Source organism: Melitaea cinxia, chromosome 7 (assembly GCF_905220565.1).
Source record: "Melitaea cinxia chromosome 7, ilMelCinx1.1, whole genome shotgun sequence".
NCBI lineage: Eukaryota > Metazoa > Arthropoda > Insecta > Lepidoptera > Nymphalidae > Melitaea > Melitaea cinxia.
Window position 1 is genome coordinate 17,538,619 of NC_059400.1, and position 60,948 is coordinate 17,599,566.

The 60,948-nt window shown below is 35.7% G+C and overlaps 2 protein-coding genes and 1 long non-coding RNA gene across 3 annotated transcripts; 1 reads left to right on the top strand and 2 right to left on the bottom strand.

Moving 5' to 3' along the window:
• Positions 1–27,692: 27,692 nt before the first annotated feature.
• Positions 27,693–28,647, top strand: LOC123655150. The gene is made up of 2 exons (XR_006743319.1): positions 27,693–27,753; positions 28,413–28,647. It is a non-coding gene; the product is annotated as an uncharacterized LOC123655150 (long non-coding RNA).
• Positions 28,648–35,629: 6,982 nt separating this feature from the next.
• LOC123654925 lies at positions 35,630–37,990 on the bottom strand. Its single transcript, XM_045590782.1, has 2 exons — positions 36,895–37,990; positions 35,630–36,027 (listed from the first exon to the last, which is right to left on the bottom strand). Exons 1-2 carry the CDS (start codon positions 37,988–37,990, stop codon positions 35,630–35,632), a joined length of 1,494 nt encoding a protein of 497 aa, XP_045446738.1.
• LOC123654926 lies at positions 37,990–39,201 on the bottom strand. Its single transcript, XM_045590783.1, has one exon. It carries the CDS (start codon positions 39,199–39,201, stop codon positions 37,990–37,992), a length of 1,212 nt encoding a protein of 403 aa, XP_045446739.1.
• Between the last annotated feature and the right edge of the window lie 21,747 nt (positions 39,202–60,948).

The following is a 60,948-nucleotide window of genomic DNA, read 5'->3' on the forward strand; positions in this document are numbered from 1 at the left end:
TTTACTACTAAATATCATGGTTTTAGGTTTCCAACGAATATTTTAATAGGAGATGAATGGGTAGCTGCTTTACGACTGAGCCGAAATGAACTACAACGACAGCCATCCTCATCTAGTTGGTTTGTTCAAACCATTTTGATAAAGCTGACATGTACAGTACAAAACGTGGACTTCGCAGAGTACCATCAAGTACATACTTCTACTTACTACTACGTATTTTAATGTTATATTTTTTGTTCTAGGACCTACCGGATGAGTCTAAATCAGTCCTTAACCAAGATTCAATCTTTGATACACCTAGAAATCATAAACTAAGAGAAAAGTTAAAAAAACAGGAACTTAATTTAAAAAAAAATGTAAAAATAAAATCAATTTATTACAGCAAAGAGTTAGACGTCTTTAAAGCAGGAACTTGCCCCTCAGAGGAATCATCAATTACTTAAAAACGCAAGTTTTCATTGACACAGATTTATATAATTAAATAAATCAAAACACGGCTACAATAGATTTATGTAACAATTTGAATCGAAAAAAGTAGTAAATATATTTAAAACTATAAACAGGTTTTTATTTCCACATACCCATTTTACCTATATTAAATTAATTGTTTAATAAAAATTTTAGGGACTTTTTTTAAAAAGTGTCAACACTTCACTCACTCACACATCTTTAAAAAAGTGGCTTCATTTTTCTGTTCTAGGTGCGTTATCTATATTTTTTACTTTATCTATGGCTAGAAGATGATAATTCTACTATGAAGTCGAATTATTAAAATTTACCGTTTTTCATTGGTCGCTTATCACATACGCCATATGAACACACATCCTCAGCGCCGCCATCCTATAGCCGCTTGCCAACTGTTCCCAATATTATTTTATTTTTTCGAAGCTCAGCTACTCTTTGAAGTAAGTGCAGTCGAAAATATTGCTTTAAGCTTAAACAGTAGTGTCACGACTTAATATCTTGACAGATTGCGGCTAAGTCACACTTGGTCAATAAAACAATACTATTTGACAAATAAAAAAAAAAACTTCAATTTATATCGACAAGTAATACAATCTAGTTAGTAGAAAAATAATCAATTTAGTACACTTTATAAAAATGAAAACCTATAACTACTTAAAAACTACTAGAGAATTCTCACTCAAATTAAATTGGATCACCTAACAAGCACAACCTTTCGAATAGAAAAATCATCAAAATTAATTAATTACACCTAGTGAAAAGTTATTAGGTAAGAGATATATAAAAAAATATAGGCGAATTGAGAGATTTCTCATTTTTGAAGTCAGTTAATTAATAGCTGATGAGCGTCATATTGTGAATGTTTTAAACGCTAAGCGTGTGTACTTCCCAATTTTTAAATGTTTAACATAATTATCATATTATGAAATTACGTATGTCAACTGTTAGTCTAACTGAGGTAGGACAGCAGGAAATTTCCTGCTCATAATATGGGGGAGCCCAACTGGGTTAAGCCTCCACTTTACAGAAGATCACAGCTTAATAATACTGTTTTCAAGCAGTGTTGAATTCCTGTTGGTGAGTAAGGTGACCAGAGTACCTGGTGGAATTAGGGATAGGGTCGGCAACACCTTTGCGATGTTTCTGGTATTGTAGACATCGTCTATGAGCTACGATAATCGCTTACCATCAGATGAGCAACACGCTCATTTGCCAACGTACTCATAAAAAAAAACAGTGTAAGTCACGTTAATTTGTGTTATTTTTGCCTTACGTGTAATGATTCTGAACTAAAAAATGTTTAACATAAATGCACACAACAGTGTATGAAAGTCCACGTACTTGACTAATAAAAACGAGGCATTTAAAATATGAATGTGCTTTATGCTGTGATGCTATATGACCTTGTTTTTTTAATTCTTTTATTCGTTTTATAACAGGAACCGAGGGTTTTGTTAATTGTGACGCTGTTGAAATAATAAAACGTGTCTGTTTTGTAACTTATAACTTACCAAGTACAAAACGTTCATAAATTTTTTGTGCCTTTGTTTATCGTCGTATTATTTTTGTTCTTTCTATAATTATATTTTTTAAACGTACTGTAGGCGAACCAGTGTTAGTTTTTATAGTTATATCTTGATACTAATGTCACACAGAAGACTAATAAGATTTTGCAGATACTCCTTAGCTTACATCATTATAAATATTTTATTTTTAAATTATTATTTAGAATAATGTTATTATTTCTAAGAAGAAGAAGAAGAAAAAAACAAAACAAAAATTTTAATGGTATAAAATAATCATTCTGATATGCATAGCACTTCTACGTACACAATGTCAAACGTATTCTCACTATGCGTACATCTTTGATCGATTGAACATCTAACTTGAAGAGCTAAAGTACTAAAGAAGCGAAGAATGCTTGGACTAGGTGCATACGTGGAAGATTTTAGAGCTCTCCTTGCATTTCTCGTAACGCCATCTGGTGGCATTATTTGATTTGTTTATTTACCATTTGAAATTATTAATATTTTTCTTAGACTAGTAAGCCTTTTTGTGCCTATTTAGATAGTCGATCTGAAAGAGTGAACTCCAGCCGAGCGTCGGAACTGACACACACTTTTTTATTTAAACAAATTAATATAAGCATCACTTTTTATCTCTACTAAATTTTACTTGAATTTATGAAATTAATTCAGAATAAATTCAATTATAATAGGTATTATAAACGTTGCTTTCTACAGGTTTTGATACGGAATCCTAAAATGGGGTAATTAAGAGTCGTAACAAAAGGCTCTAGACTAGCGAATCTAGTCTAGTCATCTTAAGCTACTTAATGTTTAAAATAACTCAAAGCGCTTAAAGAATTCTTAAATAAGTCTTAATACAGTCATTGCTCTAACATAAAGTCTTTGAGATGTTATAGAAGATATTAAAACAAAATATAAAATCATATAGAAACACTTATTCATGACCATGGATTGACTGGAAGAAATCTCTTTCAGAGATGAATTCACCTTTGCCATAAACCTTACTATTATTTTTATATGTTTCTATATTTATTTTTGAGTGCAATAAAGTATATAATAATAATAAAATGCATTTTTAACACTACAAAACGACAAACAAGCGTGCGGTCCTTCTGATGGTAATCGAATACTTGTAGCTTATGGACGCCAGTAACTTCAAGAGCGTTACAAGCGTGTTGATGACCCTATCCCCGATTCTCCCTGGAAACTCTGATTACCTTAATCTCAGGAGCTCTGGCCACAGGAACACAACATAGCTTGAGAGCAGTATTATTTAGCTGTGAATTTCTGTAAGATTGAGGTACTTTCTTAGTCACTCAGTCAGTCAGTCAGTCAGCTGAGCCTATTGCAATCCACTGCTGGACATAAGACTCCCCAAGTTCGCGCCATACATCCCAGTTTTCCGCAATCCTCATCCAGCCTACACTGGCAATCTTACATAGATCGTCGGTCCAATGGGCTGGAGGGCGTCCCACACTGCGTTTGCCAAGACGCCAAGATTTTCCTAGTCAGGTTGCGACAAATTTTGTAGTGTAAAAAAGGAATACCGTAAATGCTTGATTACAGCTACGAACAGGAGGTCTAATAGCAACAGTGAATGACTAATGGCTTTAACTTCATTTGCTATTTCATTTGAAAAGTTTTATAGGATAATATATTTACAAATGTAAAAACCGTGATTTTAAAAGTAACTGAGTAAATTTTCAATGTTATCTATAGAGAAATTACGCTCTGGTTATTTTCATATGATATTTTGAAGAAAAAAAAAGTTTTGGTATTTCTTAACATATAATTTCAAACGTTCTTAAAAACTAAATTTATAAAAGTCTTTAACCTCCAAATATTTTTCAAATATTTTTGGAGTCGCTCACTTTTACTACAAACTTCTACTACACTTCACAACTATCATAACGTAACTTGTATTTCCTGATAACGATCAAGAACCAAATAGCAAGCCCGCTTGGATACTGTGTATTCTATTTACCTTAAAATCTAAGAAAAAATGTCTTAAAGGTGATATGAAGTAACTGTAAGACAAGCAAAGTTAGAATTGGCAGTCAAGTGCCAACCTATATTAGAATAATCCTAAATGTGCAATTTTCATCCAACTAATGTCACGGCAAATTGTATCAACTATCTGGCTGTTTGGGTCACAGCCAAATAGTACTAACTGACCTCGTAGAGCACCGACTTTCCAAGGTTACATTACTTAGTCATTCTCTTAAACTGTGAAATGATGAATGGAATCAACATTATCGTTCTTATTGAACTGTATTTTACAGCTGAAAGACAAGGTACGGTGTCTAATTCAGCATGCCACTTCATTGCGCATTATACATACAATATGCAGTTTCCTTTTGACCTTAGCCTTTACCGCCGAATAAGACTAATTTGTAAGCAATTAAAAATTTCAAGGAACCAGCTATCGTCCATTTTATCTGGTACTCAATTATAAGTCGCGAGTGAATAGGTTACTTCTAGGTAAGCGTGCTCCATCTTAGACCGCATTTTCACTTATCATCAAGTGAAACAGTGGTCAAACGCAAGCCTATCATTGTATAAAAAAAATATCAGTAAACTAAATTTGTTTGGTGTTCTTCTGCATGTGGACACTTACTAGCTCAGACAAATAATCTGCAGACAACGACTTTTTATTCTTAATTGCTTTATGTTATATTTGATATTCATCTTTATTATCACAACTTACCTAGCAGTGGAAATTTTTTGATTATAATTTTGTGTGGGTGATCATAATCCGGCAATAAAGGAGATGATTTACTTTTTATTTCAAAAGGTAAGAACAAATATTTAAATGGGAAAAATATTAATTGCTTTGGTATTCTTTGTAAATTGATCGTTTAATATTTATATTCATAACCTTGAACCTTCTGTTGAGAGTTCTGGTCACTTTATTCCATACAGAAACTGCAAAAAAATATAACATAAAAGCAGCTGGCCTTTGTTTTTTATATTTTTTTCCTGGTTAAACCATAAAAAAACGGTGAAAATAAATCAAAAATTGCCTCTATATTTCTGCTACATAACTTATCCATGCACCGATGATATGTTGGCGGCTTTATTCTCAAAATGCGTCGCAAAGGTCTAACGGGTCTATAATTCATTTCAAATCCGTCTGTGATAGATTTTGTTAGATGGTTCGACCAACCATTTATTATTCGATTAACTTCCCAGCTTTGACATTCAGACCAATCGATATAATCCACTTTTTGTTATCAAATGTAGAGGCGGTTCATACATGACGTACATTTCTTATAATGATTCGTTTTTTATGTATTTAATATACAATTCCATAGTAATATTATAGTTGAAAGGTTTTTTGTTTGTTTGTTTAAACGCGCTGATCTCACGAACTACTAGTTCAAATTGAAAAATTATTTTTGTGTTGGACAACCCTTTTACCGGGTGCCTGTGCTTGTTGCGTGTGCGGCGGCACCTATACACCGACAGTCGTGAGTTCGATTCCCGCTCGGAGTGGATATTTAAGTTTATGCAAATATTTAATTACAGTCTGGTTATTAGTGCTTGTTGGTCTTCCCACCGTGCCTCGGAGAGCACGTTAAGCTATCGGTCCCGGTTGTTATCGTGTACACCTGATAGCGAATATATCCGCCAACCAGCATTGGAGCAGCGTGGTGGATTAAACTCTGATCCTTCTCCTACATGGGGAAAGAGGCCTATGCCCAGCAGTGGGATATTACAGGCTGAAGCTTTAAAGCTTTTCTTCTATAAAATATAATTTTGGAATAACACAATATTTGTGAATTATTTACGCTCAATATCAATATGATATATATTTGTTTTACAAAGAGAAAGAGAAGCAGACAGACGACAGTAAGATAGACAAAAGATGTTTTTTTTTTAATTTAAAATATTGGTGTACATTATTATTGAGTTGAATAATATTTATAGTAAAATGTACACTCTTATACTATCATCGGATAGAAAAAAAAACGTGGGGTATCGCGGCACACAATATAGGAACGATGTTCCTTATTTAAAATATTAATTTCAAATTCTGTTCGAGGTATAAAGAAAATAATTATTCGGGTATACATTTTTACTATGATTTTTAATCGATTAAAATAATAAAACGAAAAAAAAAACCGACTTCAATTACATCGACAAGTAATACAACGTAGATCGACGAAAAAATAGTCAAGCAACTACGCGTTATCAAAGATTACTTAAAAAGTAGTTATCAGATCTCGATAAAATTTATATGTGACCATATAATAAACATCAGCTTTCGATTAAATTAAAAATTATTAAAATCGGTACACCCAGTAAAAAGTTATTACGGATTTTCGAGAGTTTCCCTCGATTTCTCTAGGATCCCATCGTCAGATCCTGGTTTCCTTATCACAGTACCAAACTAGAGATATTCCCTTTCTAACAAAAAAAGAATTATCAAAATCGGTACATTCTGTAGAAAGTTATGCGGTATAATACAACGTAGGTCGACGAAAAAAGCTTTAAGTAAAAACGCATTATTAGATATAACTCGAAAAGTAGTTGTTAGATCTCAAATAAATTTAAATGGGACCAATTGGCACACACCACTTTTTGATTAAAACAAAATTTGTCGAAATCGGTCTACCCGGTCAAAAGTTCTGATGTAACATACATAAAAAAAAAAAAAAAAAATATACAGTTGAATTGAGAACCTCCTCGTTTTTTGGAAGTCGGTTATAAATATATACTTTACCAAATTATGTTAACATCTTTTTTATGTATAATGATTATCGATATATAATAATTAACGAATGATATAACAATAGAGAAGTGCAATAATAATAACAGTCATCACGTAGAATAAACATTAAACACTGTATAGCCATCATACATAGACTATACATAAAAATCTTAATCTGAGACTTAAATTCAGAAATATAACTAAGTTAATATGTACGATTTTGTTTTTGTGTTACCCACACATTAGGAATTCTAAACATTTTTGTTCGGTTCGCTTAAACCGAAAATAAAATCATCATATCAAAAATTTCGATCTAGCGGGTACATCGTCCCATAGCTTAATTGGCTAGAGCGCCGACACGGTCAGTCGGAGACGCAGGTTCGATCCCCGCTGAAACAGTCAATTTTTGATATGATATTCAAAAATGTTTATAACTAAGTTAAATAAAAAGAAAATGTTAAATTGACAAAACATAAGTCATAACAATAATTAATTAACGAAATAAACGAACATTACTTTTCGAGTATCATTCAATACGCAATTGGTTCACTTAGACCACCTCATTAAAGGTATGGGGAATGAACTCATTAAGAAATAATAACATTCCGTCGTGTATTAAATCAACAATGATTTCCTGCTAAGCTTGTGTCTGCCTGCGGATACGTTTATTATTTTAAATCTTCAACACAATCATGTGGTTCATTGTTATATCAAGATATATATGCATATAATATTACATGTGAAGCGGAAGCGATTTCCTGTTTATAGAAAATTGTGGAGTTTGATTTCCAAATTCAAATTTGCAATTGGAAGGTTTATTAAACGGATTGAAAATGTTGGTAAAGATAAGAGAAATTACACAATTTTATTTTTATCTCCTCTCCTAAGAGAATCAGACGAATTTCCACGACAAAATAATAATAATAATAAATAGTTTTTATTTTCTTCTTCTTCTCCTACATGGGGAAAGAGGCCTATGCCCAGTAGTGGGATATTACAGGTTGAAGCGTATATACAAACGGTCGTCTGTTCCTACGGTAAGCAACTTAATGCTTGTGTAACCACCGACTGTTACGGTCAAATATTTTTTGTTTTATAAACAAAATTAGAAACAATACATTTATAAATAAATATAAATACTACAACCAGATTCAGGCTTGAATTGAACCCACAACTCCCGGACCAGAAAGCAGAAAGCACTACAAGCCGTGCCAACAGACTAATACCTTGGCTTATGTAAGTTAACTTGTTATCTATAATTCAGTGTTTACACATACATTAACTATTAATTCTCAATCACACTAATTATCCGGCACCGCTACCTCTTACGTCTAAAACTAAACAGGTAATGAATAATTTAGTTTTCACAAGTGAACTTTTTATTATTAATAATAAAAATATTCTTTATTGCACAACATTAAAAGATACCACCAAAAGTAGTACAATTAGAGGAAGATATACAAAGGCGGTCTTTTAAAGGCGGTTATTTCGCTAAGAGAACGATTTCTTCCAGACAACCTATGCGTATAGGACAGAAAAATATAACAATATTTTATTATAGAAAAGTTACTAAATGCAAAATTATTACTGAAATTGAACACTTTTATAGTACCATACCGCCCACGGACGCACTATTCTACCAAAAAAAAAAAAAAAACGATAAAAATTATCCCTTTAAGAAAAGCCATTGTCAACTGTAATACTCCTCCACCCGCGCAATTTTCATAAAAAGATTTATTTATTTATTTATTTATGAGATTATTATATTTATTAGATGATTATTTTTATTAGCTTATTATTTATTAGATGTTCAAAGTTTTTGCATCGCGTATTATTTCATTTTATTTTTATTTTTATTTTATTTTATATATTATTACTAGCTGTGCCCGCGGCTTCGCCCGCGTTGAAATTAGTGTGTAACAAAGTTTTTCCGGCAAACTTCCAGTGAAACTCTCATCAAAATCGGCTTAGCCATTCCATAAACTCTTGCCAATGGTGGAGCCCCCTCTCCAATGGTGAAACCACATGAAAATCCGTTCAGTAGATTTTGAACGAATCGATCACATACACTTTTGGGGACTTTGTTTTATAATACACTAACTGTCGCCCGCGACTACGTCCGCGTGGTTATGAAGATATGCATTACTATTAAGATGCTTAACGCAAATTATTTTTTTATTTCAGTCACTTGAAATGCTTATCAAACTGAGTAACTTTTTAAAAGGCACAATTTGGTATAATTTAATACAATCTATCAACCCTAATTAAACCCCCTTAGCGGTGGAATATCGTAAAATCCGTTCTTAGCGAACGTCTGCTAACTATAATCTACCTCCCTGCCAAATTTTATCTTTGTCCAACCTGGATGGATAGACCATCCAGCGGTTTTTGAGTTCTCGTGATGAGTGAGTTAGTGACCTTTCTCTTTTATATATATATAGATTACGATGCATTATTTGGACACCTTCTCTCCATCTAAAGAGCGTACATTTTAAATTTCAAGTCTCTTACTTCAAAAACATAGGACTTTCATACAAACTTCCAACCCCCGTTTTATCCCCTTAGGGGTCGAGTTTCGTAAAATTAGTTCTTAGCGGATGTCTACGTCTTATAAGGAACCAACCTGCTAAATTTCAAGTTTGTAGCTGTTATAGTTCCGGAGATTTCGTGATGAGTGAATCAATCTACCATTCCCCGTTTCAACCCCAAAAGAGAGTTGCTTTCTAAAGATACATTATTTGGACACCTTCTCACCATCTAAAGAGCGAACATTTTAAATTTAAAGTCTCTTACTTCAAACACATAGGACTTTCATACAAACTTTAAACCCCCGTTTTACCCCCTTAGGGGTCGAATTTCGTAAAATCCGTTCTTAGCGGATGTCTACGTCTTATAAGGAGCTTACCTGCCAAATTTCAAGTTTGTAGGTGTTACAGTTTCGGAGATTTCGTGATGAGTGAGTGACCTTTCGCTTTTATATAGATTATTATTATAGATTATATAGATATCAACGCTAATCGCAATGACATTTTAATTTTTAGCTTTTAAGTCCTTTTCCGAGCAGAATTTTGAACTTTGTTTTACTATATCTGGTTATCAATGGAGAGAATATTTTAAAATTAATTCAATCCAATTCACCAATTCATTCACCAAGTAGCTCAACAATCAAAACTGTTTTTTCAGATTTAAATTAAACCACCATTGTGCTAAACCTACTCTATTATTATTAAAACTTTTGAAGTCCGATTCTCAATCATATTATGACTTCAATATTATGAATCGAGGTCACATCGTCTTTTAATCTTTGGAGCCTGATTCATTTGACGACGTTATAATTGACCGGCCGCTCTCGCCGGAGTCGAGATTAATTTGACCTCATTCAGTCGAACCCATTACTTAGATTCAACATTAATTCGCTAGTTATATCCGTTTGTATACTTTTAATTAAACTAATCACTATATATTAAATTACATTTTCAAACGATTCTTTTCAACTGGATATCCGGTGGTAACTGATCTATCAAGAGCTTTATTCCAAGATTAATCTTTTGTCTGTTAACACACACACACACACACATACTCAAACACACGCACTATTCCTAATCATTGAGACTATACATAAGCTTGTATTTTCCCATTACTAAGTCATTGGTGCTGATGCACCACATTATACAGTAATCAATTATTTGTGTTTCAATTTTAAGTATTACAAATCCGATTTGCATTATATAGCTTAATCTATTTACTGAAAAAAAAACATTGCATACAAACAAGATATGACCCGTAGAACAAACAGGAATTAAGATATTGACCAATCTGATAAAGTCGAAAACTCAATATGGTCAAATCTCTAATTCTATTTAATTTTGAAGAGAGAATAAGAATTTAATTTTATTTTGGATTCGTTTTTACGTATAAATAATTTTTGATTGCGGCTTTTATTATTCTCTTCTCATCTTCGTTCATAATCATGACTGCGTCTATAATAGTGTGTGTGTTCTTTATTTAAAAAGTCACTTCATCTAGGCTTCAGGCTGTAATATCCCATAGCTGGGCATAGCCCTCTTTTCCCATGTAATAGAACAATCAGAGCTTAATCCACCACGCCTGCTCCAATGCGGGTTGACGGATATATTCCTTATTATGAGTAACGATCGCTATCAGGTGTACATGATAACAACCGGGACCGACGGCATAACGTTCTCTCCGAGGCACGGTGAAGAGTCCCACATTGACTGCACAAACACCCACATCACGCCAAACATCTGCATGGCCAATACAAATGTTTGTCATGTACGTAAATCGAACACGCAACCGCTAGCGCAACAGCCATAAACCGGTGCTGTGACCGTGGCGCCAACGTGTCGTCACATCTGCTTTACACTTCATTTAGTTTTATTCATTTCATATCTCATATATCTATATATATATATGACTAAAGATACGTTCAGAGTATTCACATGTAATCGTTACAAAGTTATCGAAATTTATTGTTGTCAGTAAAAGCAAACGAAAAAACGTTGGAAAAATACTTATCATTGCCCGCATATCAAGTACTTCAATAAAACGAACATTTTGCGATAATAAGTCAAAGGGACGGTAAAACAATGTTCAACAATATTTAATTTGTTGTATTAAAAATATATGATAGGCTAATTTTATCAACGCTTTTGGGGAATCTAATAAAATATTTATAAGCTATAAATTGTCGATGGGCATTTGTTTTCAGACAGTAATATTCAATGATGTTATGTCATACTAGCTGACTCGGTAAACGTTGTCTTGCCAATAAACGCTATTAAAAATAGGGGCTGATGGTATAAGAGTTAAATTTAGGGTTGTTGGAATTTTTAATGCCAAATCATAATAAAATAAAAATAGGAAAATGTGTCAAAAAAAATAAAGAATATATTAAGTGGTGGGACACTCTTATCAGAAATTATTATTAAGAGCCAATTTTCCAATCCTCAGACCTACCCAATATGCACACAAAATTTCATAAAAATCGGTGTAGCTGATTCGGAGGAGTTTGACAACAAACACCGCGACACGAGAAATTTAATATGTTTTATATAATACGGAGATAGAACAGCTACAGTATTTTAAAAAGCCTGACGCCAATATAGTTGACGTCACTCAGGGTTTCTTGGTTGACCCGCATCATCATATAAATAGAACATCATAGAAATAGAACTCCAAACAAGTTTCCAAAGCTTTGTATATTAAACTTACAGCGTAACGACGTCTCACAGGGGTCCGTACTGTCCAGTGGGTGACACTCGACAGCGTCATCGGATGAGGTGGCCGGTACTGAGGCCCAACCGTGAAAGAAAAAGGGAGCCCTTTAAGAGGGTTCGGGATATCCGTTCGTTCTAACGGTGTCTCCAATTGAGATCGCACCTTGGCTAAGGACGAAGTCCGTATTTGTACACTTCATTGTAATTACATGTTTTTTTTTTTTGATATCGCACTGGTAGTAGTAGTAGTAGTAGTAGTAGTAGTAGTAGTAGCAGTAGCAGCAGTAGCAGCAGTAGTAGTAGTAGCAGCAGTAGCAGCAGCAGTAGCAGCAGTAGCAGTAGCAATAGTAGCAGTAGTAGCCTTAGCAGTAGCAGTAGCAGTAGCAGTAGTAGCAGTAGCAGTAGTAGTAGTAAATGTAGTAGTAGCAGTAGTAGTAGTAGTAGTAGTTCACGCCATTTTTGGCGCGAACTTGTGGAGGCCTATATCCAGCAGTGGACTGCCATAGGCTGCAGTGATGATGATGATGCGTGATATCTTAACATTTCTAGTCTTATAGAAGTAGGAGAAAAATCTTATAAAAACCAATAAAACCTCCTTAAAAATGAGTGTTTTATATCAAGATTAGTGTATTTAAAAAAAAAAAAAAAACTCGTTAGCTTCATTTTAGGTTACGGTGAGCGTAAAATGTATCTTTGATTTATGCGATCGTCGCGTTTATTATCGCTTAATTGTAATACGGAAAAGTTAACAGTAATGATATATAAAAAAATCACGTAACAAAAAAACATTAAGCTAGTTATTAAAGGTTATAGGGGATAATTATTTTATTTATGTTCTTACGTATAAAATACAAGACCTATAAAACATTGCCTCTAATTAGGATAAAACATCAAGAAAATTTCCCCATCAAATAAATATCATATGTCAATACCGACCTAATATTTTACTACTTCATTTGCTACCATCGTATTTTATTTGAAACGTAAAATATTTTATAGTTTATACAAACGAATAAAATATTTATCACAGAACACGAAGCAATAAGATGGCGACAGCGGAGGAATAAAACAAAAAAAAAATATTTCCTTCCCATTTTAATATTCCTCGAATGAAATTTATAGTGCAACGAACCATAGAAAGTGCTTTATCACAGAACACTCGGGTCTAATTTGAATTCTTTCACTCTTAATATTGTTTTGACCGGCTTCGTAAACAGTTCCGTTCAAATAATGAAGTCATTTAGTATACAAATGATGTCAAATATTCCGACATTGTTTGGAATATGAATATAATTTAATATCAAATTATTTCTGTTATTCAATTATACGTTTCAGCCGGGACGGATGTCACATTTCGGATACGGATATAGATCCATAATATAGACAGACATCTTTGTCTCTTCCTAAGATAGGCAACTGTCTGTTTTAGGTAACAGCCGACTGTGTACATATTAATTTTTAAACATCTGTATGGTCAATACAAATGTTTGTCACGTCCGAGGATCGAACCCGCAACCGCCAGCGCAACAGCCACAAACCAGTGCCGTGACCGTTGCGCCAACGCGGTGGCGGGTAGACTCACACAGCAATTAAAGTCAAGATGATTTGAGCATTTATACATCATGTGAGTTAATTGTTATGTTCTACCAAATTACACGAGCATTAGTTCTAATAGTTGGAATTAAGCCAATTTAGTTGCAGCCCTCATTTAATTACACAGTTAATTGAATTTTAGAAAAGTCTTTATTTTCCTTCATCACCGGACAAATACACAAACCTGTGATCGAAGACAATTAATTATGATTGGCATTATTTTCTGCGATATAGTCTACGAAATCACCACAGCTATTACAAGAATTATTTGGTGAATTTTTAACATGTGTATGGCATTGTCTTGAACATAAAACAATTTAAGTGGGAGGCGGTATAGTGTTTAGCAATTAAAAGACATCGTAAAATGATTCTATGATCGGTAATAATTGTTTTTCCGCTAACGAAAAAAACAACAACGAAGTGGACGAAAAAAAAAGTCAAGTACATACGCGTTATTAAAGATTACTCAAACAGTAGCATCAGCTTTCGATTAAAATGAGAATAATCAAAACCAGTATAAGCAGTGATCATTTATGCGGTAAAATACAACGTAGGTCGACGAAAAAATAGTCAAGTAAATACGCATTATGAAATATAACTCGAAAATTACTAGTCAGATCTTAATTAAATTTAAATGTTACCACATGACAAGCCCCAAATTTTGAGTAATTTTTTTTTTTATCAAAATCGGTCTATCCATTGTACATGACATACATGCAAAATCGTTTACAAATACCGGTAACTGCACTGAATACGACGAATTATATTTGAATTTCTATTAATTATCAAAAATTCTTATTGCATCAAAATTTGACGTGATGACGTGTGACGTATATATTTGTATTTATTGAGTCCATTTTGGCTCTTATTTTGAAACTGACCAGTATAAGTATTATAGTTTATAAATAAGTAAAAACCTATCGACTTATATTTTTATTAATTGCTTAAAAATTGGATAACTTCCAACTAGTTCTTAAACCTATAATTAAATTAGCACTAAATCTATACAAATAAATAAAATTAGTGTGTCTATTTGTACTATTAAAATAACCGCTTTTTACTAAATGCACATGGATGTATACACGATACATATACCAAAATAACAATTTTTGTCTGTCTGTCTGTCTGTCTATCTGTCTGTTTGTTCCGGCTAATCTCTGAAACGGCTCCACCGACAGGACTTTCACTGGCAGATAGCTGATATAGTAAGGAGTAACTTGGGCTACTTTTATTTTAGAAATTTATTTATTTTATAATTCTGCGAACTGAACACTAACTTTTTTGTTAAATTGCACGTAACTTTTTTGTTAAAGTTTAGACAAAATTAGTTTTACTTTTCATTTGACTGTGTAAGTTTCTAGTGTATAAACTCTGTGAAGTTAGATGATTCAACTTAAGATATAAAATAAATCAATTACGAAATTTACTTGTAATACGTTACATCACACGTTACAAAGCAGGCGATGAAAACACAAAGCAGTCAACGCAAATGTAGCATTGAATTATTAATGAATAAGTGTTCTTAGCTCGTTCGAACCGATGCAATAAATACTGAGAATTTTCGAGACTCGCAGACAATCTTCTGGCTATACTATTGTAACTCGATCGAGGGAATTGATAATTTCATATATTTAAAAAAAAATTTAATCCTTAAGAATCGATTTTCAAAAAAGGCCCCAGTATGAAAAAAATATGATGAGTAAAATCTACTGAACGAATGACCTCGTTACGTTTCTCGTAACGCCATCTATCGGAACTCAAAAGGGTTCCGATAGATGGCATTACGGCGTTAAATGACGCCATCTAGCGGAACGCAATATGATTCCGAGATATTGCATTATTTGATTCGTTTATTTACCATTTGATATGGTATTTATCTTTTTCTCAGACTAGTAAGCCTTTTTGTGCCTATTTAGACAGTACATCTGAAGGAGTAAACGCCAGTCGTGCGTCGAAGCTGAGACACACTTTTTTTCCATGTGTCATTAAAAAAGTAATTTTGAATTGTCATGTTTAAAAAAATGAGAGGAGTATAAACGAAAATTGCATTGTAGGTGCTGTTGGGAATAATCGGCTAAAAACTCAAAAGCCCCCTTTTTAAAATTGGCTCTAATTTATTTTATGATTCCTGATTTAGTCTGTGACATACCATGCTGGGCATAGAGGCCTTTTTTCCATGTAGGAGTAAGATTGGAGCTTAATCCACTACTCTCCTTCGCTGCGGGTTTCTGGATATATTACGTACTACGAGTAACAACCGCTATCAGATATTAATGATCACAATCGGGACCGACAGACATCCAAACAGGAATAATAGGTCCAGGCGGTAATCGAATCTGTTTATCCTCCGACATAGCACACGCACCACTACACTTGAGAGGGTATTTACTTTCTTATATACTCTTAATTTACACTTCAAATTTATAGCACAGTACGCCATTACATTTTACGCCGACGAATGCATAAAATGGTGTAGGAAGTTTATGAGTAAATTACCCAAGTAAGGTATTCAACAACACTTTAAAAACAGCTTAAAGGTAACTGCTATCTACAGGTGTTTTCTGAAGAGCGATCAAAGCTGTGTGTAATGCAAGTATAAGTCTATTGAGTTTTCCAATCATCCAGAAAAGGTCCAGGAAAATTGAGACCTAATATAATAATCTCAACAAAGGTTTAGTGGACAACTCGATTTTGTCAGTTCCGTTTTTGTTGCAATATAGTTTACTAGCTTCTACCCGCGACTTCGTTCGCGTGGAATAGGAACAATGCTGTCCATACATGATTTTTGCAAAACTTTTAATGTTTACGCAGGGCACGCAGCGGAAGCTCTCAAGAGAAAAAAAAACCCGATTTTAAAATATTATTCATTAGTACTTCGCTCCTGTTTGTTTTAGCGTTATGAAATATAGCTTATAACCTTTCTGGATAAATGGGCTATCTAACACTAAAATAATTTTTCAAATCGGACCAGTAGTTTCTGAGATTAGCGCGTTCAAATAAACAAACAGACAAACTCTTCAGCTTTGTAATATTACTATAGATGTGACTTTCAACGATCTACGTAAGGTTGCCGATGTAGGCTGGATAAGGACAGCTGATAACTGGGATGTCTGGTGCTCTGAACTGACTGACTGACTGACTGACTGACTGACACATTTTCCTGGTGAAAGTATTTTAAAATAATTCTAGCATTTTTTATGTTATCTGTTACAAACATTTAAAGTTACAAAATACAACACAATTCTACTAAAATATTAGTACAGAATGGTCTCACTATAAACAGACGTTTAACTTAGAAGTGACATTATTTCACTTCTCAATGACTACATCTTCAACACACGAATAGTTTGTGACAAGTGACGGTAATCGGATTGGAAGGGTGCAAACAAGATTTTAGAAAAGGATTAGTTATATTCTATATTCATGGTAATGTTTATATTTATTGTTAGTTTATCTTTAGAAAGATTTATGTTTCTCTTGTAGGAATTTTTTTGAAAACTTTTTATTTTAAATTTATGTAATTTACATTGTGTTGATCACTTCTTATTCATAAACTAGCTGCGCTCCGATTTTGCAAAGGTTAATTTGTGGGAAAAAATAGCTCTTCTTCGACTTTTGATGCCCGTTGGCGCAGTTTGTAGTGATTCTGCTTTCTGTGGGAGTTGTGGGTTCGGTTCCCACCCCGAGATCAGCGCGCTCAAACAATATTTTCAGCTGTATAATATTAGTATAGAATAAAATAATTTACTACTTCAGTATTACTGTATTATATTGAATTTTCTAGCTTTTTACCTAAAGCAAATTTTGTCCGATTAGGAATCTCTAACATTCTTAGTCGTATACAAAATTTTAACCAACTTCAAAGAAGGAGTATCAAGATTAGACGAGTATTTTTTTGAGTTATAGCTAATAATGCGTATTTATTTAACTGTTTTGTCGACTACCTTCGTTGTATTACTTATCAATGTAAATTGATATCGGCTTTTTTCGTTTGCGAGCAAATACAGTTATACGCATTAAAAACATCCAAAAGATCAAACTACCCTCAAAAAAAATTCAAGTCTGTTATTATTGGTTAAAATTTTAAATTAAAATAAATTAAATAATTATTTTGTATATTTCGGTAATCGTAGTAATGGTATCTTCATCAATAAGTCGCAGGTGTGGATATTGAGCGCCGAGGTGCTCCGAATATGCACGAATGACAACTGATAATTATCTTCAAATATGTGTTGTAGTAATCTAAATTTTGCCTTATTGCGGGAGTGGTGGAGAATAGGCCATTTGGACTTGTTTCGCTTCAATTAATTTACTAAAACTTTAAGATTCACAATTCCAAAATGACATATGCTATAAATAAATTCGGTGATGGAAAAGTTTAATCTGTCATAAAGTTTTATCCGTTCGATACTGTATGTTGTATTTGCTCGCAAAAAACAACTTTAATGAACATAACAAGCAATACAACGTAGGCAGTGAAACAGTTATCAATTAAATACACATTATTATTCATACCAAAAAAAAAACAGGTATCAATCAAATTTAAATAGGTCTGTATGTGCAAACAAAGCAGTTTACATTAAAAAAGGTATCATTAACATCGGCACACCAAGTAAAAAGCATGAAACTAGTAATATAAAATTACTTCATAATAAAAAAAATTAACTAGACATTTTTGAATATCATATCAAAAATTGACCGCTCCAGCGGGGTTCGAACCCGCGTCTCCGACGTACCGGGACGTACGTAGCGGGTGTATCGTTCCATAGCTTAATTGGCTAGAGCGCCGACACGGTACGTCGGAGACGCGGGTTCGAACCCCGCTGGAGCGGTCAATTTTTGATATGATATTCAAAAATGTTTAGAATTCCTAATGTGGGTAACACAAAAATAAAATCTTAGATATTAAAAATAGCACGGTGTCGTCTCCTGTCAAAGATTTTCATTGTAATATGAAACTTTGAATAGTTACGGGTTTCTGTAAAGAGCTCACTATAGACGGCGCCACGGTTCGCTTAAACCGTAAATTAAAATTATCATATCGAAAATTTCGCTCGAGCGGGTGTATCGTTCCATAGCTTAATTGGCTAGAGCGCCGACACGGTACGTCGGAGACGCCGGTTCGAACCCCGCTGGAGCGGTCAATTTTTGATATGATATTCAAAAATGTTTAGAATTCCTAATGTGGGTAACACAAAAATAAAATCTTAGATATTAAAATTAACTAGGAAAAAAATATTAGCTATACAAATAAATACAATTGGAGTGTCTGTTTGTAATATTAAAATAACCGTTTTTTACTAAATGCATATGGATATATAATATGTACCGTACATGTACCAAAATAACATTTTTTACAATTTTTGTCTGTCTGTCTGTTTATTCCGGTTAATCTCTGAAACGGCTGGACCGACTTTGACCGGACTTTTACTGGCAGATAGCTGGTGTAATACGGAGTAACTTAGGCTACTTTTATTTTAGGAATTTATTTATTTTGTAATTCTGCGAACTGGACAATAAGTTTTTTGTTAAATTCCACGCGGACGAAGTCGTGGGAACAACTAGTGTAACAATAAGAATATAAGCTAAGAATGATTAAATGTTTCTTTTTATACGAAAAGCATGTAATAAGTTTCAGTCTATAAATTCAGATGTAGCCATGTTTTCAATCGAAAGCCTGCGGTAAACCGATGTGGTTAGGGTTGCAAGCTTAACACCCATGTTTTCTCACCGCATTTATTTGTTACGTTTTCCTTAAATTTAAAAAAAAATCTGTTAAAAATAAATAAGATATAAACACAAGAATAAAAAATACATAATAAAATGAACGAGTCGAATTGTGAATGAGGAATGAACAAAATTTAAAAGTGGTTATTTTTTTTTAATTCTTAAAGAATAATTGTGATGATTTACTTTTGATGTTACAACGAATTTTCATATTTACAACCCCCGAAAGAATTTTATATAATTTTATATAGTAACCTCCTTTTCCCTCGACAGTATATATCAGAATGAATTCAACGCATAAAATGTAAGGAAATGACTAGTTAGTACATAAACATAATATGGTATAATAATGACTCGAAAAAGTGTGTTTATTATGCTGTAAAAACTTTATCGGCACTGCCTTTATTACCTCTCTTGGGTGGAGTCGTATTCCAGCTCTTCACGCTGATATATATATTTTTGACCTTTAGCCTCATAAACTAGCCAGAAATCCTTGATGTTATTAACACTATCTTAATTCCTATCTGAATGAAATCACGTACATGCTCAAATATATAAAAGTATCTAATCTAATATTATATAGAGAAAAATAACGAGTGTTCTTTAGACCACACGACTGAAGTAAAACTTCTGCACAATAGACTTTCATTGTGTCTTAGATACACAAAACGTAGCTGGTTGTGAGAGAAAGAAAGAAAATGTGTGCTCGCACATCTCTCTTTTGCTCCATTCACCTCGCCCGATTACGCTTTCCGTAACGCTCTCGCGCATTCACCAGCCTACTCTCCAAGTCAAGCGCACGTAAAGAAGTTTTACTTCGAAAAATAATTGTTTGCTCCTAATGGATAGCTAATAACTTCAAATACTAGTAAAGTATTTGAAGTTAGTAAGTACTAACTTTGAAAATTCTGAGAGTGTTATAGGACATAATTTAATGAGATGAAACGGAACGTTCAAAATTTATTTATTATATTATATAAAACACATGACTCAGCATGTAATCACTCACTCTTTCTCGATGTAGGATAAGAATATAAATGACTAGTTTTTAAATTTATAAGAAATTTTATTTCCAGAAAATGAAACATTTCTAATTACGCCATATTTTAGCCGGCTCTAATCCATAAGCACATAATAGGCCCAACTAACAATAAGCTAAGCTTTGGTACAAGTAAAGCCTTGAAAGTAGCATTTGTCTGATTGAACCCATTATCATAGAATCATTTTAACAATACCATCGAATTGGTACTTAGGAATCTATCATTATCGTGAGCACGTCTGTTCATCAGCGTCTACACAATAAGCCCTGCTGCTTCATTTGTTCGCCTAATCGTCAAGAAACTGTGATATCGGGTATACATTCTTGCATTCGATTACGTTCCCCACTGTTCTTTGATCAGTGACCTAGATTAAAGGATGGAGGTCATCAGTGTTATCTTTTTAGAAATGATTTTGATAAGTAGTAATCTTTAAGATATTATAATATATTATATACGCTACTAAGAGCTTTTATAAATTTTCATTTTGCTGAGCTTCGGTCCAGCGGTGGAATATATTCATAGCTGTAGATTATAGTTGTGCCCGCGGATTTAAAAAAAAAATGTTCAATTCGCAGAGGTATAAAATAAATAAATTTATAAAATGAAAGTAGCCCAAGTTACTCTTTATTATACCAGCTATCTGCCAGTAAAAGTCCCGTCAAAATCGGTCCAGCCGTTTCAGAGATTAGCCGGAATAAACAGACAGACAGACAAAAATTGTAAAAAACGTTATTTTGATATACTTACCGTGTATTCATCCATATGCATTTAGTAAAAAGCGATTATTTTAATATCGCAAACAGACACTTGAATTTTATTTATTAGTATAGATAATAAATAAAATTTACTTGCATCAATTAAAATAAGCGGGCTTATCGCTAAAATATCAGTCTTGTCGAGGCAAATTTTTTGCAAACCATAAAAAGTATTTGAATGGCATAATATTTTATCAAGACGCCCTAGAAATTTTATCGAGAAACTTATTGTACACATTCATTCATTCACGACTCGAAATCATTCAATCTGAATTAATTATTGATTGCCATTTCTTTCACTAAGCAGATAAAATGAATAGGCCAGCTTGAGATAAGCCGTACGTTTAAAGGTTTCCTACATTTTGAGATCCAAGTTAAATGCATATACAGAATGACACATGTAAGCATGCAGATGGTAATTCTGTTTGTATGTAATTTCTGGCGAAACAAAAATAGAATTTAAAATATTTGAAAAGGTTCTATCAAATTATTCCAATCATCGATTATGGTTATTCAAGATTAGTCTTTATGTCTTGACTTACTAAGTTCATTTTTATTTGAAACTATTAATGATATTTTTTTAGTAAATATGAAAAAATATGAAAGATATTCATATGCGCACAATATGTACGCATACGCTTACGATACAGCGCAACGGTCACAGCACTAGTGTGTGGCTGTTGCGCTGGTGACAGTTGGTAAACATTTGTATTGGCCATACAAATGTTTGCCGTGGTCTGGGTGTATGCAATCCTTATGGGTCTCCCCACCGTGCCTCGGAAAGCACGTCAAGCTGTCGGTCCCGATGTTATCATGTACGCATAGTTTGAACAATCTTTTTTAAATATATTTGTACGATTTTATTTTTGTGTTACCCACATATTAGGAAATTCGGAAAAAAAATATTTTCGATTTATTTTTCAAGGAACTATTTATCATATCAATAAGCCGTATTTTACATGTCCTAACTACATACATATATATTCATAAAATCAATTTCGCAAAAATTTCGTAACGCAATTGTTTGATGTTACTTTCTTTGATGTTTTCCATAGAACCGAGACAAAAAGGAAATTTATTCCTGTGACGCAATCGTAGGAACTAAAATGACATTTTTTCCATTTGGTATAAGACACAGTTTTTTTTCTATTCGATTTATTTTGATTGTATTTTATTATAGATTAGTATTATAGATTAGTTGTGCTGTGTTGCTACGGCATTCAAGAATTTAGCCACCCCCTCTCTTCCCGTGGTTGTCATAAGAGGCGACTAAGGGATAACAAGGTTCCATAACCACCTTGGAACTTAAGAAGCCGACCGATGGCGGGATAACCATCCAACTGCTGGCTTTGAAATACACGGGCCGAAGACGGGCAGCAGCGTCTTCGGTGCGACAAAGCCAGTACTGCGGTCACCAACCCGCCTGCCCAGCGTGGTGACTATGGGCAAAACACATGAGTTCACGTTATTTTCGGCGTAAACTTGTGGAGGCCTATGTCCAGCAGTGGACTGTATAGGCTGTAATGATGAGTTAAATATTGCTATTAAACTAAGGCAGCTTAAGATAACCTACCTTACCCAATTTTATAATGTACTACATGACCCGGTGAATTTCGTATCACTGATAAATATTTGTGAAAAATATGGACAAAGGACTTTCTGAGTGTACCTATTATTATTTGACAAACTAAGTGACTATAGTTTTTGACAAAAGAGATCAAATGATTCACAGCTAGAAACATTTTATATCGGAAAGTTAAATTATCGTTTCTAGTATTTCCGGTACTTATTACTTACGTTTCTCATTGTTTAAACTTTCCCTGAACTTCCAAAAATATTCCAAGATCAAAATAAACTAGTCTAGCTATTATAGAGATATCGATTTTTATGTATATAGATTGAATGTTAAAATTTAACAATTTCTAAATTGTTTTGCTACCCGGAGTTATTCAATTAAAATGTAGATCTTTGTTTTGACTTTTGACTTCCGTAAAGCATGAACCTCGTGTTAAAATAATTTTCATTTCGAAATTATCAGCAAGCAATTACTGAAGTGTGTTTGAACTGAACACGTATATTATGCTGTAATGTCCATATTTTTTCATCATCATTACAGCCTACACAGTCCACTGCTGGACATAGGCCTCCACAAGTTTACGCCAAAAATAACGTGAACTCATGTGTTTTGCCCATAGTCACCACGCTGGGCAGGCGGGTTGGTGACCATATTTCTTAAAATTTAATATTCCAAAGTTTTTTTTTGCGATAAAACACCAAGTATATCAAGTCTCAGGCAAAAGAGCTGCAAAATGTAGGGCGTTAAAATAAGTGTAAGGTTACTTTCCGTCCGGGAAATTTCCACGTCTCGATTTGGCTCATCTTTTTACAAGCTAGAAGTACTACTGCTCTTAATTAGTCAAGGCGTCTACAGAAATGTTGGATAAAAATCACTGTTATAGGCAAAAGTTAGTTGCTTCTTGATTTTTCGAGGATATAATGTGGAAGCTAAGCTCCAAAGTAATTTTTTTTCCTATCTTTTGCCGTCTGTGAAAACAGAACTGCTGGATATACTTAAATAAAAAAAACCCTTACGTGGTTTAAGTTCATGAGGATGAATTAGAATATACCTATACAAATTTAATTCTTAGAGAAAACTTTTTACTATTTTCAAATCAATATTTTTTTTTATTACAAAGGAATGTGATTAAAAAATACTAATTTAAATTTCTGAATCTTCGCAATTTAACGCTAAACAGTAGAAATAAGAATATAATAATATAAAAACTCTAAAACTGTTAAATAAATAACCGGGATTGCTATTAGACAATAGTGTGGACCTAATTCTGCACTACTTTAGGAATAATAAGTGGTAAAATCTTGCTTGATGCGGTAAAAAGGCAACCGAGACGTTAACGAGGATTCTATGACACTGTTAGTTACATCTTGTACGATTTTTGGTCGATACTTAAAGACCCAGGGAACTTTGTAGCAGTGGATTAATTATTGGTGCAATATCTTTCTTCTTTAAATTTCTTCTTTTCAAACCAGCCTGACTAGAGCATCACCGTTCCAGTTGTGAATAAGGTGACCAGCGCTACTGGGGGGGTTGGCAAAGCGCTTGCGATGCTTCTGGTGACGTAGGCGTCTATGGGCTGCGGTAATCACTTACCACCGTCTAATCTGTACGATTTTTGCCGACCTAGTTGTATAAAAAAAGAATATTCAGAAATATAACCGAGCGCCAAGACGGGTTGAACGACCTGTAATATATTATGCTAAAAAATCTTTTTGCCTAAAAAACAAAATATATTCAAAGTGAACAATCCACGCTGAGAGTCAGTGCAAAACATTACACAGAATAAATTTTAGTAAATAGTTCTCTGCATTCGGCGATACTTTTTACATAGTGTGCCAAGCGCAATAGAACTAGGTCCCCGCTACTAGAGATAGGCGGGATTTAAGAGCTCTGAGATATGTGTTTTTTATGTCAAATAAAATTGGGATCTTTATACGAATTTAAAAATTGTTTCATTTTTCCGTATCTAAACTATAAATAAAATTGGAGTCTCTGTTTGTAATATTAAAATGAAAGCTTTTTACTAAATGCATATGAATGTATACACGGTACATATACCATAATAACAATTTTTTACAATTTTTGTCTGTCTGTCTATCTGTTTGATCTAGCTAATATCTGAAATGGCTGAGCTGATTTTGAAGGAGCTTTCACGTAAGATTTCACGCGGACGAGGTCGCGGGCACAGCTAGTAATTTTATAAAATACTGAGTTATTTATTTTTTGTGATTTACTGTTTCCTTTAAGAGTTACTCGGTCAGTATTAGTCATTACGTATAGACGAATGAAGATATTAGGAAGTTACAAATACTTTGGTGATCCTCAATACTGCATTCTTTCTCTCGAGTAACTCGATATCAGGTAGTTTAAATGTATTGATAGCTAATGGGTGCTCTCGTGTAATAGATCTTTTCGTCTATTCTATTGTCTGCACTATGTGAAACGTTCTGAAAAAAATGTCAATATTTTACTATGATCAAATTTGCGGCATCTCATCTCTCGTTGCTAAAATGAATTTTAAAATAAATATGGGCTTTACTATCTGCATAATGTTCAAAATTTGAAACCGTTCTTTTTGGCTTCGTGTGAATCACAAAAGGCATCCAAAGAGGTTTTCTATGAAAGTTACAATACTATGGTGATGTTTAAAAGAAATGTGTATGTATGAACAGCTTAGGATTAGGTACAGTCCCAAGATTTAAAGAACCTGATATCATTAACAGGTCTTAGCTTCTTCCTTTCTTAATCATCATCATCATTACAGCCTATACAGTCCACTGCTGGACATAGGCCTCCACAAGTTTACGCCAAAATAAAACGTGAACTCATGTGTTTTGCCCATAGTCACCACGCTGGGCAGGCGGGTTGGTGACCGCAGTACTGGCTTTGTCGCACCGAAGACGCTGCTGCCCGTCTTCGGCCTGAGTATTTCAAAGCCAGCAGTTGGATGGTTATCCCGCCATCGGTCGGCTTCTTGAGTTCCAGGATGGTTGTGGAACCTTGTTATCCCTTAGTCGCCTCTTACGACACCCACGGGAAGAGAGGGGGTGGCTAAATTCTTTAGTGCCGTAGCCACACAGCACAATCCTTTCTTAATAAAAAAAATATATTCTTGTGTATTTATTGCCTTAGAGTGAAATGCTTACAAACTTTTACGTAAGCATATATAAGGATTACAGCGTAATACAACACTTACGAAAATGACTGGCCATAACCACAATATTCTTTGTAAGCATCGTAGCGTTTATAACTTTCTCGTTTGCAACATTATTAGCCGTTAAAGGACTTGAAGGCTATTTGTCATCCATGTGATGTTTTTTTTTTTCAACAAATTTCGGAACATGGCTTTAATTTCTCACAAAAAACAACACCATCCAAATTTAATATTTTTATAACCAAATATAATAAAAAATAAATTAAGAGCCATATTATGAAGAAAGAATACTAAAAATAAAATCAAAGTTTATTTTTTATTGCGTTTGTATGTGGTTTATTTATATTATTCAGTTTAATTGTTCTGACAGTGGTTTGAATTTCAAAGGTGGAATTGTTTTGTACATTTTTCGAAACGAGACCATTACACAGAATTTCGTACTCATTTATTCATTGCTTTGTACATTACGAACAGATGATGCAAAAAAGTATTGTAAAAAAAAAACATAGCACTTTCAAGTGGCAGAATAATTTACACACATCACATAATTTAAATATATCGGGGCACCAAAAAACTGCAAACTTACAAAAAAACTCTAAACCCCTTTTATTGGCATTTTACATATAACCATGACAATATCCCTAACAATAATATTTGTGATAAATAATATGTATGCTACATTCTATATGACATTATAGAATATAGACGCCCCTCTGTTCTCGTAGATTTCGTAAGAGGTGACTAAGGCATAACAAATTCTACTACCACTTTGGAACTTTTGAAGTCAACCGATGGCAGGATAACTGCTGGCTTCTGGTCAAGCCCAAATAGCTATGTGGCTTCGAGCAGTTTCAACTGGAACTCCAAAACTGACTTGATTCGCTGGAAACCACTAGCATGGATGAAGGCCAACGTGTTAAAGACGGCGTGTAGACTAGGTCGTTAATACTTTCCGCCAACGAAATTAACGAAGAAGTCCATACTTTCTATGACTTGATTAGAAACGAGACTATTCAAGAGAGAATAAGCGGCTGTGCCCTGGCTGCCTGCGTCGCAGAACCAATGTTCAATGGACCAGATGTGTTTTGGAGTGGAGACCGTGTTTAGGCAAACGCAGTGTGGGACGTCCTCCGGTCGGCTAGACCGATGATCCACGTAAAGAATGCTGACGGAGCACACACATCTTTAATTACAATTAATCATAGAGACGGATGTCTTAAAAAATATTTTCAAAAGTTAAGCCAAACGAATATTAAAGCCCGCTTGTCGCTCATAATTCACACCATCACCACCGATGGTCGACCGCCACACTGTGTTCTTTTTAGTGCACTTCCGTTACATTTCTAGCAACTCTATCAAGTCTATTTAGCCTTTGAGCCAAAACGAAATGAGAAACGCCTACTTTGTCTCCGTTAAATAATGGCTTTGCCCAGATATGTTCTGATTAAAACAGCTGAACCACCGAATAAATTAATTAAACAAAATATTTAAATTAAAGTTCTGGCAGGTTTTTGGACCAATTTACAAATTTATATCGTCTTCCATAGTTAATTAACTTAATATATATTCTCAATATTTTTGTTTGTTTTTTAGTTATTTGGCCAAGTACTTGTGCTGCGTGTAATTAATAGCAGAATCGTAGCAATTAAATCTTAATTTTTTACTTATCATAAGAAATATAAGTATCACAACTGATATTAATAGTCTTGATATTGAGAGTAGAACGCCCTTTTTTATCCAGAAGTAAATCCCTAACGGATGCCTCCAGCCCGGGAGGAGCTGGAGAAGTATGTCCGGTTTGCACGGACTAAAACCTCTGGGGTGTTCACGACACGCCTGGGCGGAATCAAGGGGACGCAGTTGCACTTCCGCGATAATAGTAGAACGCCCTGCCCGATGTTCCCTTGTCATGATCAGTCTCCTCAGTGCTCCAAACTTCTTGCTACAATATAGAGAAAAGTCTGTAAGAAACCGGCAATTATAGGCATATGTCTTCTAGACATTCCTCTGTTTTATAGAGTATGAAAAATTAAAAAAGCAGATTTTGAAAAACCTTAGTATTTTGAATATCTTTTGAACCTAGATATTATACTTGTATTACAAGGAAGTTATGTATTTTGCTTGCTTCTACCTTGAGGTGAAATGTTGGCAAAAAAAATGTAAATAATATTTAGGTCCAAAGAATACTTGCCACGCACACGCACATATGAACTTCTCTGAGAATGAAAAATGAAATAAGAATCATCAAAATTGGTATACTTCGTAAAAAGTTATGCAGTATAAAACAACATAGGTCGATGAAAAAATTGTCCAGTAAATACTCATTATTAGATATTACTCTAAAATTGCTTGTCAGATCTCAATAAAATTTAAATGAGACCACATTAAACGCAACACGATTGAAAAAAAATCATCGAAATCGGTCCACCCAGTGAAAAGTTCTGAGGTAACATACATAAAAGAAAATACAATCGAATTGAGAACCTCCTCCTTTTAAGAAACCGGTTAAAAAGTAAATAACGAGGTGTTCCCAAAATGTCTGTCTACAACTTTTCACTGGAAAGATTCAACCACAATGTATTGTATAAGATTTAGAATTAATAAAACTTACTATGATTACAGCGATCAATCACCAACAACTCAACTGACAAAAGATACCATTTCTACTAAACTTAGTACCTATTCTATGTCAAACAAGAACGGAAAGGACGGGGAAAGCATTGGGAGGACAGACGGAAGCGAAACTGCAAAGTTTAATTCAAATAAGAATTTCTTTTCGCTATCACTTGACTGTTTAATTAAAATCTTTAAGTATTATTTCAAGGCAGTTACTACAAATAAATACCTTCAAAAACTAGAACGGTTTTAGTTGCTTATATTTTCTTCTTGAGAGTTGATCTGTTTTAAAAATATTTTAAGGTGACTTAACGGTAACATATTAAACTATTAATTTTGAATTTTGTTTTTCTTCATTCTTGTATGAAGCATCAGCGATTAAATCTTCAGAACTTAATGCCAAAGTAAAAGCATATCGAAATGGCTGGGAAAGTAAATCGACCTTACAGAATATCACAGCAAAATAATACTGCTTTCAAGCAGTGTTGTGTTCTTGTTGCTGAGTAAGGTGACCACAGCTTCTAGTGGAAATTGGGGATAGGGTCGCCAACGCGCTTGCGATGCTTCTGATGTTGTAGACGTCTTTAGGCTACCGCCGCGTTGGCACAACGGTTACAGCCATAGATTGTACCTGTTGCGTTGGCGGTTGCGGGTTCGATCCCCGCACATGACAAACATTTGTATTGACCAAACAGATGTTTGCCGTGGTCTGGGTGTTTGTGGAGTTCTTGTGGGTCTCCCCGCCGTGCCTCGGAGAGCACGTTAAGCCGTCGGTTCCGGTTGTTATTATGTACACCTGATAGCGATCATTACTCATAGTAGGGAATATATCCGCCAACCCGCATTGGAGCAGCGTGGTGGATTAAGCTCTGATCGTTTTCCTACATGGGGAAAGAGGCCTATGGCCAGGAGTGGGATATTACAGGCTGAAGCGTATACAAAAATCTTCTAAATAATTGGTATGATAAGAATAGTGTCAGATAATTAAAGCATTAACGTGAAATAACTCTGTCGTGTCTTTGTTTTGTTCGACGAGTGTGGGAAACGTGTTTAACATTAGCAAACTTACTTCTGATTCTTGCTTATTTTACAAACAAAAAAAGCTGTTTTATTTTTGTGTCATTTTTGATTTCAAAATAAAAAATGCGGCATTGGCTTGGATAACAATTATAATTTATTATTTCTTAAATGATTTTAAAGTGTTCAGCACTGAGATGTGTTGAATTAATTAATTTATTATTATTATTATTTTATCAGTAAAAATGTTGACATTATTGGAATAGGTGAAAAAAACTAGCAATATTTCTTTATGTAGCCTTGCGGTATAAGGTAGCCAGAGCTCATGAGAAGGGACAACGCGTTAGCAATACTCTTGATGTTGCTGGGGTCCATAAGCCATGCTATGCCGCATGGTACCGGAAGGAGAACCGGATGGAGAACCGTACGCTTGTTTATCACCTTTGTAATAAAAAAATCATGGTAAAAAATGATTCTGCTACCCGGGGCAAAATACAATCAATAGCAAATAAACTGGGTAAGTAAATAAAAATAAATGTGAATACCCCGCGGTAATGAGATAAAGCGGTACTGCGAGAGACTTCAAAGACATTGAAACATTGTATGTTTATGCTATATTTGTAATATATATATTTTTACTAACTGACCTAGCGAGCTTCGTACTACCATACATTCTTTTTATTTTGTAATAAAAATATCGCCTTCATTAATCGAAATAAAATATAGCCGATTTTTTTACTTTGACAAAGTTAATATATAAATATATATCATTGTAAAATTTTATTAAAATCGGTCCAGTGGGTAGTTTCGGAGATTAGCCCGGACAAAATCGTGACACCAGATTTTTATATATATTTATTTCATTTTATTTATATAGATCAGAGAACACCAGAAATAATTGAATTTAACGCGCTTTCGTTTCTACTCGAGTATTTTTGAAGTTTGAGTTTGCGAAATAAGCATTCGGCTATATACGAAGCGATACTATGTTTGCTATAAAGCGATGATAATCATTATACAGAGTCACTTATTTAAAATCATCGTTTTCACTCGTTAATTTTAAATCGCTATGAATTACTTCCGTTACAAAATCTAATCAGAGCCTACTGGTAACAAGTAAAACAAGTAGGTTGATATAGATACATGTTCAGACGAGCAAAATTTTGAAGAAAGTTCCAAATTTTATGGACAACACATTGGCGATATGAAAGCATAGTAGCAAAATAAAATACACTTTTAATTTTATATAATTGTGTTTGCTCGCAAACGAAAAAAAACCGACTTCAATTACATCGACAAGTTTTACAACGTAATAAGACGATAAAATTGTCAAGTAAATATGCGCTATCAAAGATTACTCAAAAAATACTAATCACATCTCAATCAAATTTAAACAAGACTATATGACAAGTATTAGCTTTTGATTAAAGTAAGAATCATCAAAATCGATAAACACAGTATAAAGTTATGCGGTTTAATAGATACAACAAATCCACGAAAAAATAGTCAAGTAAATACGCATTATTAGATATAATTCTAAAAGTGGTTGACACATCTCAATTAGATTTAAATGAGACCACATGACATGCAACACCTTTTAATAACAATAAAATTCATTGAAATCGGTCGACCTAGTCAAAAATTCCGATGTAACAACATACATGTAAAAAAAATACGATCGAATTGAGAATCCCCGCAATTCCGAGTTTTCCGAGAATCCCGAATTTTTTGGAAGTCACGTGTATTGGTTATACAAAACTTGCGACTGCTAACGAAAGAGAAAATTCCTGTAACCGTTGCGCCAGTATTTAGAACATTATTTTGATACAAGATAAAAATTATTTTTATCACTACAGCAAATATCTTGCTCAGAAGTTGGAGCAACCCTACTGTGAAAGTACGACAACCTTACAGAAGATCATAGCCAAAATCTTACTGCTCTCAAGCAGTGTTGTGTTCCTGTAGTGAGCAAGGTGACCAGAACTCCTGGGGAGGATAAGGGGATAGGGTCAACAATGCCCTGGAAATGTTCAGGAGAATGTGTTTGCTGGCGTTAATAAACTAAAGTATCCGCTTACTATCAGGTGGGCAATACGATTGGTGTCCACCATTATAATAAAAAAAAATAATACTTTTTATCGCGCTGCACTTACCGTCATTTTGAAACCGATACCTTATGTTTCCATAGTTCTCAGTTAAGACGCCAATTACGGTTGGTTGAACTTAATATTTCATTCTCTCGACCGACACGGTAAAAAAAGACGTTAAATTTTTATACATTTTCTGTCAATAAAAGCAACAATGACGGTCATTAGCTAAAAAAAAAAATATTGTTATATAACGCTCATTTATTAATCCGTTTGTTCATCTAAGTAACCTTTACGTTACGTTACCTTTTTAACGTTAACTTTAAAATATTGTTTTGTTTTTTCGTTTGTGTTTGAGATATACAGCGCGATTTATCACGATTTAAATTTAAGACGTAATATATAGATAGTAGAAATCAATAGTTAAAGTATGCATCATCTACAGTCGACCGTGGATTCAATTACGAGCTGGTGTCGCTGACATTTTATTTTAGAACTCCACACGTTTCGTAGGAATCGCTGACATTTCAAATATGAATCTTTAAAATTCACTTAACTTTCGACAGCTGTAGAAAATCACTTAACCGGAATTTTAATGTTTATTAAAAATAATGACAGGTATATTGTCACAGGAGAAAAGACAACTAAATAAGCTTTGGATGACCAACAGATATTGTAAAATTATATAATTACGACATCTAAAATAAGTACAAAGATAAGTCGCCATACATTGAAATTAATCTTAACTGAGGTAGGGCACAGCTGGAATTTCCTGCTCAAAATATGGAGCAGCCCGACTGGGGTAGTACCTCGACCTTACAGAAGATCACAGCAAAATAATACTGTTTTCAAGCAGTATTGTGTTCCTGTTGGTGAGTAAGGTGACCAGAGCTTCTGGGGGGATTGGGGATTGGGTCGGCAACGCGCTTGCGGTGCTTCTGGTGTTGCAGGTGTCTATAAGCTACGGTAATCGCTTACCATCAGGTGATCCGTACGCTTGTTTGCCGAACTAGTGACATAAAAAAAAAATTTGGGCCATAAATATTTCATTTACTCCATTTATATTTAGCATTGTAAATAACAAAAAAATAAACAATCGTATAAGTAAACACTAAGCGAAATAAGATATTTCTGTGCTAATAAATAAGTTGGGCGTTTCCATTGGGACAGCTGACAGCAGTGGGTGGAGCACATTGACTAAGACGAGGAGAGAAGGAAACAATATCAAACTATTTTACTTGTAAACAACTATTAATAATTCTGTTAAAATAAGTAATGAAATACAAGTCATTTATTCACAATAATTATTTCAATTTAGAACATGGGTATTAAATTATAAGTGACGCGATTTGATTATTCTGACACGTTAGTTTGTTGCGCACGGGTGGGAAGAAAAGTTATAAAATACTGTTGCAAGTTAGTCAGAGAGCATTGATTGTAGGAGTAGAGTGTGAGTTGATATTTCGCGGTATAATTGCTTAACATCCTGTATAAGAAGACTCCTGTGGTTACTCTCGAAAATTTATACATTATAAATGAGTTCAAGTTTTTTTTTATACAACTAGGTCGGCAAATAAGCGTACGGCTCACCTGATGATAAGCAGTGCCGTAGCTTATAGACACCTGCAACACGACAAGCATAGCAAGCTTATTGTTGACCCTACCCCCAATCCTCTCTAGAAGCTCTGGAGCACTGCTTGAAAGGAGCTTATTTAGCTGTAATCTTCTGTAAGGTCGAGGTAATGCTGTGTAATATGTTTGTTACCTTTTCTAAAGATGAGATTTGAGATTCTCTTACTGAGGTAGGGCACAGCAGGCCTGAGGTAGGGCACAGCAGGCCTGAGGTAGGGCACAGCAGGACTGAGGTAGGGCACAGCAGGAATTTCCTGCTCAAAATATGGAGCAGCCCGACTGGGGTAGTACCTCGACCTTAGAGAAGATCACAGCAAAATAATACTGTTTTCAAGCAGTATTGTGTTCTTGTTGGTGAGTAAGGTGACCAGAGCTCCTGGGGGGATTTGGGATTGGGTCGGCAACGCGCTTGCGATGCTTCTGGTGTTGCGGGTGTCTATGAGCTACGGTAATCGCTTACCATCAAGTGAGCCATACGCTTGTTTGCCGACCTAGTGACATAAAAAAAAGATGATTTACTGCCCCAATCGAGCTACTGTGGCTTACCTTAATCTAATGCAACCAGCTTAAACGTAAGCTAAGCATTGTACTATAGAAAAGAAACACTAATTGCGATGTGGAAAACTTGACGAGAAATTGAATTATAAAATCAAATCAAGTCATAACTCAAACTTTTAATTCAAAGAACATTAATAATATCTAACCTAAAACCGAATAACACGATTCCTTGGAAAATTTTTCTCGAATATTTTTAATATGAGAGCGCAGTTTAAAACATAAATTATGTATGAAAGCCTCCAAGTGTCTACGTCATACGAATTCATAGCGAATTTTTCACTTTCAAATGATATTGGTGGACCGATTATAAAAAGCATTTTCTTTTCATTTATTTTTCTTTAATTTTTAAATAGAATTTATTTTTTACTATTTTTTTTTTTTAATTTAATAATCTTACTTTCAGTAGGTATGAGTTGATGAACTTCAAAGAAAAATTATAAAAACGATTTTTAAAGGGGTCTGTAGTTCTCTTAATTGCTTTAATAATTACTTAATTTACCGATTTGTAAAAAAAATCGTTCTGTTTTTACCTGTAATTATGAAGTCTATTAATCTACTTAAAATTGAGTAGTGCTTGAGAATTTCTTTATTAATTTGGCTAAAATATCGCCTAATTAAAGTATATTGATATTTTACGTAAATGAGACTTGAGTCGTTAATGTTCATTTATTATTTATTTCTCATTTTTCAGTCTATATACATTCATCATATATGTTATCTAATCGTACGTGTAATGTTAGTCTAACCTTTTTAACGTGAAATTAAAAATCTTTGTGGTTTGATGTATGAAATAATCTCTTAACACACAACACCCCGACAGGATGAATACCTCGTCATGGGATTTCCGAAACATAATACATCGACAAACTAACATGACAAAAGACACGTGTTAGGTATATACAATCGGGATCACATGTAGGGCACAGCAGGACTGGGGATTGCAGACCGACTGGGAAAGTGCCTCGACTTTACAGAAGATCACAGCTAAATAATACTTCTATTAAGCAGTATTATGTTTTTGTGGTAATTATAGTAACCAGAGCTTCTGGATTAGGAATAGAGTCGGCAACACTTTTGTACGCTTCTGGTGTTACAAGTGTCTATAAATAACGACGGTACGATTGTATGTCGACGTAGTGGTATAAAAAAAAAAGAACTAACCAACGATCGCCATTCATTTATTATTTGGTACCGTAAACAATAATAATATTATCATAACATAGTAAGTTGCATAATGAACTCTTGATTTTAGTGTACGCTTCAGCCTGTAATATCCCACTACTGGGCATAGGCCTCTTTTCTCATGTAGGAGAATGTTACGTCCGACCTGGAGTATATTGAAACGAGTGGAAGCGTGATCTCAGGTACGAACGGGACGAACAATTGTCTGCAGTACGCAGAGCTAACACTCAATGTCTTAAATAAAAATCCTACCTTAGTTTCACTGAATACTGTTCGGTGAAGCCTCGCCAGGTATAACTTAATTAACATCAAACTATAATTGGCCAATCATTACGTCTAATGCTAATCAATTATACTTAACTGAAGTGGCGGGCTGAAGCAGGAACCAGCAATCAAAATGGCCGTTGTTCGGCGTAGTTCCCTCACGTTTTTCACAATAATTCAACAAGGAATACAAGGAATACAATTTGCTATTAACAGTTAAATTACTTTAAACAACAAAGGATGGTTCGATCAACAAAAGGCGATAATTTTTCGCGAGAACGAACAAGTACAAACAAAAGCGTAACTTTTATACGGAGACCGGAAAAACACGATGCAAACTTTAAATTCAAAAGGTGACGAATGACAGCTCATAGATAAAAACCATTTCGTAAACTATACTAACTGTCATAGATAATATAATAGTTTAGTGTTGCTACATTTGGTTCATAACATCTACCCGCCTCGGCCAGGACTACCTGGCCGCTAATCAATTGGCAGTCGTGACAAGGTTGATACCGCTCTCTTCAGAACAGAACCGTCCACCCGAACCTCAGCAAAACGGGGCACTCCATCTGCTCCAAAGACGAGGTTAAGAATGCGCCCTCTGCGCCAACACAGTGGCGGTGAGTTAGCGTCCTTAACCAGAACGAGGTCACCAACATGCGGTGGATCAGTCTTGTCAGTCCACTTAACGCGCTGCTGGAGAATATGCAAATATTCCAAATTCCAACGTTTCCAAAAGCTCTGAGTGAGTTGTTGGATCAATTCAAACCGCGAGAGACGATTGAGTTTCACATCAACATAGGGGTATTCCGGCAGGGCGTTCAGCGGCCGTCCAATCAAAAAATGGCCCGGTGTGAGGGCTTCCAAATCGTTAGGGTCTGAAGAGATCGGGCACAACGGGCGTGAATTCAACATGGCTTCAATTTTGCAAAACACAGTTGCGAGCTCCTCAAATGTTAATACGGACTCGCCAATTACTCGTCGCAAATGTGTTTTGGCAACCTTTACGACACTTTCAAAAATTCCTCCCCAGTGGGGGCATGACGCGGGACTGAACTTCCAAGTTATTCTGCGACTAGCTAGTCTAGACGCAATCTCAGTCTCATTAGACGCCAAAAATTCATATATCTCTTTTAAATAGTTATTTGTGCCTTTGAAGTTGGTGCCGCAATCCGACCGAATCAAGGACGGTAGTCCTCGTCGTGACACGAATCTATCTAACGTCGCAACAAAGGCCTCTGTCGAGAGGGCTGAGACTAGTTCTAAGTGTACCACCTTGGTGGACAGGCAAACAAAGACGCACAGGTAGGACTTGACCGTTTTACTGTTCCTGAGGGTCGAGGTCTTAACCGAAAAGGGACCTGCAAAGTCCGTCCCAACTCCAGCAAAGGGCCTTGTCTCTGTGACCCGATCCGACGGCAGGTCACCCATGATAGGCTGCATGGTAGAGGCCTTGAGTCTATAACAAGACATGCAGCGAAAGACCACACTACGGATCGTCCTTCGGGCCGATAAAATCCAAAATTCTCGTTGTAAAATGGCCAATAAGGCATTACAGCCGGCGTGGGAGTTCTTGATGTGACGATCAGTCACCAACAAACTCACTAAGTGGCCATTTTTGGGCAACAGGAGGGGATGACGAGCTCCATACGGGAGGTTTGCGTTCCTTAGACGCCCTCCGACTCGCAAAAGACCCGCACTGTCCAAAAAGGGGTTCAGTTTGCAAATGGCTCCAGACAGCTTACATTTGCCTTTTCTCAAAATATCAATCTCATTTTCAAAGTTCTCTTCTTGCACAGAACGAACCCAATGAAGAAGAGCATCCTGGAGCTCTTGTGGCGATAAGAACGCCTCCAAGCATTTGTTCTGTGGGTGTCTACAATTTCTGGTGAAGCGCTTGATCCAAGCGGTGACCCCCAGTAATTTGTCTAATGAGCTGTAGCGATTCATTAGGAAATCTGGGTCGAACGGATGGTCCCGCCGTTCAATCGCAAGGGTTCGCAACCCAGGCAATGTGACAGTATCCAAGGCCGGTGTTCGCGGCCAATTAGATTCTGACCTGGTCAACCACTCAGGTCCCCACCACAGGGAGTGCTCAACCAAAAAGGGGGCCATACATCCCCGTGATGCGCAATCAGCAGGGTTGACTTCGCCAGGCACATGCCTCCAGATTAACGGGGTTTCCGTTTTTTGGATCTGAGAGACCCGATTTGCAACAAACACCTCTAAGGTGTGGACTGACGTCTTCAGCCAACACAGAACAATTTGACTGTCAGTCCATGCATAGACCGTGGCAATGTTAACTGACGGGCATAACGTTGACATGACGTGATTCAAGAGGCGAGCAAGAAGGGCCGCCCCCGACAACTCTAACTTAGGAATTGTCAAGGCGGTTCGAAGAGGCGCAACCTTGCTCTTCGCCATGACCAATGACACCTTCACCTGACCATCCATGGTCACGGTGCGTAAATATACGGCTGCTGCGTACCCACGTTCCGAAGCGTCCGAAAACCCATGAAGGGACGCTGTATGCTTCCCTGGTGGAAGCATAGCACGGGGCAACGATATCATATTGATAGCAGGCAATGAGGAAGCAAACAGGAGCCAGTCCTTCAAAATAGCTTCGCGGAGTGGCTCGTCCCATCCAAGACCTGCAGTCCAAAGTCTCTGCAGGAAGCATTTGGCCCAGAATATGACTGGGCATATCCAACCATTGGGATCAAACGTTCTCGCGACAGTCGACAGAACCAGCCGTTTCGTCCAAGTGCGAGGCGAATCCAAATCGACGTTGAACGTGAAGATGTCCTGGACTGGTCTGTACTGTATTCCAAGGACTGTCATCATGGTAGGATTGTCACGGTTCTCAAATAGGTGAGGATCCTGCTGGTGGTCATCAGGTAGCCCATCCAAGAGCGCAGGTAAGTTGGAGATCCATTTACGCAATTCATGCCAATGCCAATCAATTCGTCACGCAAAAGGAGAGCCTCTCTCTCCGTGGACGCACCAGTGCATATGTCATCAACATATAGGTCCTCCTTCAAAATGGCGGCTGCGCGAGGAAACGACATACGCTCTCGATCTGCGAGCTCCCAAAGCGAACGTATGGCCAAAAAGAGGCTAGACCGCAGCCCGTATGTGTTCGTGTTGAGTTCGTAGACAAGTATGGGATCTTGCGGGTTTTCCCGCCACAATATCAGCTGGTATCGACGATCATCAGGGTGGATTACCGTTTGCCTGAACATCATCTTGATGTCAGCTACGAAAACGAATTGGTGACGCCGAAACCGCGTGATGACGTCACAAAGGTCCTTAAGCAATTTGGGACCAGAATGAAGACACTGGTTCAAGGACACTCCCGATGTGGTCTGCGCAGAACCATCAAATACTGTGCGCAGCTTGCCACTTGACGGCTTTATCACAGCATGATGTGGGAGGAAAAAATGCTCCAACGAGCGCCAATCAAATTTTGACACAGACATGTGTCCCAAATCTTCATACTCCCGCATGAAGTCAATATACTTCTCTTTGAGTAGCGGGTCCCTGCTCATGCGGCGTTCCATTGCCAACAAACGCTTCTCTGCAGTAGGCCGCGAGTCGCCAAGGGGCGGTCGTACGGCAAGAAATGGCAATCTTGTCATGATCCGGCCAGAACGAAGATAACTGGTGTTGCTCTTGTAGAACCGTTCACACTCCTCGTGTTCCGGATCAGAGCGGGGTGCTTGTGGTGGCTCTTCCACTTCCCAAAATCTCTGCACGGCGTCAGAGAGGGCGGAGCCCACCATCAAAGCCGTTCCAGGTTCAGCAGGAGGGGGAGCCCTCAATACAGGCCCCATCAATGCGAACCCAAATATGGTCCGGAGGGCTACTAAGCCACCTGGCTGCAAAACACGATCCTTACCGAGTAATATTTTGCCCAGTACATCGGCGCCAAGCAACAAATCGACCGTGCCAGGTAGGTCGAATTTAGGGTCAGCCAAGTCCAAATCGGCGGTCAATTTTACCGCATCCGCAGACAACCGAACTTGCGGGTGACTGCCCAAGATGTTTTCCATCACAATGGCCGACGATCTCAGCGTCGGGCGTGGAGAATTTGAAGGCGAGAACTCAAACGAAACGTGGCCCTCAACCGTGGTTACAGGGGCGTTCCCGACACCTCTTATTACATCTGAATACTTTTTAATATTCAGGCCAGTCTGCCCCACCAACCAAGACGAGGCTATGCACCCTTGTGAGCCTGTGTCCAATATTGCTCGGACTACAACCGAGGCGCCCGTCCGTCCCCAGACCCGGACATAGGCCGTGGGCAAGAGGACGGTCTCAAAAGGGGGTGGTGCATAGCGGGGGCAGACGCCAACATCCTAATGTTGGCGTGGCGGCGATCTATCGCCGCTGTCCCGGGACGGCACGTCAAAACGAGGGAGTGGTTTAAACTCGCCCTCCTCTCGATGGCGACTGCCACGAGCCATAGTCGGCGGTTCGTAGCGCCGGGAGCGTCCGTACTGAGGGTTGCGCGGCTCCAAACGGGGACGCTCCGCCAGAGGGGGGGACGGCAATCGTACCGGACGTGCGTCACGGTAATCGTGGTAAATGACTGGAGGTGACCGTGATAGGTCACGAGGGTGCGGTGAGGGCGAACGGGGCACAAAGGTGCGGGATTGAACCCGAGGCCCCCTTCCATACCCGCCCGTGGGGCTGCGCGCCGAATCATGTCGGCGATCCACAGCAGCACAATCTGCGTGGCGGGGGGGAGGTGAGCCGGACTCCAAATTGCGGGACTGAGCCCGGTGTCCGCTCTCATACCCGCCCGAAGGCGACCCCGGGTGGTCGCGGCGGCCATTTGCGTTGGCGCACAGCACCTTTAAATGTTGCCCTCCACAAACAGGACACGGGTGCATGTCGGGGCAAGCGCGCTGAAAGTGGTCCCCCAGGCAGGAGAAACACCAGCCTCGGGCCTTAGCAATCCGCCTACGAGAGACCACATGCAACGCTACAAAGTCCGGGCACTGCATCGTTCGGTGCCCCCGGGACTTACAGAACCGGCAGACCGGTCGCGCAGCCTGCGCGACTGCAAAGCGGGGGGACGCCCTTCCCTTTGGCGCCATTTGAGCAGTGCGCCGTTTGTTGGTGGGTCCGGAGCTTGATAGTCCCACCGGCGCATCCATAACGTCGCCCATGCGACACTCATTCTCCAGGAATGCCAACAATTGCTCATAACTAGGGAGAGGAGATGCCTCATCCCTAGTGTGCGCCTGTTCAAAACGTGCTCTCAGGGACACCGGCAACCGCTTGAGCATAATACGCACCAACCAGTATGACGACTGGTCAACCGGCAGGCCCAAGCGGCTAAGAGCATTGGTAGCTGCAACGAGGGGGTTAAGCATCTTGGTCCTCAACTGGGCGGTATTACTCACGACAGGAATGTCCATTATCTGGTCGATATGAGCATCGGCCAGACAGCGCTGGTTTTGGTAGCGCTTGGTGAGTAATGACCGCGCGACCGCATAGCTCCCTTCACAAATCGGGAGGTGCTGCACCAATTCTCTTGCCTCTCCATCCAGCACTGAGAGCAGGTAGGCCAGCTTTTGGGACAGGCTCAAATCCTCCCTAGAGTCCACAAGGCTTTCGAACAGGCCGATGAAACCCATCCACGCGTCGAGTCGACCATCGAAATGGGGGAGATCCAGGTTAGGCAGTCGGGTCAAAAGGCCCACGGGAGTCTTCAAAGAGGCCCTTGTAGGCGGTACTCCGGCGCGCGAGGCTAAGATCTCCCGGGCGCGTTGGGAGATTTCATCGGCGAGGCCCAAAATTTGGACGTAGTCCTCGTGGACTTGCTCCCGTCGCTCCTTCGGAAGCGACTCCATTGGCACATCGTCAAGGTGCAGAAGGAGGCGCTGGTACAGAGTCTCGACCTGTTCAAGTCGAGCCGGGCATTTCTCGTACCTGTCTATTAAGGCCTCCGTGCGGTCTTCCCTATTCACCAAGGCGACCGCTGAACTGAACCATCTCAGTTGAGCTGTGATTCCTGAACAAGATTCACGGACCATGGTGACCGCGGTCGAAGTCATCTTCAAAGGCACAGATATAACAACAGTAACAACAAACAATAATCAAATTAATTCCAATGAAACAACTGCTATCACTGAATTGAAATCAAGTATCAAATCTTAAATAACTTCAGTAATAATACAAGAAAAAATTAAAACTAAGTTTTTTAATCTAATATTTCAACAAACTAGATTCAAAGCAATAACACAATTTACTCAACAAATTAATGAATTTACTGATAAATACCCATTTAAACAGCTATTTCTAATCTTATACTAACAAACAAGAGTATTTATAAGAAATTAACCTTCAATAAAGCATAAGACAACAGCTGTTATTAACTCAAATCCAAATATTAGACCTTAAGTATCTAAATATAATATTTTAATAAAGAAAGAATTAAACAAATTGTGACCTAACTTATTCATACAATATAATAAACTGAGCAACAATAAGTTAACCACGCTCTGCTACCAAAACTTGTTACGTCCGACCTGGAGTATATTGAAACGAGTGGAAGCGTGATCTCAGGTACGAACGGGACGAACAATTGTCTGCAGTACGCAGAGCTAACACTCAATGTCTTAAATAAAAATCCTACCTTAGTTTCACTGAATACTGTTCGGTGAAGCCTCGCCAGGTATAACTTAATTAACATCAAACTATAATTGGCCAATCATTACGTCTAATGCTAATCAATTATACTTAACTGAAGTGGCGGGCTGAAGCAGGAACCAGCAATCAAAATGGCCGTTGTTCGGCGTAGTTCCCTCTCGTTTTTCACAATAATTCAACAAGGAATACAAGGAATACAATTTGCTATTAACAGTTAAATTACTTTAAACAACAAAGGATGGTTCGATCAACAAAAGGCGATAATTTTTCGCGAGAACGAACAAGTACAAACAAAAGCGTAACTTTTATACGGAGACCGGAAAAACACGATGCAAACTTTAAATTCAAAAGGTGACGAATGACAGCTCATAGATAAAAACCATTTCGTAAACTATACTAACTGTCATAGATAATATAATAGTTTAGTGTTGCTACATTTGGTTCATAACAGAGAAGGATCAGCTTAATCCACCACGCTGCTCCAATGCGGGTTGGCGGATATATTCTCTACTATGAGTAACGATCGCTATCAGGTGTACATGATAACAACCGGGACCGACGGCTTAACTTGCTCTACGAGGCACGGTGAGGAGATCCATTTTAGTGTAATGTATTAAAAATATATATCCACTTACGAGTGAGTAGTATTCATTCGATCACAGGGTCGTTTATTACAAACGTACTTAAATAATCCGATAGTCTGAAAGACAATCAATATTGTACAATTGAAATTAAACGAAATAATTGTCGAATTGAATTGTTTTTAATAGCTTAAGATATCGCTTCGTTCAGTCAAAATCAATTTGCTTATTGCTTTCAGCTCGGGTTGGTGGCAATTTGATCAGGTTCACATTACCAAATAATGTTCGGAATACACAATTATTTTTAATCGATGCGATAATTCGATGGATTATAACTGTAGTCGTTTTAATTGGTGTGATTTAATAGCTTTTCGGTTGTAAAACGATTGTTTCCAAACTGAAATACAAGCCTCAATTTACAACGTTAATTCTTGTTGATAATAGTGTATCAAATAATTTAATAATAATTCTAATTAGACCTTATTATGTCGTATCAATTGAACAATATATTAATAGTAAAAAATATACTTAATAATACATTATTATAAATTTTTATAATATAATTTAAAAAGACCTTCAGAAAATTACCTTTAAGAGATATTAGATTATTCCTTATTAGAGCTTAAATTTTTACTAAGCTAATGACAGTATACCCATTTTTTAATCAAAATTATTTTTATACATTAATATTTTTTTTAAGAATATAATAAGCGAGACCTGTTCCACGGTTTCAACACATTTCGTTTACGAAGTTCTTCGGCTTAGGTTTTAATAACCAACAGATTGCTTGACCTATATTTTGAAGCCTTTGACCTTTTTCATTAAACCCGCTTACTAACTTTTAATAATCGGACTTGTACACCCCTAATATTAACACGTTAAAACGCACAAAGTGTTACCTTCATTGTACTATTTTATACACTTATTAAATTGGAACAGTACTAATACTAAATTTATTTATTTACTTTTTTATTATTAATATATAACACAACGAAGTTGAAAAGAGCATAGAGATAACTTCAGTTTATGTTTTTATTCTTCTTATTATTTACTGGGTGTAATGTTTGTATTTATATATTTATATATGTAATATTTCTATGTTTGTTTATCAAAAAAAAAAAAAAAAATTAGCAATATCAGCCGGCTGTTATCTATAACACAAGCATTAAGTTGCTTACCGTAGAAACAGATGACCGTGTATGTGTTACGTGATATTTATTTATGGTTAGGTCCACACCACCCTGTATATGTTACACCTAACCACTAAAGTGATTGTGCTTTAAATAAGGTGCTACGATCGCGCTGGTGACTTATTCCAGTCATTGGAATATTATCATGTGTTCATTGAAATATTGTTATCGATATAACGTTAAAGTTATTGACAAAAGTGTTTTAAAATTAAAGTTATTGTTTTTGTATTGAAATAATTGTATTTGCTCCAAACGAAACAAAACCGACTTCAATTACATCGACAAGTAGTACAACGTCAAACATCAGCTTTCGATTTAATTAAAAATCATCAAAATCGGTATATCCAGTAAGAAGTTATGCGGTATAATACAATGTAGGTCGACGAAAAAATAGTCAAGAAAAAACGCACTATCAGATATAACAACGAAAAATAGTTATTAGATCTCAAATAAATTTAAATGGATCCAAATGACAGGCACCACCTTTCGTTTAAAAAAAATTTTTGGCGAAATCGGTCCACTCGGTCAGAAGTTCTGAAGTAACATATATAAAAAAATACAGTCGAATTGAGAACCTCCTCCTTTTTTGGAAGTCGGTTAAAAAACTTTATAATGAAACGAATTTTTGACGACCCGTTAGCGCAACGGGCGGTCGCGGGTTTGATTCCCGCTCACAAAAGACATTTGTATCGACCATATAGATGTTAGTCGTGGTCTGGGCGTTGTGTTTGTGTATTGTGTGTGTTTCCGGACCCCCAGCACAGGATAAAATTCTACTGGGGGATCCGTTGAGTGTGTAGCATTTATTAATTTTTTTGTTTTTAATTATCACGACAACACACATGATTATGTTGAAGATAGTGACGTCATATTGCTGACGTCACTTTATTAAGAAACTTACTCTAGAGAATCATCTTCGTTATATTTTGAGTACGTGCTTGACGAGGAGATAACAGAATTCATAGCTGTTTTTATCGTTGTGGTACTTAAAGATAAACATGAAAATGTACTAAAACGTCTAAGAACAATGGGGGTTTTTTTAATATTTAAAAATTCGATTTTATTCGGTATTAAAATTATACTATAAACACAAAACAATTTTCATTTTAACTGACTTCCAAAAAAAGAGGAGTTTCTAAATTCAGTTGTGTTTTTTAAATGTTATTAATTACCATGCGAGCGCAGCAGCCAGCAACAGGTATTCACAATAATATATTTTCTCTAATCTTTCATAACAGTCTTCGTAAAAATAAAAATAATTACGTGCATTTGTCCAACGTAATGAAGGTTATTACTACGTGAACTCCTCTCGAGCGTGAAGCCAGAACGTGGCGCTTATGAAAAAAAAACCTTGAATATGGTAACAGCTACGAGTTTTCTTACGGTGCGGTTAAATGGTGCGTGAAAGCGTGAGCCGAGCGTGAATTACCTCAGGTTGTATACAGCCACGCTGCATTTGGATAGTCTGGTTTGAAAAATTTTTAGCTGTATATTTTGACGTCGTTTTTTTAAGCAAATTCGCTTATTGCTATAAATTGTTTTTAGACAACCTCTGTGATTTTAAAGGCGTTATTATTCGCACTAAATGAAGCAAACTTTTTAAGATTTTTTTATTAAATGCTTGTACTAGAATGATGTTTGCTCGATACATAAGTAGTGGATGTAAATTTTGTTTAAGTCAAAACATTATTAAGTTACTCTGTATGTAGTATTAGAGATAAATTGAAGGTAAGATCTACATAAATACGGTTAGAATATACGTGATAAAATCCTGTGTTAAGGTCAGGAAACACACAACGCAAATAGCTTTGAGAAGTGTGAGGAATCACGTCCGCCATTGAAAAGGGAGGATCCTCCGACCAGACGGGTGTTGTGTCTGGCTACTGGCCCGGCTACTGGCCCAACGGTTGTTGTCGAGATCTTGTATATATACTCAATCACTTTGATAACTTTGATAGCGCAATGTAGGATACGTCAGTTTTTCTGTAGTTTGTATGTTGCGCGATAGATGTCGCTACATAGCCAAAGTAACGGACATGAAATTTTTTTTTAAAGGCTTCTTCTTTCGGTTACGCTTCTGTTATTTATTACCTGTCCGACAATATACAAATTATCCTTAAAAGTCGATGTGGTGATAGAGAAACCTTTTTTATATACTATAAAAGTTGAAGACACGTGTACAGATAAGCGGTTACCGTAGCTTATGAACGAATGTGAAATGAGCATTGCAAGCGCGTTACTGTTTCTAGTATTCAATACAGGAACACAGCACTTCTAAAGGGCAGTTTTATTTAGCTTATAGTCTTCCATACTCGGAAGATATTTTCGCAGTTAGGCTATTTCAAATTTTAGCAAGATTTATTGCTGTACCCCTCAACGCTTTGTCGCTCTTCCCGTGGGTGTCTTAAGAGGCGACTAATGGATAACACAGTTCCACTACCGCCTTCGAACTTTAAAAGCCGACCGATGGCGGGATAACTATCTAACTGCTGGGTTTGAAATACACAGGCCGAAGACGGGCAGCAGCGTCTTCGGTGCGATAAATCCAGCCCTGCGGTCACCAACCCGCCTACTCAGCGTGGTGACTATGGGCAAAACACATGAGTTCACTCATTTTTGGCGCCAACTTGTGGAGGCCTATGTCCAGCATTGGACTATATTAGGCTGAAGTGATGATAATGATGATGAGTGACCCCTCAATAAAAAATAAGCAACTACGTTCGTATTATGAAACCGTACCGTAAAGAAATTAACGTGGGGATTACGCAGTGCGTATGAATTTTAAACTGCGTTAATTTCAATAACAAAACATGATGCCGCGTGTAGTCTGCGCCGTGAATATTTAAAAACTTTTCACTTTTACCCCCGCAAGCTGAACACTCGTGAAGATAATAAGCAACTGTACACGATTTAAATACAAGGCATGTGTGCATTTCATTTTTATATTAAAAAAGAGGTTTTTAGTCGAATACCACAAAGAAAATATTTTTCTCCTTTTTGAAGTAAAAGCAAGCACGCTTGACTTGGGGAGCAAGGTGGTGCATGCGTGACGAGAGCGTTACGAAAAGTGTGATCGGGTGTAGCGAACGGAAGTTGAGAGGAAGATGTAAGTTAGTGAAGATAGAAAGGGAGAGAGTTACGTTTCGTATATTACTGTGGGGGTAACTAAAGCTCACTCGTTTTTTTTTTAAATAAATGCAGTAGCTATTTATATGTGATTCCAATAAGTTATTTACTTTGGACTTTTCGTTTTAAAAATAAATAAAAAATTTCCGTTAGACGTTAGTTTAAAAATAAAAAAATAACAATTTTTATTAGTTAAGAATGTTATTACATATTTAATTTTAATCATGATAAGCAAGTAAAAACATATTGCGTGCGTTTATTCAAAATGTGGAATTCAGAAACTAAAATACAAGCAGGCAACAAAACACTTTAAATTATCGGTTTTTTTTTGGTTTTGTTTTAAAAAGGACCACTAAAGTTTTGGTATAACTAAAATGAATAATCAAGAAATCTAAACACACAAAAAATAAACAAAGGAAAGAACATATATACACATTTTTAACGTATGTCGTAAAACCGCGGAATAAGTTATATTCTTTGTATACGGTTTCCATTTTTAGTTTTTTTTTTTTTTATAGATTTTTATTTATTATACATACTTTTATTTACACATTTTTAGTATCGAGCACAAATAACAAGTTATTTTTATTACCATTCCAAGAATTAAGAATAAACGGTTTTGCGAATCAATTGATAACGGAATATTTTTGGGAATTCGGCTACCGAGCCTTGGGTACAGATTCGAAGGTATTGTACTTTTAGTCAATATTAAACAGCGTTATAATTAACATAACTATGTTAATTTTCTTTTTTCCTTTATTAGCAAGTGTCACAGGCCCTTAACCCTCAAACCTCTCCATGAACTCAAGCTACCTCACACACCACAGGGACAACACTATTTGAGATTTGTATTACCTATTTACCTGTAATCTTTTGTAGTGCTGCACCAAATTTCAAGAAAGATATTTCCTGCTGTGCCCTGACTCTATAATCAATTAAAAAATTAGCGGAAGAAATATTCAAATGTCTATCGATTTACTAAATTCGAAATTCCATAACCTCTGACGCTTAAGTCAAATTACAAAGTCTGCCACTCAAATTATTCTAAGCACCTGTTATTTGTTGGTGAAACGCATAAATTAATGAACGTAAGGTAAGTTATGCAAAGGCTCCCAGCTGTCAGTTTAAATTAACGTATTGCAAGACGGGACTGGAAATTAAGGCTTTTTTTTTCGCACGAAATGAAAATAATAAATTCGGTGAAAACGGTGGTAAGATCTATGTAATGATAAGTTATGAGGTGAAATGGTCAATTTCTTATTTTCTCCATCTCATTACAGTTATTTTATGTTAACAAAAAATGGAATATAAAAAAATCAAGTGACAGAATATACGTACAGGCGAGGACTTTTGTCTTAATTTTTTTTTTTTTCGTTCTTCCCATGATTCCAATCCTTTCAGTCGGAATTCCTAGGTTGTCTTACTAATATAATAAGCACAAAAGTCTGTGTAAATAGAAAGGTGTTTGGACATTTAACTCCGTATTTTAACTAGCCTGTTGGCTCTTTTTGTAGTGACTCTGCTTTCTGCTACGAGGTTTTATGGGTTCGATTTTCGCCTGAATCTGGCTGCAATACTTGTGTTTATAAATATTATTTCGATGTATATTTATCAAAAAATAAACTATTTAGCTATAGTAGTCAGCTGTTACCTGTAACACAAACATTAAGTTGCCTACCGTAGGAACAGACGACCGTGTGTGTGTTTTAGAGTATTTATTTATTTATTAAAAATGATTATACTGATTGGTGGTATACCATATGTATACTAACAGAAATTCACGCAAAACTAGAAATTACAACAAGTCAATTATAATAATCTTTGTAAATCATTTTTGTGACTACATAGCACGTACCTATGTAAAATAAATACGCTAGCCAATGAACTTCAAATTACTATGTTTTATTTTTCGTCTAACAAGGCTCGTTTGGCTGTGCATGAGGGGGTGTTGGTTCCGACACTCATGTACGGAAGTGAAAGTTGGGTATGGCGGAAGAAACATGAAAGCAGAATAAATGCAGTTGAGATGAGAGCGTTAAGAAGTATGATAGGAGTTAAACTGAGTGACAGGATAAGAAATAGTGAGATAAGGAAACGTGGTGGTCTGAAAATAGGTGTAGTGACAAAAATTGAGAAAGGTGTGCTCAGATGGTTTGGTCATGTCGTGAGAATGAGTGAAGAACGATTGACGAAAAAAGTGTATAAGGCGAGTGTGGATGGAAGGGTTGAAAGGGGTAGACCTAGGCGGATATTCCGAGACCAAATAAGGGACGTCTTGAAAAAAGGCCAGGTCAAGAGTACCCTGAACCGAAGAGCATGTATGAAGAAAATAATGAAAGTGGACGAAGCAAAAGAAGTATGTAAGGATGGTAGCAAGTGGAAAGAAGTGGTCCCTGCCTACCCCTACGGGAAAGAGGCGTGATTATATGTATGTATGTATGTTATTTTTCGTATTTTTTTTTTTATTTTAATTTATTTTAATAAAGACTGCTTAAGACATAAATTATTTCTGTATTCGTCTGTATCTTTTCTAAATTTTCGAAGATTTTCTAATTATAGAAGCAAATAAACTAGAATTTTTATTTTTTTTAAATTTTCGTTTCCAAAAAACCCTGCCCTGATAACATCAAACAGAAAATAAAAATGATCCAATTTGATGAAGTTATACGAAAACTGCGCGTACATATATTACACTGATTTGTTTTTATTTATGTCTACTAGGTGGCGTACAGTATAAAACAAAATTAATTAAACTATAAATTTCCTAATATTTTATGGTAAAAAAGGTTATAAAAAAAAAAATATGGCTTCAAAAAGTAGTGACATAAACCACAGAAGTTTTGTGAAAACAAGTGTTTACAGCGTTCTCCAACTTTGTTCAAGTTGTTGTTGGTTTAACAATATCGCTTTTATTTATTTAACTTTATTACACAAATTTTGACATTGGTCTGATGTAGTTTGACATACGTCACACATACATATGTGTGGGTGGCACCCAAACTCAAGTGGTTGCAGATTCGATTTCCGCTCAGGATGTAAGAAATTTTCTTTATACAAATATTTCTTTCCAGTATGGGTGTCTATCCTTGTGAGTCACCCCAAATAGTGATCTCGTTACTCATAGTAAAAAAATATATGGAACAGCGTGGTGGATTAAAATATGACCCTTTTCCTACATACAGAAAGAGGCCCGTTCATTACATGTAGTTCATTTCAAAAGGGATATATCTATTAAATCCAATAACTATATGTATCATTTAATTAAAATATTCATAATTAGATACATAGTTTGATAATTTCAAGGACAGTAATCGGATCTTATATTATATCTTAAGAAGACCCTCGAAAGTTCTCCGAACTGTTACAAATCTGTGTGAAACAAGATAGTTGGGAACCCTTAAGTATATTAGATCTTCGAGTCACGTCACAGCTTGTAGTATAGGGTCTACTATCTAATACATTGTATAATTTTAAGGTGAACTTATGCTGAGGTATAAGCAAGGTATTACAAGTATTTGAATTTTCATGATCACTATGAACACTTTTGATTTAACGGGATTTAATGCGGTCAGTTTGGAACTTGCGATACTTTGGCAATGTGACCATGGCGTTTGCATCGTCGTCGCCCATATGTCAGAAATTTAAATGACAATCACGGCAAGTTCCGAAGAATTGAAGGTAACACATTTGATGACGTTTAGGGCTGGTGATGCGTTAGCACGACGATCACAGACCTGGCTTACGGCTGTTGCGTTGACGGTTGCGAATTCGATACCCGTACGTGGCATATATTTGTTTTTGTGTTTGTGTGTTGTGTGTATTTCTGGAACCCCCAATACAGGAGTAAATCCTTATGGGGCCCGTTGAGTGCGAGGCGTTTATTTATTTATTTATAGCTTTTAATTATTGTAAGGCAACAGACAGACAGACAGAGATGGGCTAGTGATAGCGTGATCATATATTTGTCTAGATTATACAGATGTTTGTCTTAATCTGAGCGTTTGTGCTTGTGTGTCTTTCCGGACGGTTTGTTTTATGTGTTTCCGAGCTCTTGACACAGGTTTCATATCCTACATTCCTATCTTTGGGACTGTTGATTTAAAGGCATTTATTTTTATTATCTGCGAGTTTAGTACTTTTTCATTATTACACGCCTTTAAAATAAATGTTTTACCTATAATAATACTGCTTAGAAAATATTTTTCTGATTTGTAGTAGTGGCTGGAGATTAGACTTCATACGTATTCACAACTTGAGCTTCACAGTGAAGCAAGAGTCGTGGTGACTGTTACCTTATACGTCTGGAGCTTAGTCCCTGCTCATGACACTTACAGACGCTTGCAGACGATTTAGATAGTGGCAGACAGACACTGTCGCCTAGGACACTCTTCAGGAAAACACAGAGTTGCCTAAGCTCTGCGCCACCCTCTCGACCTCACTGGCTAGGCTCACAGGAACGACGAGTCGATACGTGTAGAGCCAGTTCCGCTGCAGTAGTCTTTCGCATTTTAGAGCTATGCCACGAATGCTTGACGGAGACCTCATTCCAGCTTTCAAATGGAGTTTTCCTTCTTCAGGACCCCTGATGATTTTGGGCCAGGTTTATCCCTCGGTCGCCTTTTACGTACCCCACGGGAAGAAAGGGGGTGGTGCTATTCTACTCGGCCGACACCACATGGCAATACACACTACACTTATATTAATCATAGAAGTATATCGTGTTTTGGGATTTTATATTTGTATATGATCGTTACTGGAACAAGGTAAGGAAATTTATCTTACTAGGAGACATCTGGGAAGTTAATACTAAGAACATCATGTTCGCTTGTATGAAGTTCAACATTCATATGGATAGATAATTTGAAATACCACTTAAAATATTCTAATTTCAAATATGCATAAATATGATTATATAATTGTTTTGAATCTCGGCATACGCTCAGCTTTTTTAAGTAACTTTTGCGCTCGTTATATTATTATAAATATCTACTTTTATTATACTTAAAGTTAATATGGACGATATATTTTTTTTCTCTTTTATATTCTAAACTGTGTGGCGTTGAAAGCGTTGAGAACATTTGCTTTTACAAAGCCAAAGCGATGTAGTTAAGCCCCATTTACATTTCTCAACTAGAAGCATCTCATGTTTTCACTCGTATGGAGTTTCAATGTCTATCAAATCGATAGACACGAGCTTAAATTTGTTCATGATTCGAAAATCCTTAGTTAAGTGAAGCCTACTTTAATAAAGAAACAATGTCAATTATAATTAGACTTCGAACCAATAAAGAATTTTCATTATAGATTAAATAAAAAGTACCGGGGTAACCGAGCTCAGCTCGGTATTTTTAGTAAATCGTGTTTTTTGGAAATCATATTTAAATACGAATTACATATTTATAAAATATGAATAATATTTTTTTTACCGACAATAATAAAATAATTGTGTTTGCTCGCAAACGAAAAAAAAAACCGACTTCAATTACATCGACGAGTAATACAACGTAGATCGACGAAAAAATAGTCAAGTAACTACGCGTTATCAAAGATTACTCAAAAAGTAGTTATCCGATCTTAATAAAATGTATATGTGACCACATGACAAACATCAGCTTTCGATTAAATTAATTCGATTAAAAATTATTAAAATCGGTACATCCAGTAGAAAGTTATGCGGTATAATACAACGTAGGTCGACGAAAAAAGCGTCAAGTAAAAACGCATTATTAGATATAACTCGAAAAGTTGTTATTAGAACTCAAATAAATTTAAATGGGACCAATTGACACATACCACCTTTCAATTAAAAAAAAAATTGTCGAAATCGGTCCACACAGGCAAAAGTTCTGATGTAACATACATAAAAAAAATACAGTCGAATTGAGAACCTCCTCCTTTATAAAAAAAATATTTTTCATATTTTACCTTTATTATTTTTTAAAACTGGGATAAAACGACATTTTCTAAACATGAATCCTAGCTAGATTTAATTATTTCCCCCGTAATACCCTGCATACTAAATGTCATTAAAATCGTTGGAGCCGTTTCCGAGATTCAGATTCTATATCTAATATATAAAATTCTCGTGTCGCGGTATTTGTAGTTAAACTCCTCCGTAACGGCTTGACCGATTCTCATGAAATTTTGTGTGCATATTTGGTAGGTCTGAGAATCGAACAACATCTATTTTTCATCTCCCTAATTTAAAGGACCCACCCCTAATATATATATATATATATATATATATATATATATATATTTTAATTTTTAGATAAATTATTAATTTTTATTTTTTTATATATACAAGAATTGCTTGTTCAATAGTATAAGATTAAGCTACATAGCTGATATTCTCGTGTAATGACTACATTTATTTATTTAAGTATGTTTATAGGGTAGATTCCGCAATGCTTGAAGACAAAAGTTTTCGAGCAATGCGTCCTGCCTGTGTTAACATACGGAGCCGAGACGTGGACACTGACCAAGGGACTGGTCCACAAGTTTAAAGTCGCTCAACGTGCAATGGAACGGGCTATGCTTGGGGTCTCTCTCAAAGACAGGATTAGAAATGAGACTATCCGCGAGAGAACGAAAGTAACCGACATAGCCCACAGAATTAGCAAGTTGAAGTGGCAGTGGGCTGGTCATCTGTGTCGCAGGACCGATGGCCGTTGGAGTAGACGGGTCCTAGAGTGGAGACCGTGTCTTGGCAAACGCAGTGTGGGACGTCCTCCGGCCCGTTGGACCGACGATCTACGTAAGATTGCCGGTGTAGGCTGGATGAGGATTGCGGAAGACCGGGATGTGTGGCGCGAACTTGGGGAGGCCTATGTCCAGCAGTGGACTGCGATAGGCTGAAGTGATGATGTTTATATGAAACGGGATATTCGTTCTGGTTTTTAAGCTTTGAATGTCACTTTATACCTACGAATTATATTTGTATGTAAACGATGCAGTAGTATTATAGACAAGATCTCAGGTAAGATTAAGTCTTCTGATGTCATATTATAAAAATAAAACACACAAATGTTAGTCATAGCTTGATCTTCGACGTAATGGTGGTATGGATGTAACCCGTTGATTGATAAAGAAGTGAAATATATCTAACATGTTTGTCATATAAAATAAGTCATTAACAGCGGCATATAGATATAAATTATTTGGCAAATGCGACAAACTAAGCACGTTAAATATAATTTATTGGCAAACACGTTAAATTTAACAACGATTGTTGAATTATCGCTGATATTAAATTTCGAATCATACTTTGACTCTTGATATCAACAATTAATAATAATACAGTAATAATAATAATAAACCAATAAACAAACTTATTATTAATTTGATGTAAAAAAAAATTAAAATCATTTTTTGAAAAATCCACAACTGCACCCTCTAGTAGCTTAGTAGCTCGTTTAGGAACTAATTAGATCGATAATACAACGAAAAAAAAATACAGTCGAATTGAGAACCTCCTCTTTTTTTGGAAGTCGGTTAACAAGTTCGATTTGCTGATTTTGTTCTCGCAGATAATCACAGATAGCTCTGATTCTATATTATTATGACATAAACGTAAAAATATTCATTGTGAAAAAGTGAAGAATTTTTCAGCCTTCAGTTTCAACATGATTTTAATTCATAGTTTCCTGCCTGACATCATAGAAAAAAAAAGCTAATTTCGTCAAATGGTTTTCACTTTATTCTGCCATACATCCAAAACATTGACGTCCAACATAATATTTTTTTATCGATTCTTTTTATAATAATATTAATAAGTTTATTTGTTAAACACTCTGATTCTAACACACACAATATATACCTACATATACATACATCATATATACATAACATCCAAGGCAGGACATTCAAAGCCTTAAATCTTACACAATATTTGAGAAATAAAAAAATAAAATAAACAAGAGAAGAAGATAGTAGCGCGGCAACAGTGTGTTACACAAAAAGGTGGGACCTCAGTTATATTCAGGACGAAAAGTCCTGACACTGGTTTTCAAGGTCACCATTAGTTTTCCCATTTTGACAGCAATAGTAAAAAGAATAATAAAAATAATAATAATGCGAATTGAGATTAAACAAATAATAATTAAATTAATATATAAATACACTAATGAATACAATAAATTATAATATTATGTGACATATTAGGGTTGTCTGGAAGAAATGGCTAAATAGCCATAAATCCGCTCATTGTACTTCACAGTCTTTAAGTGTTTTTAAATGTGTTTATTGTTTAAAATGTAGTTGTGGTGTACAATAAAGTAAAATATAATATTATGTGACATATTAGGGTTGTCTGGAAGAAATGGCTAAATAGCCATAAATCCGCTCATTGTAATTCACAGTCTTTAAGTGTTTTTAAATGTGTTTATTGTTTAAAATGTAGTTGTGGTGTACAATAAAGTAAAATATAATATTATGTGACATATTAGGGTTGTCTGGAAGAAATGGCTAAATAGCCATAAATCCGCTCATTGTACTTCACAGTCTTTAAGTGTTTTTAAATGTGTTTATTGTTCAAAATGTAGTTGTGGTGTACAATAAAGTAAAATATAATATTATGTGACATATTAGGGTTGTCTGGAAGAAATGGCTAAATAGCCATAAATCCGCTCATTGTACTTCACAGTCTTTAAGTGTTTTTAAATGTGTTTATTGTTTAAAATGTAGTTGTGGTGTACAATAAAGTAAAATATAATATTATGTGACATATTAGGGTTGTCTGGAAGAAATGGCTAAATAGCCATAAATCCGCTCATTGTAATTCACAGTCTTTAAGTGTTTTTAAATGTGTTTATTGTTTAAAATGTAGTTGTGGTGTACAATAAAGTAAAATATAATATTATGTGACATATTAGGGTTGTCTGGTAGAAATGGCTAAATAGCCATAAATCCGCTCATTGTAATTCACAGTCTTTAAGTGTTTTTAAATGTGTTTATTGTTTAAAATGTAGTTGTGGTGTACAATAAAGTAAAATATAATATTATGTGACATATTAGGGTTGTCTGGAAGAAATGGCTAAATAGCCATAAATCCGCTCATTGTACTTCACAGTCTTTAAGTGTTTGTTGTATTGTTTATTCTTGTAAGTGTGTAAGCGACTCCCGTATTTCTCATTTTTAATTTTGCAAGAGTAAAGCACAGCCTTCTTAGAAGCGTGCAATTAGCATTTTATAAAATATGAAAGTATGAAGTTAGATTTGAAGATGAAATTAAAATAAAATTTCTTAGAAGACAGAGATTTAATATTTGTATAGAGTATCTTATTTCTATTTACATCGAATATACAACTAATAATGCTATTTGGATGAAACTTTTCAAGTTAAAGCCTTTAAGAACGACTTAGTCATTAGCAAAGCTTATCTTGAGAATTTAAAATATTTGGTAGAAAGTTAGAAACAGACATAATTATATTGGATTAAAAAACGTAATTTCAAATTTAAATATAGTATATAATAAATAAATAACCTTATAACCTTTTGTAACCTCAACGTGCAACGGAACGAGTTATACGTGGGGTCTCTCTCAAAGACAAGATTGGAAATGAGACTATCCGCGAGAGAACGATAGTAACCGACATAACCCACAGAATTAGCAAGTTAAAGTGGCAGTGGGCTGGCCATCTGTGCCGCAGGACCGATGGTCGTTGGAGCAGACGGGTCCTGGGGTGGAGACCGCGTCTTGGCAAACGCAGTATGGGATGTCCTCCGGCCCGTTGGACCGACGATCTACGTAAGATTGCCGGTGTAGGCTGAATGAGGATTGCGGAAAACCGGGACGTTTGGCGCGAACTTGGGCAGGCCTATGTCCAGCAGTGGACTGCAATAGGCTGAGCTGACTGAGTGGCTGATATAACCTTTTGTATGGCTTACCACATATTCAACAGTGTAACTAACTATCTTTGCGATCGAATAACCATAATTATTTAAACATTTTTTAATATCATATCAAAACCTATTACTGGCTACTGCAAGCGCAGGTTGTATCGCAGAAGATGTATCAAATACATATATTAAACATTCGATAGTACAAATTATACGTTTAGTATCAGATAACACATCAAAATTATGTAATTATTGATTTCTGTGTAATTAAATACTATTTATATTAATAAAGAGTATTTAATCAAATAGAGACAAATTAGGGTAATCATATCATATGCCGTGGTTTTGATGAGTAGTCTTTTGACGCATTATAGTGTAATGGATAAACGTAGTCTTGTAGTTAATTATAAATGATGAGAAATAGAGAAAGGAAATTACAATAGTTAGATTAGATACTAAGAAATATGTGTATAATATTAATATTCAAAATTGTATTTAACTCGTTCTTTATAGGAATAAAGTTCTAAAATCTTATAATTAACCTTAAGTCGACTATTTTTAATCTGGGAGCCTTACTTTGTGTTAAAATTTAATTCACAAAGTAAAAGTTTTGATAATATCTTTTTTCAATGAATTACACCGGACGTCGTGTAGCTGGTACAGTGACCGACGTAACGAACGACGAATTTGATGTTAATTTCATTTAGCTTTAGGGAAATTTGAATTAGCGAAAGATTTTGGAGTAGAAATTAAAATTGTATTTAAAAAATAAAAGATTAATAAATAATTCAAATTGTATGGCATAGTTTAAATTACAAGTTATGCCGGAAAATGTACACTAAAGAATTATAGTTATAACTAGCTGTGCCCGCGACTTTGTCCGCGAGGAATTTTACAAAAAATATTGTTCAGGTCGCAGAGTTACAAAATAAATAAATTTCTAAAATAAAAGTAACCTAAGTTACTCCTTATTACGTCAGCTATCTGCCAGTGAAAGTCCCGTCAAATCGTTCCAGCCGTTTAAAAAATGAGCCGGAACAAACAGACAGACACACAAAAATTGTAATAAATGATATTTTTGCATATGTACCGTGTATACATCCAGATGCATTTAGTAAAAAGCGGTTATTTTTTTTTTTATTTTTTTTTTATGTCACTAGTTCGGCAAACAAGCGTACGGCTCACCTGATGGTAAGCGATTACCGTAGCTTATAGACGCCTGCAACACCAGAAGCATTGCAAGCGCGTTGCCGACCCAATCCCCAATCCCCCCAGGAGCTCTTGTCACCTTACTCACCAACAGGAACACAATACTGCTTGAAAACAGTATTATTTAGCTGTGGTCTTCTGTAAGGTCGAGGTACTACCCCAGTCGGGCTGCTCCATATTTTGAGCAGGAAATTTCTGCTGTGCCCTACCTCTGTTATTTTAATATTACAAACAGACAATCCAATTTTATTTATTTGTATAGATGTCACAAAAATTAATATCGATTTTTTCACTTAGCAACACAACAGCGACTCATTTTTATTCATATAATATTTAGAGAAACATCAGATTAGATTACAATTTGTAATTCAGTTGTAAGGTTCAATTATACTATTAGGGGTTAATGGCCCCGAAATTACGGTCTCATTATATTTGTAATGAATTAATTAAATTAAGCTAACATTCCTTGGATGCCATTAGTCTTAATTATTGTTAAAATTATTTCTTACTAAGCTTGTAACAACAAACTATTTGTAATTTTATCATTAAATTTGTCTTAAGAATTTATATATCTTAAATTGTTTTGACGTTTTGGTGAAATGGTTACAGCAACAGTTGTGTGTCCAGTTTGATTTCCACACGTGATTAATATTTGCATTAGCTATACAGATACTTGTCTCTGTCTGGGCGTTTGTGTTTTTGTGTTTTTGTGCGATTTGTATTACTATAATGAAACAAATTTTTCGAATTTTATCGTGGATAAGTTTTTTTTAAACTTAAAAAACATCTTAACATATCGCGATAAAATGAAGATGACTGAAATTCGCGTAAACACTAGAAAGAAGTATTATTACTGAATAGACTTGTATTTCAACGTATGTTATAAGCATTTAAAATTATTTATTACTAGCTTTTACCCGCGGCTTCGCCCGCATTGATTTTTTTTTAATAATATATCCTATGTTACTTCTAATGCCTCTAAGACTATGTGTACAAAGTTTGATGATGATCGATTAAGTAGTTTTCGCGTGAAAGCGTAACAAGCAAACTTACAATCACATTTATAATATTAGTAGGGATTACAATAGTCAAATTAGTAATTTTTCATCTCAGAAGTTAAGATTGTTCAGTATCGAATATAGGTATGTGTCAGCGGAAAAGTGGCTTAAAATTGTTAAAACCATTTTGACATTTCCAACTCTGGGATCTATAATATTATTCTATAAAAAAAAACGAATGTGCTTTAGACCACACGATTAAAGTAAAACTTACGAAACATAACTCCCTCTCTTTCTATCTTCATCTTATATTTCCATCAAAACTTTCATCCGCTTCGCCCGATCACACTTTTCATAACGGTCTTGTCGCACATTCACCAGCTTATTCACCAATTTAAGCGTACGAAAAGAAGTTTTATAAAAAAAAATAAGTTTTTTAACCGACTTCTAAATAGGAGGAGGTTACTCAATTCGCCCGTATATATTTTTGTTTGTTTGTAATTGATACACTGAAAAACCCACCGGGAATACTTCGTTAACACTGAGAGACTTGCTATATTTGAAGCTCAGAAAAGGGACCAGCCATGCATGTTGCTACGCTTCAGCTTGTAATATCCCACTACCGGGTATAGGCCTCTTTTCCCATGTAGGAGAAGGATCAGAGCTTAATCCACCACGCTGCTTCAATGCGGGTTGGCGGATATATTCCCTACTATGAGTAACAATCGCTATCAGGTGTACATGATAATCCCACTACTGGGTATAGGCCTCTTTTCCCATGTAGGAGAAGGATCAGAGCTTAATCCACCACGCTGCTTCAATGCGGGTTGGCGGATATATTCCCTACTATGAGTAACAATCGCTATCAGGTGTACATGATAACAACCTGTTGTTGTGATGTTGCTACGTCGGTGTGTAATCCATACAGGCGCCGCGAACATCAGGAAAGCTGATACAGAATAATTTAAAAGCAAAAAAATCGTATACGCAATAAACGTTAATATCAAAACCAATTCGTCGACGCTATTATAATTTTCATCATTATTATCAATATAATTATGTTTAAAATTGTTTTCCTATCAACTACTCTTTCTATATCCATCTACTTTTTGATTTAGTTCGGATTGACTTAAATGGATTAAGGCTGGTTTTACTAGTTGTGCATAAAATTTATCCTGCAAATAAGTTACAAATAGATTTTTACAACTGGAGATAGAAAAGGCAATTATAACCTGTTTCTCCTTAATTAATAAACTTCAACTTTATGATTAATATACGCGAATAGAAATGTCTCATAAATATAAAAGAATTCGATGGTAGAAAGGAATAATGAATCAAATACTTTTAACTGTTTGATACCGCTATCCATCAAATAGCGTTACTCAGAACTGGTGATGCAGGCTCTTAAAGTTAATAATAAATATTTATATGCAATATTTTCTATTAGATTAAAACAATATAAGAAAAGTAATCCGAAGCTAATTAATATTAAAAATATAAATTATTCACTTCGTTATTACAAATGGAGTTTTATTCCATAGTAAATAATTATTGTTAGCTAGTACATTGTACATAATGTATTATTTTGTGGCTGAATTAATCCCAGTTCTACTAAGTCCTTAGTTGCTACGAGCTTGTCTCAAGAATTAGGGTAACCACGATAGAAATATTTTATAAATATTTTATTAATTTACTAGGTTACGCGACAGTCAAACTCATAATGATAAAATAATCCTTCAATATTCTGTCTAATTTACTCAAACTTTCATTCCGTTAGAACCTTCGAGAAAGTATTAGAAATCTCAACAAGAAGCCCCAATCGGCCCAGTCATTTAGTCGTTCATTAGTTTTGCACTTTGCAATTTTTAGTAATTTATTTTTAATTTTGTAGATTTATCAATGCTTTTTTGCACGATTGATTAACTGATCCAAACAATTCAAGAATTGTTAGGCTCAAAGCTAAATACACTCCCTATCAGTCAATCTAGAAGGGCAAGAGCGGATATTTGTAGATGTGCAAAATTAAAGTAACTGCCTATAGTTAAAAGTATATGCTATCGATTTTTTTTTTAATGTATTGAATTCCAAACTAACGAAAACTTTATCCAAAAATTTATATTTTACAAAAAAAAAACTTTTTAAAATTTCGAAAAAGATCTATTTTTTTTTAACTTTTTTTTGTGGTGTACAATAAA

Bases quoted from the DNA above. Each gene is read 5' to 3' on its own strand.
- LOC123654926 (XM_045590783.1), bottom strand. From the start codon at position 39,201: ATGGAAAACATCTTGGGCAGTCACCCGCAAGTTCGGTTGTCTGCGGAT.
- LOC123654925 (XM_045590782.1), bottom strand. From the start codon at position 37,990: ATGACAGTCCTTGGAATACAGTACAGACCAGTCCAGGACATCTTCACG. The intron at 36,028-36,894 runs GTAAGCTGTCTG...CGATCTCTTCAG, and splicing joins TATTTTGAGAAAAGGCAAAT to ACCCTAACGATTTGGAAGCC.